The 70,880-nt window shown below is 43.0% G+C and overlaps 2 protein-coding genes and 5 long non-coding RNA genes across 36 annotated transcripts in view; 3 read left to right on the top strand and 4 right to left on the bottom strand.

The window, feature by feature from the left end:
* The first annotated feature begins 10,812 nt into the window (after positions 1-10,812).
* LOC146656661 (fatty acid synthase-like) lies at positions 10,813-12,188 on the top strand. Its single transcript, XM_085424442.1, has 4 exons — positions 10,813-10,931; positions 11,062-11,160; positions 11,601-11,852; positions 11,980-12,188. Exons 1-4 carry the CDS (start codon positions 10,842-10,844, stop codon positions 12,115-12,117), a joined length of 579 nt encoding a protein of 192 aa, XP_085280568.1. The 5' UTR covers positions 10,813-10,841; the 3' UTR covers positions 12,118-12,188.
* A 5,985-nt stretch (positions 12,189-18,173) lies between these two features.
* Positions 18,174-32,871, top strand: LOC146656662 (uncharacterized). The gene is made up of 2 exons (XR_014913940.1): positions 18,174-19,703; positions 28,958-32,871. It is a non-coding gene; the product is annotated as an uncharacterized LOC146656662 (long non-coding RNA).
* Positions 23,936-28,492, bottom strand: LOC146656663 (uncharacterized). 3 transcript variants are annotated; one of them, XR_014913942.1, is made up of 5 exons: positions 28,282-28,492; positions 25,837-25,906; positions 25,318-25,437; positions 24,975-25,033; positions 23,936-24,795 (listed from the first exon to the last, which is right to left on the bottom strand). It is a non-coding gene; the product is annotated as an uncharacterized LOC146656663 (long non-coding RNA). The 3 variants fall into 3 exon arrangements; XR_014913943.1 differs by having other exon boundaries at positions 25,837-26,762; XR_014913941.1 differs by lacking the exon at positions 28,282-28,492 and having other exon boundaries at positions 25,837-27,517.
* On the bottom strand, positions 31,728-33,190 carry LOC146656664 (uncharacterized). Its single transcript, XR_014913939.1, has 2 exons — positions 32,305-33,190; positions 31,728-32,211 (listed from the first exon to the last, which is right to left on the bottom strand). It is a non-coding gene; the product is annotated as an uncharacterized LOC146656664 (long non-coding RNA).
* On the bottom strand, positions 33,188-47,719 carry LOC146656665 (uncharacterized). 28 transcript variants are annotated; one of them, XR_014913917.1, is made up of 11 exons: positions 45,752-47,184; positions 41,583-45,665; positions 40,171-41,497; positions 38,499-39,682; positions 37,477-38,413; positions 36,444-37,390; positions 35,418-36,358; positions 35,034-35,331; positions 34,008-34,541; positions 33,329-33,479; positions 33,188-33,243 (listed from the first exon to the last, which is right to left on the bottom strand). It is a non-coding gene; the product is annotated as an uncharacterized LOC146656665 (long non-coding RNA). The 28 variants fall into 28 exon arrangements; XR_014913915.1 differs by having other exon boundaries at positions 33,194-33,479; XR_014913928.1 differs by lacking the exons at positions 33,188-33,243; positions 33,329-33,479 and adding an exon at positions 33,486-33,643.
* LOC146656666 (uncharacterized) lies at positions 47,373-50,349 on the top strand. Its single transcript, XR_014913938.1, has 2 exons — positions 47,373-48,084; positions 48,167-50,349. It is a non-coding gene; the product is annotated as an uncharacterized LOC146656666 (long non-coding RNA).
* Positions 50,350-65,256: 14,907 nt separating this feature from the next.
* LOC146656667 (glutathione hydrolase 5 proenzyme-like) overlaps positions 65,257-70,880 on the bottom strand; it is a 15,903-nt gene continuing 10,279 nt past the window's right edge. Inside the window, exons 8-12 of the mRNA XM_085424445.1 lie at positions 70,720-70,880; positions 70,462-70,553; positions 67,185-67,291; positions 66,905-67,015; positions 65,257-66,818 (exon numbers count right to left, since the gene is read on the bottom strand). The exon at positions 70,720-70,880 is cut by the window's right edge and continues 15 nt beyond it. Of these exons, the coding sequence (XP_085280571.1) occupies positions 66,681-66,818; positions 66,905-67,015; positions 67,185-67,291; positions 70,462-70,553; positions 70,720-70,880 (609 nt within the window). The 3' untranslated portion in view covers positions 65,257-66,680. The remainder of the gene's footprint in view (positions 66,819-66,904; positions 67,016-67,184; positions 67,292-70,461; positions 70,554-70,719) is intronic.

Below are 70,880 nucleotides of genomic sequence, written 5' to 3' on the forward strand. Positions count from 1 at the left end.
GCTCGATATAACGCAATGTCAGCGCATTTTTCTGCACAAGATAAGTAAATATAGTATTTTCCCCGAGCGCAGAGCTGCTGGAGCTTGTTTCCTTACAGAGCACTTTATACGCGAGCCAGCTTTATCAGCGGCTGATGTCCAATCACCAGCACACAGCTTTCAAACCTCAGCTGAGTTTTAGCTCTCAGTGGTTAAACGCTGGACTTCATTCACTCAGGTTCTGTCTGTCGGGTCACGTTTACTTCGCTGTTTTATTTACAACTGAGCAAATCGGTTTGGCTGAGGTTAAAGTTACGTTTCATAACTGCATAGTTTCACAGACGTTTAATGGTTCACTGGCACATGTGTTAGACTGAACTATCATCTAAATATCATCTGTTTTTTAATAGTTATTCAGCTGTATTCTAAGCACCAGCTGTCTGTTAGAATGTGATTTTTTTTCTCTCTCTCTGTTGGCAGAGGTATAAAAATGCGCAGGAAAATCTGACGTGCATGGCAAACTTCACCGACGATATTTAGGGAGGAATAAACACACATCAAACATAAATGAACCATTTGCCTGTCTCCATAATTGAGAGCATTTTCTCTTCTTATGTCAACACTCTCTCTCTCTCTCTCTCTCTCTCTCTCTCTTTTTTTTTTTTTTTTTTTTTTTTTGCTTTTTCGGTCATGTTATGTTTACCTGTCAAAGGCTTGTTACAAACTATGAAACACATTGTGCAGACTTCTGGATGTTAGAAGAAAACGAATACTGCTCATGAATGAGACTAAAGGCAGGAAGGTGTCCTTTAAAACTAAACATGTTAATAGGACCTCCCTGTTTATATCATAGTTTATGATATAGCACGTGTATTTCAGTAATAGCCTGCTGAGGCCACTATACGTGCTGGCCTCATATCAAATGTGAAGGCAGACTGAGTCTATGTTTGACGTTTTTTATATCTAATCTTCCTTTTCAAACATTTAAACAGCAGCGAGTCTGCAGCTGAGGGAATACAAATTCAAATTGTCGGAACAGGTTTGCTCGTTTCTTGGATTCATTTGGTGATTTATTAAATGTATAACTGTTATTCTAATCTGCTGCTGAGTCTCTTACACTTTTCTTTATGCTGTATATTTTCACGTCTCTGGAATAGTTGGCAGTTAGATAGTCAGCTGGGAAACTTTGTGTTAACTCATGGAGCTGAGGATATCGTGGATATGCTGACCTCGCTGCGTGGTGTACAGAGCGAGGTCAGCATGATTAATATTCACAATAAAAATATTAGCCGAACATCATGAAGTCTGTATGTGTTTCATAGTGTCGAACAACCTTTGTACAGTTAAAGCCAGCAGTTACTACATGACGGAAACACCAACGTTATCTCTTTTATGCGTTTATACACAGGTCACGCTGATTACTGAACAAAAACCCAAAGATCAGATGTTAAACAGATTTATTTGCTCTCTCTCCTCCTTAAACATGTTTTTAATGTTAGTTATAATTCAGAATTGGCGACTGAAACACGTAGGACACATAAGAACATCAGGAAATAAAACACCGATAAATATAACCTCAGTAAAAGAAGTCAGCGGGGGTTACTACAGCTGTGTACCGGGGCCTGCGCTTTGTCGGTGGGATTGCTTGCGAGGCGAGCGGGTCTATCCCACGCTTTGCCGTGAGACTGGGACGACATCTCCGAAATCATCGAAACACTTTTGCAAAGAGGCTGTATCTTGACAAACCGACCAGACACATGAAGATTAAACCACTACATTCTCGGCTAAAAAAATATTAAAACGGTATTTGGTAACACACAAACAGGGTTTTTCAAAGCTCAGTTCTGTTAGCTTCCACATGCCGGTTGTTGTGTGCTAGAAACAATGGCCACCAGGCCAAAGCAATGGTTTTGACTCGATCAGCGTTAACCCCGCCCCCTGAGTTTGATGGGTGAGGCTGACAGATAAAATTATTTCATGATGAGAGCCAGGCGCCAGGACTGCCAAAATGAAATAAATAAATATATCATTAAATAATTAATTAAATGTTTCAATAATTAATTAAATGTGTCAATAATTAATTAAAATGTGAAATACATAAATAATTAATTAAATATGTCAATAATTAATTAATTAAATGTGTCAATAATTAATTAAAACGTGAAATACATAAATAATTAATTAAATGTGTCAATAATTAATTAATTAAATGTGTCAATAATTAATTAAAACGTGAAATACATAAATAATTAATTAAATGTGTCAATAATTAATTAATTACATATATCATAACTATTTATTTAATTAATTAATTCCAATTTTAATTAATTATTGACACATTTAATTAATTATTTAATGGTGTATTTAATTAATTCATTATGGCAGTCCTGGCGTTCCATAGGCGCCTGGCTCTCATCATGAAATAATTTTATCTGTCAGCCTCACCCATCAAACTCAGGGGGCGGGGTTAACGCTGATCGAGTCAAAACCATTGCTTTGGCCTGGTGGCCATTGTTTCTAGCACACAACCGGCATGTGGAAGCTAACAGAACTGAGCTTTGAAAAACCCTGTTTGTGTGTTACCAAATACCGTTTTAATATTTTTTTTAGCCGAGAATGTAGTGGTTTAATCTTCATGTGTCTGGTCGGTTTGTCAAGATACAGCCTCTTTGCAAAAGTGCTTCGATGATGTTGGAGATGTCTGCCCAGTCTCACGGCAAAGCGTGGGATAGACCCGCTCGCCTCGCAAGCAATCCCACCGACAAAGCGCAGGCCCCGGTACACAGCTGTAGTAACCCCCGCTGACTTCTTTTACTGAGGTTATATTTATCGGTGGTTTTTTTCCTGATGTTCTTATGTGTCCTACGTGTTTCAGTCGCCAATTCTGAATTATAACTAACATTAAAAACATGTTTAAGGAGGAGAGAGAGCAAATAAATCTGTTTAACATCTGATCTTTGGGTTTTTGTTCCGTAATCAGTGTGACCTGCGTATAAACGCATAAAAGAGATAACGTTGGTGTTTCCGTCATGTAGTAACTGCTGCCTTTAACTGTACAAAGGTTGTTCGACACTATGAAACACATACAGACTTCATGATGTTCGGCTAATATTTTTATTGTGAATATTAATCATGAGGGTAAACGGCCCTGTACACCACGCAGCGAGGTCAGCATATCCACGATATCCTCAGCTCCATGAGTTAACACAGAGTTTCCCAGCTGACTATCTAACTGCCAACTATTCCAAAGACGTGAAAATATACAGCATAAAGAAAAGTGTAAGAGACTCAGCAGCAGATTAGAATAACAGTTATACATTTAATAAATCACCAAATGAATCCAAGAAACGAGCAAACCTGTTCCGACAATTTGAGTTTGTATTCCCTCAGCTGCAGACTCGCTGCTGTTTAAATGTTTGAAAAGGAAGATTAGATATAAACAAACCTCAAAGATAGACTCAGTCTGCTTTCACATTTGATATGAGGCCAGCACGTATAGTGGCTGTGTCCTGTTTTAAGATCATACATGTAAAATTGTCGTCTGACCTCCGTCGATCCAGCCGCTCAGAGTCCGTGGTTACCATGGTTACTGCATAAGCAGCTATAATGTTAACAGCTGGCACTGAGGAAACCTACCGGCAGCATGGGTGTTTATGTTTTTCATTGCAAAAGAACCGTCTGAATGGTTAACTGAAGTTAACTTGGATAAATTATAGTTAAGGAGTATCACAGATAACCCCTATGTGAGCTGTGTGACTGGTCACCACTACACTGAAATCAGCAGGCTATTACTGAAATACACGTGCTATATCATAAACTATGATATAAACAGGGAGGTCCTATTGACATGTTTAGTTTTAAAGGACACCTTCCTGCCTTTAGTCTCATTCATGAGCAGTATTAGTTTTCTTCTAACATCCAGAAGTCTGCACGATGTGTTTCATAGTTTGTAACAAGCCTTTGACAGGTAAACATAACATGACCGAAAAAGCAAAAAAAAAAAAAAAAGAGAGAGAGAGTGTTGACATAAGAAGAGAAAATGCTCTCAATTATGGAGACAGACAAATGGTTCATTTATGTTTGATGTGTGTTTATTCCTCCCTAAATATCGTCGGTGAAGTTTGCCATGCACGTCAGATTTTCCTGCGCATTTTTATACCTCTGCCAACAGAGAGAGAGAAAAAAAATCACATTCTAACAGACAGCTGGTGCTTAGAATACAGCTGAATAACTATTAAAAAACAGATGATATTTAGATGATAGTTCAGTCTAACACATGTGCCAGTGAACCATTAAACGTCTGTGAAACTATGCAGTTATGAAACGTAACTTTAACCTCAGCCAAACCGATTTGCTCAGTTGTAAATAAAACAGCGAAGTAAACGTGACCCGACAGACAGAACCTGAGTGAATGAAGTCCAGCGTTTAACCACTGAGAGCTAAAACTCAGCTGAGGTTTGAAAGCTGTGTGCCGGTGATTGGACATCAGCCGCTGATGAAGCTGTTCGCCTATAAAGTGCTCTGTAAGGAAACGAGCTCCAGCAGCTCTGCGCTCGGGGAAAACACTATATTTACTTATCTTGTGCAGAAAAATGCGCTGACATTGCTTTATATCGAGCACCGGCTGCCCAGTTAAACTGTGACTATCACCAGGTAACGTAGGCGTGTTTCTTGAATTAGCAGCAGGTGTTAAACAGCTGACAGATGAGGAGGAGGATGCATGCAGGTAAACTGAGGGTCTGCTGAGCTGATCGCTGGTTTCGTGAGAAAAATGTCAGCTCGTTCTTTATGTTACAGAAGCACAGAGACACAAGACCAGGCGGAAAGAGACGATCGTTCGGTGAAAATGAGAATCTGCGAATGCAACATGTGGAACACGGAGAGTGGAATATGTAAACAAACCGGTTAACGTAACCCCCTGGGTGCACTCTGCATGCTAACTGTTAGCAGAGCTAGTGAAATCTCTGAAAACATCTGAGCACTTTTGCAAACATGTTCTATGTTGACAACCTGACCAGACATACATCGCGACATTCGCGGCTAAAACACTGTTAAAAGTGTAGCTGGTGACAGAAAAACGGGGCATTTTAAAACTACACCACCACCATTGCTGCTTGTGATTTGATCTGCATTCTGGGATAACTGGCTGCCCCAAGTCTACACAAGCAATCGATTTTCTAGGATCGACCTGTTTTGACTTACTTTGCACGGCAACCAATCAAATGTTAGAGAAGCTGCATGGGCAGCGTTAACCCCGCCCCCTGAGTTTGATGGGTGAGGCTGACAGATAAAATTATTTCATGATGAGAGCCAGGCGCCAGGACTGCCAAAATGAAATAAATAAATATATCATTAAATAATTAATTAAATGTGTCAATAATTAATTAAAATGTGAAATACATAAATAATTAATTAAATGTGTCAATAATTAATTAATTAAATGTGTCAATAATTAATTAAAATGTGAAATACATAAATAATTAATTAAATGTGTCAATAATTAATTAATTACATGTGTCATAACTATTTATTTAATTAATTAATTCCAATTTTAATTAATTATTGACACATTTAATTAATTATTTAATGGTGTATTTAATTATTTCATTATGGCAGTCCTGGCGTTCCATATTTATACACAATGCATAAATGTGCTTGGTTAAGAGTTGATGTTCCAGTCTAGAAGGTTTTAAGCTTCACTGGTGAGAGTGTCCAGATGATACATGTTGAGGGGAGATGAGAACATAGCAGGTTAATTGCATGCATGCTTACAATACACATAGTCAGGTTTGAGTGAAGGCCTAAGCGTCTTCTACTCCAGTCTGAGACTGGCTGCTAAAGTACTTTACTTAGTGATTAATGACGAGGGTCCAATTATTAGCTCTCAGAAATGCTAAGACCTGAAGTTATTACCTTAAAAGGCAAGTAATGAAGAAAGGAGAAGTTATATGTCAGTTTATAGTTATTAAAAGTATATGTGATGTACCCTTGTTTGCACGAATTGAACTTTTGTCCATCTGTCACCCTGTATTTTTGAACTGTATTGACGTAGGTGTGATATGTTATCCTATAAAACCAGAACCCAGTGTATTTTTGTCAGAGCAACCCATTCTGTATGCTGACGGCTGGTTGTTCTCCTGTGATAATAAAACTCATCGTTTGATTGCACTTTTCCGGAGCCTCCGTTGTTTTTTGTCTGGTCTGAAGTTGATCGATTTCGCAACAGTATGCACAAATATGACCCAAGATGGGACTCGCCAACCTGGATTGACTCAATAGGAGTTCCCAGGGGAGTTCCAGATGAGTATAAGTTAGTTAATCAGATAGCGGCCGGCTTTGAAAGTGTGTTTCTATGGATAACTCCGAATAAAAATGTCGATCGCATTAACTATGTCCATTATAATGTGTTGAGACTCTCTAATCTCACTAGGGACACGGTAGAAGGCCTTGCGGAACAATTAGGCCCGACGTCGTTAATGGGAATCCAGAATCGAATGGCCCTGGACATGTTGTTGGCTGAGAAAGGTGGTGTCTGTGCCATGTTTGGGGACATGTGTTGCACGTTCATACCCAACAATACTGCACCAGACGGTACGGTTACTAGGGCGCTTGAGAGTCTGAAAATGTTATCTAAAACCATGCATGAGCAATCAGGTGTGAACACTGGACCGGGAGACTGGTTCACGTCTGTCTTTGGGCAATGGAAGAGTGTTGTTATGTCTGCCATGTTTTCTTTTGTTGTTTTTCTTGTCATATTGATGATTGGATGTTGTCTCATCCCTCTGGTCCGGCGGCTTTTAGTAAAGATGCTGGAGAGAGCCCTGAGCTCAGGCTCAGCAGGTTCAGCTGCGCCGGAGTCCATGATGCCTTTGAGGGAGATTGTAGGCTGGACGGAGGAGTGAGACAAATCCTGGTGTAAGTTGGGCTCGCAAGCGAGCCCAAGAGGAGGAGTTGTCAAGAAAAACATGTAATTTCACTGCCATTATTTCATTATTATTTCATTAGTCTGCATCACTTAGTATCAGTTGATCATCACCATTATCATGTATCATTTATCATTTAGTAAATCTGCTTAATCTTGTATTCCAGAGCACGCAGAATAAGACACATTCCTCTGTAATATTCTATTATGCAAAAACCACCAGCATCTCTGTGGCTCCAGGCGGCCCAAAGTAAAGTCAGATGAGGACAGCGACCTTTTGTTGGCCTGGACAGACAATCTCACAAACTGCACACTCGGACACACAATTGTTTAGACCAGATGTTTTCCCTCATCCATATCTGGGAACATAAAGCCTGAGAAAGTGTTAGGTTTCTGAGAAGCTGAGTTCTAGGAAATGTTCTGACGTCATATTAGGCTATAAAGCTTTCTGTAACGAGCAGAGAAGATTGAAGACCGGCTTCCCACACTGTATAACTGTGTGTGTTTAATAAATCACTTTTTGGACACTTCTGGGGACTCTGTCTGTGCTTATTTTTCCTTCCAAATAAAAAGAACCTTTACAAAAGAACTGTGCATTTCGTGTTGTTAAGACTGTTTCATCTGGGACCATTTTGCAATCTAACGCAAGCTTAATTAAGGATTCTGTTTGTTTTATTCCTTCTAAGCCCAAATGAATTTCTTGTGAATCTGTCTACTGTGAGCCTGGTGATTTTGTTACTGATGCCTGACTGCCAACTGTATAAAACAAAAAACTACACACAATATTTGAAGCACATAGCGCACAGTCGTAAATTCACCCTAATTTTGGTATGATCTGAGCTCAGGCACTGGGTGACTGAGCATAGCACTTACGCATGTGAGCGAGGGGGGAGAAACTGCTGCAGGAGAAGCGTAGACAGGCAGACAGAGGAGAGCTTAAGTTTGACCAGGTACCAAAGCAAATCATTCATACTGTACAAATAATGTAAATATGACGGTGTATCACAAAAGATTGATATCAAACTGATCACTTGACCCATATTACGTTACTTGCTCTTGGAGTGAATCAACAAATGGGGAAATGAAAATCCGAACAACAACAATGATGTTTTTTTAGAGAGTCTTAGCTTACATGTGTGTTTATTTCATATTTTCAGTTGTTTCCCTCCACGGCTAAACAAAGCACTGTAATCGGTTTCAGTTATGTACTGATGAACACAACAATTGACATAAGTGGCTTCTTTCAAAGAAAAAACTCAGGTAGATTTTATTTTATATATTATGCTTTGTATGTTGTTCAGTATATTTCTATGCAAAACAAGAGGAATTTCAATACACAGCAGTATATTCACAGCTGAAACCAGATATTTACATACACTTTAGGGAAAAAACATAAAAACATTTTTTTTTTCTGTTAAACATCAATTTAGAGTGAACTTGCAACTAGAAGATCACTGGCTGCTCTCTGCCCAGCATGGAGGTCACTGCAAACTCTCGGTACCTCAGCAGAGCTGGCAATATCATCAAGGACTACTCTCACCCCAGCAACCAACTGTTTGAACTATTACCGTCAGGCCGACGGTACAGGTCACATAAAACCAGGACAAACAGATTCAGGGATAGCTTCTTTCCCAGAGCTATCACCGTAGTAAATAAGAACAAAAACAATTGAACCTATTCCATACCGTCACTGTCATTATATTATGCTGCTATTCATACTGTCATTATATTAATGCTGCTATCCTGTATATATTGTACAAACTATTGTTTGAGTACTTACGATTGTTTTTTTGTACTTTTTATATTTTACATTTATATTTATTATTGAAACTTGCACCAAGGGAGTGGCACTCCAATTTCGTTGTACTCTGTACAATGACAATAAAGGCTATTCTAACTTGTTTTGTTTTAGATAAATAAATATTGAAATATCTTTTGAATTAGTTAAATGTCAGAATATAGAGAGAGAGAGAGCTGTCTATTATTTATCACTTTCATCAAATTTAGGAGTACATATACACTAAGTTTATTGTTAATTAAGAAGAAAACTGCAGATGATTGCATTCTGATCTTAAGCAGCCTCTGATAGGTTAGTAGAGTCGGATTTTTTAGTAGAGTCCTCTGTCCTCTGCTGGATGTGTTGGAGAACACTTTCAGCCCTCTGAGGACTGCATACCACTGCCTGAGCCAAGCCAATGTGCCACTAAGCTCCAGCCAGTGTCCACACTGCCAGAGGTCTCCACACATGCTGGTTCGGTGTCTGTCTCCGCTGAAGGGTCAGAGGAACCCGTTTGAGCTGTCTGTCTCGGCTGGAGGGCCCAAGGGGCCCATTCAGCCACCTGTCTATGCTGAAGGGTCAGAGACCTGTTCGGCCTCCTGTCTCCTTTATAGTCGAAAAAGATGTGCTCCTGGTGCACTGGCCATTGCTGCTACTCAAATCGAGCGTGGACCTGGACCTCCAGCAGGCCCCGGGGACCTACGTCACACCTTGCTCTTGTCTCCCTTACAGCTGAAAAAGGTCCATGCTTGTGCCCTGGCCCTTCTGAAATTCCCTCTCCATTTAGCCGAGGCAGTGAGTCGGCCTCCTGTCTCCCTTACGGTCGAAAAAGATGTGCTCCTGGGCGCACTGGCCCTGCTGCTACTCACATCGGGCATGGCCCTTGCCCTCCAGCAGGCCCCGGGGACCCACATCCTCCCCTGCTCTACTCCCCCACTAGCTTCTTCTCTTGCAGTTACCCTCCACCACATATCCAGCACATATCCAGCTAACCCTAACCCACTACAATTCGTCCTGATTGTAGCACAAGTGGAACCAATAAGCAGGATTCATTGGCAAGCAGACAACCAGTTCCAACTACTGGGAAGAACCAGTGCGATGCATTTTGTGGTACGCGTCGTGGTAGCTCCTGCTAGGATTTAGGACAGACCTGAGGCTGATGAGAAGGATCTGGGTGTTGCAGGGCCGTCCTGGCTGACACGGCGCTGCGTGAAGCTCTGGGATGCTGCCTCTGGACTGGCACACTGGGGTGGTGGTTCCCCTGTTTAAAGACCTAGACCTGAGCGTGTGCTCCAACTGTCACACTCCTCAGCCTCCTCTATGCCAGGGTGTGTCTGTCAGTCAGGCCTCTGATTCAGGAGGAAGCAGTTTGTGTCCTGGTCATGATCACTGGAGCAGCTTGTTATCCTCTCGACTGCAGGGTCTGTGGGAGTTTGCACAACCAGTCTACATGTGGTTTGTGAGGCTTCTACTTTTGTAGGATCTTCATCTTACAGTACAAAGAGCCTTTGCTGCAGCTGTTGTTGTGTTTTGGCGCCTCATGGATAACTTTTCATGTCATTTGAGTTTCAGGCTTGTTGGTGTTGCTGAGCTGTGTGCATCGTCTGCGTGGGTGTCAGCATAATGGGGCTCATATTAAAATGACTTTACAGTCACAGAGAAAAACTTTAAAACACAAAATCAACACTTTGAACCATCGTGGAAACTACGTGTCCTTACTTGTCATCAAATGATGAGTGTGCGTCCTCACCAGGTGTCACAATCATGTGTATCAAAACGTGTGTAACTGTTAAACAGCAAAATGTGTTAAAGCTGAAAGTCTGACTGTTCAAAGGTGAAACTACAAACACTTGTACATATACAGCTCCCTCCATAATGGCCTGAGGAAAACCAAAGACCTGATGTGATTTCATGTTTTCTTTGTTTCACAGTTTAAAAGTTTGTGGTTCTGTTCTCAGACCTTTGTCACTCACATGTTGTGCATCAGCTGTTTATGTCACTGTGCAGCCAAACTAACTCCCCTCATGTGTTTCCTTTGCAGCTGCTCCTCTGGATAGCATTGAGTCCCTGGCTGCCTACTACGTGAGCTGCGTCAGGCAGGTGCAGCCGGACGGCCCGTACAGAGTCGCTGGATATTCTTCTGGTGCCTGTGTAGCATTTGAAATGTGCTCTCAGCTGCAGACCCAGAATCAGCCTGTGGAGTTCCTGTTTCTCTTTGATGGCTCACATTCATATGTGGCAGCGTACACACAGGTCAGAGAAACACTCGCGCATCTTTATTTCATGTATATGCTGTATAGCGTGTGTGATGTTGGTTTTGAAGGATGAGCTCTGGTCACATGATCTGCATGTGAACAGGTTTAACTGTGTTTTTGATTTGCAGAGCTACAGAGCCAAGCTAACACCCGGCAACGAGTCTGAGGCTGAGACTGAAGCCTTGTGTGCCTTCATCCAGCAGTTCACTGGCATTGAATACAACAAGGTATACTGTCTCTGACCCACAGGTTCACACACAAGTATTCCTTTATGTGGCATCAGCGTTAAAGGCCACACAACCTGAGCTTTTGCCTCACGGCGCCTGTAAGGTAAAGATGGTGACTGTAACACAGTCTGGAGCTGCTGTTCCAGCACAGTCTGTGTGTGGTGCAGGTTTGACTCAACAATGATGTGATGTTTGGAGCTGTTATGGAGACTAAAGTAAAACATGCGGTTAAATCAAACCTTCGTACAGTTTCTCACTGAAAGCTGACATTTGTAACTCCTGAATATCAAAACATCTTCATTTTGCATTTTCATATACATAAGATCTGTGATGTTCATTAATTATGTGTCACTTACTTTTCTGAAAACAACAATATCTCCGCGAGCACGCGGTAACGTTTGCTATGAACTTACAGTCGTCTCCATGGTTACATCCTACAGCTTTTGGAGACTCTGCTCCCGCTGTCAGACCTGAATGCACGCGTCAGTGTGGCCGTGGACCTAATCACCTCCGCTCACAAGGACATCGACCGAGACTCACTGCACTTTGCAGCCTCCGCCTTCTACTACAAGCTAAAGGCTGCTGATGCATATGTACCTACTGCAAAATACCACGGCAGCGTGAAGCTGCTGCGCGCCGAAACCAGCAGCGAATATGAGCAAAACCTGGGAGCTGACTATAAGCTCAGCGAGGTACCGATGCACATTTACATCAGTCTGTAGTACTTATCTTCACTGTGCGTGTGTGCGCTTGTGTGTGTTTCTATAAACTCTGTCTGAGCCTTCCAATGTTCAAACTGTGTACTGCGTCTTTCTTCAGGTCTGTGATGGCGAGGTGTCGGTCCACGTCATCAAGGGAGATCACCACACTTTCCTAGAAGGCGCGGGGGCGGAGTCTATCAAGAACATCATTCATAACTCGCTGGCTGAGCGAGCTGTCAAACCAAGGGAGGGTTAAACATCCACCGTCTCTTCACCCTAATTCCTCAGCTTTCCCCAAACTAGACTGTAAATGTGTCGTTATAGGAAGTGTTTGCACTGCTTATGTTTACACGCTACTGTTATCCTAATATCCCAAATGTTAATGGTTAGTGAACCAGTCGACATCCCATCATCTCACAGCTCCATCGATTCCAACTGCAAGTTTTGTTTTTTGTTGCCATATGTTGTTGTTTGCAGAAGTTCATCCCACAACAAAATAACGTGGTTAAAAAATTAATGTAACAAAGTAACAAACACTGACACATTGATTGAATCCTGAATTACATAACATCACTCAAATTGGTGTTTCTGCTCATGCAGACATCAGTAGACAGGCAAACGCGCTGCGACCAGCCTGATGAGCGACTGTGGAGGGAGGGCTGACCCTGCAGCCGTGTTTCTGCACACTAACTACTCGTAACACAAGTTGGAGGCATTTCTTTATTTTGTGATATTTGTTTACTTTTCAGTCATGTGACCACACAGTCATCAGTTACAGTGGCAACCAGCAAATGTTTACGTTGTCAATAAGTTCACAACAAATTAAGTGTTTCATAAACTGTGTTTTAACAATGACACTCGTGTTACTGTAATTTACAGACCAGTTATTTCACTAATTCAGAAGAAAAACTGCTTCTCTTCATGATGGACTGTGTCAAACACACGCTGTTGTTCTGACAACGCCTGTGACAGAGGCGTCGCTAAGGACCAAATGTGTCTCTTCAGAGGTTAATCAGAGATGTGAATGATCACTGTAACAGTGAGATCATATTTACTGATGTAACCTCTGAGAAACTGTTTCCTTTTAAAGGCTTTGGTCCAGAGATCTAAAACCTCAGCAAATAATCCAAACCTGAGTACAACAGCTGGCCTGAGACCTGTGATTGGGTCAGTGAAGGAAGCTGCTGATTGGAGATGAATGTGCTGAGGAGTCACAGTACGATGGACGTGACAATAAAGGCCTCTGTGTTTTATTGTAACATTTCTGTTATGTTTTGTAGGACTAATAAGGGCCTCAACAGTCGCTCAGTGTTTTCCTTCATTGTAACGAGCCTGTCCCGTTGGATCTATGATTCCTGTGCTTTTGTTGTCGTTACTATTTCTGATCATTTATCTTGTAAATATAGTTTTTGGGTTTTGTTTTTTAGAGGATGGGTCAGTTTATCAGGGACTGAAACACAAATCCTGTTGGCCCAGAAAATTCTTAGTCGCTGTTGGCGCCACCCGACCGTTTAGTTCAGACCATTAAAGTAACGACTGGTTCTATATGACACTTTTCTACATGCAACAAAGGTGGTGATGGAAGGAGGAGAACAAACTTTTTTGTCTGTATTTAATAGCACAATGAAGACCAGACAGCAAAGCAGGGAGGGAGAAATAAAGGGCCTCAGGTCAGAGTTGAACCCGGCCGCAGCATTTACCCCATGACCAGGTGACGTGGTCACCCGCCCGACCCTTACGCACAGCAGTATTTCACTTCAGCTACCAGGAGTATGTGGGTCGAGCATGCAGACTGAACTTTAGCTGCATGTTAGAAAGCCGAGTTTATGAATGAAGGCTAGAACAAATGTCCCGGCTGAAGGAGGAGGGGCTGCAGAGGTGTATAAACACAGGTGGGCGGGGCAGGGCTAGTGTGCAGGATGACTCAGTGACCTACACTGACCCGTGTTGGTGAACATTTTGTTAAAGTTAAATGTTTTCAAGCTGACAAGTAAATTATCCAGCGAGCTAAGTTGAGCTGACCGACGTGCAGTAAGGTTTTCATGCTCTTCACTAACAGCTGATCGCTGAGAATATATCAACAGTAATAATGTCCTGTAATTCCCACGGCTCTGTATGTCACACCTGCGTATGCTTCCCCATCACATTCATCACCTGTTCCTCTGGTGTCTCTGATTGGAGCACGCAGGTGTGTGGAGCAGAGTGAAATCACACACCTAATGCTGTTTTATTCAACCTGGATCTTGGAAGTTTTGATTAACATCAGTGTCAAACATGAACTAACTCTTTGTCCCCTTCAACATTACATGTTGTTTTTTGAAGTAACAGGTTCAGTGATCTTAAAAGGCTGCGGTAACGTGTCGCTGATAAAACACTGAGTCATTTTCAAATTATTCACTTTAGTTCAATTCAGCTTTATTGTTTTATGTGAAAGTCTCCATCCTGTGTCCTTCACTTATCTTTATCCCAGGTGTGAATTGTTCACAGGACTTAAAAGAAGGACGTGTCTGTGGAAAAGGCTCCGGCCAACCTAAACTCCTCCCTCATCAGGACACAGAAGAGCCGCTGAGGCAGCGCCTTGGAGTACGCTGCTGGTCGCGGCACACAGGTGCGCAACAAGATCTCCCGGCCTGCTGGAGGAGGGAAGTCTGGTACTCTGCTGCTTCCCCCAGTTTGCTTCTTGTCAGATCCCAAGTCCTCATCGACGGGCGCCAGAAGGGCAGCCTAAAAGGGCAAAGGTCAAATGTTAGCAAACAGCAACCGATTCTGAAGAAATGTGCTGTGTGATATTCAGAAGTACTGTAACCCGAGTCTCCCACAGAGACCTGATCCAGACTACAGCTCACAAACACAGCTCCTCTACTAACACCTCACTGCAGCTGCACGCTGCTGATCCTGTCTGTGATTAGAAATGATTTCAATAAAGTAAAACAGAGGCTCGTTTTCTATGAGCGCAAACAGGGATCTCTTTTTCAGTCTCAGTGTAACAAACGTGTTTACTGAATAAGTCTTTCAGTAAAAATGTTTTTGTTAATTCAGTAAAATCTGCAAAGATGACTTGTACTGTTGGCAGCAACAAACAGAGACAACAGAGTGTGGGACAGACAGGAAGTCAGGACACGTCTATGTGCTTCACAGTGGGACTAGAACATGAACATTTCTACACACACCACAGGCAGCAACTGTGCAAACCTCCCCGTCACCAAAAACACCCTGCAGGTCCCATCAGAGCAACGGCAGAGAAAACAGATGAAAGGTCTGTTAGAGAGAAAAACGCTTCGCTGCTTTCTTACCTGTATGACACCAAAAGGGTTTTGTTTTTTTAATAATAAAGGCTTCATGTTTTACAGTTAAAGGTAAAGCTCATGCAAACATGCAGGCTTATTTGTCTGATCAATGCAAAAGTTCAAACATGTCTCTTTCAAGCCTCATTATCAGCTGAGATCATAGTAAAGACACAGACAGGATCCTGATCCATCTGTTCTTTATATAATTACTGTTTTTACTGTAATGTAGAATATCATGGACATAATACACAGACTGCAGCCTAAATACTGCTAAAAACAGCTCTTTTTATTTTTAAGGTTTCACGTATTAACCTTTTATTATAAAAGTCACCTGATCCTTAGCAGGTGTGTATACAGAAATACACCAGGTCATTATTTAAGCAAAGCGAAGCCAAACTGCTCCTGTGTGACAGATGAAGTCCACCTTTAAACAGCATTTAGATGCTGCTAATGAAACTCGATTAGTGGCAGCACTGGTCTGTGGGCTGGGGACACTGGTGCCACCAGTACAGCGCGCACTTTTCACAGCGCCACCATGTGGACCAAACTGTATTCTGGGTCAAACCTGATGTTTTATCATTTACACTGAACAAAAATATAAACGCAACACTTTTGCTTTTGCTCCTGTTTTCCATGAGCTGAACTCAGAGATATGAAACATTTTCTACAAACACAAAAGACCCGACACTCGCAAGCAATGTTCCCTCTAAGCTGCGCGCGTACACAATTGCGCACTGCTGGCACGGTCTCTGCACAAAAAATCTGCGTTGCGCGCACAAAAAAAAAAAAAAAAAAAAAAAATTCACCTGAATTGAAATTAAAATGAAAACTTTAACAATCCTGTTTTGCAGTGTTAGTCAGTGACTGGCTGCTCCCGTATAGGATTAGAACGAGGCCACCTTATCCCGTAGTCCAGCCAATCACGCGATTCACATTCGTATATACGCAGCTAATCAACGTCGCTGTCAGGCTCTGACGCGTCCTTATGCGCCGACACCGGTGTTTTAGCAAAGCGGCTGATGTGGAGTGAAGCCACGTTAATGACAACGTGTACAACCATTGGAGATGTGAGCAGGACCGACGGAACAACTGACGGGAAAAGTGTGGACTTTATACCAGTTTTTAAATTGTGTTGATCGGCCGCGTACAACCAGAGTTATGATAAAAATATCTGCAATGTTTGGTGTTCTTCCTGAATACTGTCGTTGTTTATATTTACTGCGGGAAGAAACGGTGAAAACGCCGTTTTATAAGGAAAACGCTCGAAAGCCTGTGAGCAAAAACAACACCCCACCACCCTTTCCTATTGGTGGAAAAATGTACCATGTGGACCAATCAAAAATTATATGGCAAGGGTTAGAAACGGGAGGAAGTTTTAGGAGTGACGGCGGTGCTTGGAGATGTGAGAGATTTGCGACGTTTAGCGCAAATCTTATGTAGTGAGTGTGTAGTGTAGTCAGCAGTTTTGTTGTGTGTGTCAGAACAATGAGGCGACTGCTGAATGTTACAGGTGTTACAGCAGTGATACATCTGCTGTTGTCCTGCAGGTATCAGGCTGTTGTTCTCCTTCATCTCATAGTGGACACAAATTATTTTTTGGAGTGGCACAAATAATTTGTGTGGCATCAGATTTGATGCAGAACAGCTGATTGTTCTGTAAATAGTTTGAACTGTTTAATTAAAAAACGCCTTGGCTACATTTTTAGGTAAACAGCTGCAAAAAACTTTGTTTGCATAACTCGGTTACTTTTTTGAAGAAGTAACTATATAATTAATTGCCCAACATTGGTCATTATATCCTGTATTTTGCAGACAGAGTTACAGACTCTCTCCCAGACCACAGACTCATAATACAAGTCAGAGCTTTATTAAAAAAAAAAAGAAAGAAAGAAAGTTGTGTTTTCAAAATTAGAGTTATTTTTTACTTCCAATAGTGTTAACATACTGCACAGGTCAGGAACAAGATTTTTTGTTACATTTTCATTGTAAGTGGGCTGAAGCAGTTAATTAAAAGTAGTCTAACATGCCACACCTGTGAGGTGTGGCATGTCAAGGTGCTGATTAGACAGCATGAATATTGCACAGGTGTGTCTGAGACTGCCCACAATAAAAGGCCACTCTGAAATATGCCGTACATGTGTAGCACAATGACACACATGTCGCAAAACCAGTCAGGATCCGGTTCAGCTCATGGAAACAAAAGTGTTGTGTTTATATTTGTGTTCAGTGTAACAAATACTGAGACGTCTAATAATGTTGTGTGTTGTTCATCTGAGGACGCTGCAGAGAACCAGATTATTTTTATTATCCTGTTTGTCTGTTATGTGAACCTTTAGAGGATGTACCTTATAAAGACTGAGTGTGTTTATCGCACTATGTTAAATGTAACTGTGAGCGACACAAGGCTTACTGCTCATGGTTACCTCATCAGTGGTGAAGTCAGCCAGCTTGATGCAAGAAAGAGGAAGAACAAAAGGATGAAAGAGCAACACACAGATGAAAAACAAAAACAGACTTTCTAACCGACAGAGCTGAAATCTGAACATGTCACCAGCTGCAGGAGGCAACGCTCTGAACCACGTCGTTCCTCCTCCAGATGGAGCTTTTACTGCCTATAGTCTCTTGACATACAATGGTTGGATTGTCCTATGATACTGTATCAGCTGAGCCTCAAATTCTTATGATCTCGAGCTTCTTCAGTCTCAGTGAATCCTTAGTTGGCTCAGATGCATCATCTGGTGTTTGAGTGTAACAAGGTGGTTGTAACACAAAAGGTGTGTATGTGTTTGTGTAAACAGGTGAGTGTGGTTTGTAGTGTCCAACTAAAGCAGCGTGTCTAACCAACCACATCTCCAGGGCTGAATCAGGTGACCACGAGCCATCGCTCCACAGCTGCTGAGGGAGCTACAACCCTCATTCAGCCTTTCACAGACATACGGCAATGAACTGTATGAACAATAAACTTTATTCATACACACAAATCCCTTTAGGGTTGTGTCAGCGAGGGCAAACGTGCCACATCAAATACATGGAGCTACAAGCTGTGGTGACCCACTGTCAGTAAGGGAGCTTTATTACACACACACAGCATCAAATCATAACAACAGTTACCTCAAGCTACTTCTATGTTATAAGGCAAAGACCCTGCAGTTACACAGGGAAACATTAGGTGACCGTCTGTGAGCGACAGTGGGAACCAAAGCCTCTAACAAACATCCATCGATAGATGAGGGGCAGACGGGCTGAATGCAGAGAGGTCTACTAACACATGTTGAGTGAAGAAGAAACACCCAGTGCATTATGGGGAACTTAGACCTATAACTTAGACCTGTGTGCGCCTTAGCATATGCTACTTCCGGCGCATAGCGCTTAGTTTCCGGTGTGATATTCGCTCCTTGTTCACGGTCGGGTTTTTCAACCAAATGGACGAATCAAGTGGCAATTTACATTTTTCGAGATGTCGAATGTATCTGTAGATGATGTTGATCGACTTGTCGATATTTCCCCCCCGCGCCTCAGAGCAAACGAGAGAAAGGATTCAGATTTTATACTTCTCAGTATCTGTAAACAGCGCTCCCTCGTTTATCGCGGGAGTTACGTTCTAAAAATAACCTGCGATTGGTGAAATCTGAAGTAGCCAACTTTATTTTTCACAGTTATTATCAATGTTTTAAGGCTGTAAAACCCGTCACTACACACTTTATACACTCAGACCGACATGAACATTTTCACACGTTTCTCTCCTGTTTAAGCTCTCAAAGCTCAAACCTTCGTAGACAAATAAGTCCAGTATTACAGAAACCAAAGATCAAACCGTGTTTTCAGGTCCAGCACATGAGAACAGAGCAGCTGAGAGATAATTCAACATCAATGAATCATTAATGAATCAATGAATCAGCGATTCTGTACTGCACAGGAGAGACGGCACGGAGGAGATCAACAATAGTCTGAAGCCAATCAGGACGCAGAACACAAAGCGCTGTGCGCAAAAAAAAAAAAAGCATGCAAACTTGCACAAAAAAAATGTGCGAAACAGCGAGGCCGCGTTATAGCGACAGACCAGACCAGCTGCACAACACAGACACTTCAAACCTGAGGACAAATCTAAGAGAACAGAAAAAGGAAAGGAAACTTAGCTTAGAACCATGCAGCGCTACAGGAGACGGCAGCACTGCAGAGGTGAGGACCGGCACCTGTTTGAAAGAGACAAATGCACACAAACACACACAACAACGAACGAGAAACAAACACAGAGAGAGGAAAAAGTGGTTATACAGAACTTGAGGACATTACCTACATGTAAATATCTAAATAATTATAAATTTGTTGTGTTTTCTTTAACAATGTCAGAAGGAGAGAGGCACTGAGGCACCGTCTTCCGCCCCCCGATGCTCCTGCTGCGCCTCCTCCTTCTGACAGGAACTGCCTACAGAACAAGCATGAATGATGCCTGAGTGGACACACGCAACTCACAAGTTCCTGGCTCTGTCAGCTCCTCTGCAGAGGGTTTCCCTAAGAAGGTGGACCTAGCAGGGTCACCGGGGGACGGGGAGCTGTGCCTCACGGCCCTCACTTCGTCGGAGAAACCCTCATGCAGAGTTCAGAAACTTGTGTGTTGAGTATGTCGCTGTGAGCCTCCACCATTTAACTAGTGGGTGCAGCCTGAACTGTCTAGAGACAGACCAGACCAGCTGCACAACACAGACACTTCAAACCTGAGGACAAATCTAAGAGAACAGAAAAAGGAAAGGAAACTTAGCTTAGAACCATGCAGCGCTACAGGAGACGGCAGCACTGCAGAGGTGAGGACCGGCACCTGTTTGAAAGAGACAAATACACACAAAATAAGTGTTTGTTGTAGAATGTGCAGCATGAAAGTAGCATGCATGTTTTGCATAGAACTGTTTTATGCATCTGCATTTCACAAAGAATGACAAATTGGTATACGGGACAACAAATAAAATCTAATGTATAGAAAAAAGATAATAGGATATGCCCATGACAATAAGAATGATAAAGGACTTCACAAAGTCAATTTATTGCTAAAGTGTGATCTTAGAAAATTGCTATTGTGCACCACACTAAACAGAACAAATTCTGTCAAAACTTACTTTTGCAAGATCCCACAAATGTTTTGCAAGATCTTGAGAGTTTTTTTCTTTGCATTTATCATGCTTCCATCAATACCTGTAAAGCTGTACAGAGTACTGCAGCTGGTTGTTAATGAATGCAACAAAGACCACCAGATCAAAGTACACCTAGCCACGAGTGTTTCCCCTGCCACTGAGCACTATCTTCATCTCGCAAAATACATGTTCAAATTTTTTTTCTTCAATGTGCCTTGCGAGGCTCCATAACATACCTATCAATCTGTGAGCATTTCTCAGAGGCTGCAGCAACTGCAGCTTTTGAGGAAGTTGCAACAGCACATTTGTGAATTCTCACGCGTAGCCCTACAGGAACACCCACAGTTACAAATACCATAGCGACCAACATCAGTGCTACTACTGCCCACAGTTCATGTAAAGGAAACATAACGGTGTCATACAATAAACTACAGAATCAGCATTGTTGTCTGTGAAGGTTCTCAGTCATTCAGGTCATCGTAGTCAAAGGAGCTTGTAAAGAAAAGCGTCTGGACTTCTTTAAGTTGCTTGAAGACGTTTCACCTCTCATCCGAGAAGCTTCTTCACTTCATCAGCATTGTTGCACAACCGTGTATTCAATCTTGTTACCCTTCTTTAAAGTCCACTACCTGTGCTGCAAGTGAAGTTGATGCATTAACACATTGAAAGTTGTGGCACTTCTCATTATTTGACGTGCACAGCTGCTCTGTGTGAGGGTCAAACATTTGTTTATTCAACACCTGTGAAGGTATCAGAAAAAATGCATAGATAGCAAGAGAAGCAAATTAAAGCACTGCACGTGCTTTACGTGCTATGACATGCTGCACGTCATAAAACCCAGTTTCTTGATTAACATTTTTAAGAGTTAAGTTGTAATACTTTTGTGCATTATTAAAACAAATCCTAAAATTCTGTATCACTGTGCTGTTACGAGAAGGTAGCTTGAATGTAGGTATCTGGCCCTGTGTAAATCTTGAGCATGAGTGATGTTGTGGGACAGTGCACCAACTACACAGGTACAACAGCCGGAGAACCAAGAACCAGGAACAGCTACTTGGTGATCCCGACACAGACTCCAGCTTTCCATATCTGCATCTGCAATGAATATTAATAGAGATAAAATACAATCTTTTATCCTGTCTTCCTTCTCTCAGCCCAACCGGTCGCAGCAGATGGCCCCGCCCCTCCCTGAGCCTGGTTCTGTCAGAGGTTTCTTCCTGTTAAAAGGGAGTTTTTCCTTCCCACTGTCGCCAAAGTGCTTGCTCATAGGGGGTCATATGATTGTTGGGGTTTTCTCTATATCTATGAAGCACCTTGAGGCGACTTTTGTTGTGATTTGGCGCTATATAAATAAAATTGAATTGAATACAATTTGCGCTCTCAGAGTGCTTCTTGTTTGTTTTTGTTGTAATCTGACTGTGGATTTTGATGTTTTTAAAAGCATAATACAGCAAAAAAACAAACAAACAAACAAACAAAACCCAGAAGGCCTTTTAAATTTCTTTAAATATTGTTCTGCTTTAGTCAAATCAAAAGATTGTATATTATTAACTTGAAATTGAATTGTGATTTTAATTTTAGGAATAGAATTTTAAGAATATTAGTTTTTACTGTCTCCAAATGGACAGGTAAAAAGCAGCTTTGAATTGACAGACCTCAAATAATAATATATTTCTTGGATTCGAGGGGGCACCCAAACTCCACCTACACTACTGTGCTAGACAGCAATATCACAGAACAGTGAACTCTTGGCACACACAAAAAATCCCCAGTGTAATCAATCCTCCACAGCAATGAAACACTGGATTATTGGGTACAGACACTCTCTTGTAGCCAAAAGGTCAGAGGGTTAGTCCTTTCCAAAGCTATCAAAACATCATTTAGCAGGGCAGCAGCAAACAGTGTCTGAAAAGTGACTTTTCATAACCACTGTCATACTTATTAGATATTAAATTTACAATTGTTTTCTTCTCTGTATTGTTATCCATTCAGAACCAATACAATTATCCTGATAGATGCAGAAGGGAATGTGATCTTCACAGAGCGCACCATGCTTGACTGTGACACAACCAAATGGAGCACCAGTTCTTTCCAGTTCAAACTGCAGGAGTGAAGACACAATGGAGGAAACCTACTCTGTGCCTTTCTGCATCATCTCTCCTTCCGTTACCTTTTCCTCACCATCTCCTTCAGCTGAGCCTCATGTGACCGCAAAGACTCATCAGCACTTTTTTTATTCAGCTAGTCACTAGCTGCCTCGTTAACATCAGTTTCATATATTTCTTACTTTTGATTTAATTTAAAGATGTATGCTAATTTTTAAAAAAAAGCAAAGATGCCAAAGGACATTTAGAGTTTTGTAGAGGAAAATATTTTACCTACATGTCATGAACCTTCTCAAAAATTATAGCTTGAATGTAATTTGGTGAATATAAGATTGGTGTGATGCCATTTTCTGTCATGAACGCTAGACATTGTGGCCCTTTCACACACATGGCAAAAGACAGGAGATGATCTGTGTTAGGCACATTACATGCAGTACGTTATGACTGGTTCTGACATTAGTGGTTTTAAATACAGCTTGTCTGGGTGAAGTGTAGAAAAGCTCGTCTGCGGTGCATGAATACATGCTTTTTGGTGTCCGATGTAACCTTCCATCCATGATTTACATTTTATGCTCTATTTTCAGGCTGCAGGCTAAATTGGCATCCTATGACAAGTCCTAGGGTCACATATATTTTTCTAGAAGATTTAAGTTCACACGAGTCATCACCAGGATTACTGGCTACTTTGTAAGTTTCTGATTACCCTTTCATTGGTGTTTAGGTAATTTTGCGTCACAGCATCAAATGTTTCAATGCACTGTTAAATGCACTGGATCTTGAAAAAACAGCCTGAAAATAAATAACAGTTTATCCAAACACCTCTCTTTTTGATTGTTGCATTATGATTACGGATACAAAATAACTGTCAGGAGCCATGTGCTCACACACATATCAGTATAGGCCTAGGAAGCTGGCTCCGCTGCTTCCTGTATGACTCTAGGATTTACCCACATGCAGGTGACGTATGAGTAATGTATTTATTAATGTGAAGAAAGCTTTTTGTAACCAGATTGAACCCATGGTTAATTTGACTTCTGTTCCCTAAAAAAAAAAAGAGTTCAAACTTGATATGATTTGTGAGTAATATGTACATATGTATTTTGATCTTTTGTTAGTTTTTTCCATTTAAAATCTCCCTATGGTCATTTAACCAGTATCCCTGGTTTGCAGTGTTATGCCATTGTATGTACTTTAGCTGACCTGCAACTGTTTTCAAACAGTGACCCCTCCTGCCTGTGTGGAATATTGCACCCTTCAGGATGTACCTGAACATTTGGTGTATTTAAAGATTACCTTCTTATTTTTTTAACCAGCAGAATGGGCACTGGTATCTTCACATCAATGTTTTAAAGCAATACAGCATCTAAAGAGGTGTAGAGGAGTATAAATCTAGACAAGTACAAATAGAATACCAGTGGCACAGCATTAAAAAATAATGCAGTTTTTATTTTTATCTGATTAATTTCAGCTGTGAAACAAATTTGTGGTTGTATTACCATCACTCCATGTTTATAGGCTGTATGTAAACATCTTTATAGTTTTCTTCATATACTGTGTGCTGTAAGCATCCACCAGTCCCAGAATTAGCACTCTCTGCTAAAGGCAGCAAGAGTCCACTCGACAAAACCAAAGCATGTTTTGTAAGATTTTGCATCACTGATTAAATATATCTGAATTTATTGATTCATGCAGGAGGTGTGTAGCACATGCTCACTTTAATGTTATGTTATAATTTGGTTGCTCTTCCCATTTTTAAAAACATTATCCTTTTTTAATGCTTGTCGGCTACCCCTTGTAGTCAAAGTGTGCATAAAGGGATTTCACGCAATATCAGGAGTTTCAAAAATGTGAACCATCCCACTGGATGGCTTCACATTATGTGAAAATGGGGGAGGGGGGATTCCAGTTATTCAATGGGACGTCGTTTGTAAACTGAATGATGCTGGAATTAGTAGCAACATTTTTCCACATTTAGCTCAAAGCCTTATTAAAAACATGTTTTTTCAAGTCATTTTTCACAATATTCAAATTTCCAAAGAGGAATTGGAAAATGTTCTTTCCCTGAAAATGTCTTTTACTGAAGCTGCATCTATCCTCTCCATCTCAAGGCCTACTCTGTAAGACTATTATAACAAGTAAGTTATACAGTCGCTTACATTTAATGCTTCATTGAGCTGTATGTTTAAGTGTAGAAGAAAACCAAAGATCAAAGACGACACAGTTCAGTGCCAGTTAGCAAAGATGATGCATTTTGTCCTTTGGATGTATCATATTGCTGGTCTCTGTCAGCCTCTGTGGACCTTCACCACCATCTGCACCACGCACGAGGGCTTGAGCCCATATTCAGATAGAGATGCAGAGTCGTTCACCAATAGCTTCCCAGTGACAGTCAGCCGGACTTCAGCCATAAGATATCCTACACACACAACAGAGGACAGAGATGAACCTCACAAAATATTTAAACATGTCAAAAACTATTATGTCAGGTTCCCTGAACACCACTGAAGATGCACACATTTTAAACACACTCCTGTGTCCAAAACTCCTTAGCAGTGACAACAAAGTTAATATTTCAAAATCATCCTCAGTGCACACCTTTTCCCCCACTGTGGTCAAGATGCTCTTAGCTGTTTGGTTCCTCCTGCTCAGGATTTCTTCAAAGGAAAAAAGGAAACAAAAAGCAGTTTTAAAAGTTTTTTGTTGGTGGTGTTTTTGACTTTCAAGCTCAATCAAAGCAGAAAAAGACTTCAAAACAAATTCAATTGAATGGATGGGTATAATCTTCCATTGAAAGCCAGCAAGAAATAACAGTTTTTTAGAGAGTTTTGGTCATCATACACATAACAGCAATCACTGCGTTTGCAATATAATCTGTGACTATTATGAAAGTAACATACATAACTTGAAAAGCTAAAATCAATCATAACATTAAGCTCACCTTGTTTTTGTGGAGAAGGTGATCAGGCTTTTTCTTCACGTCCTGAGACCAGGTGCACTGGATCATCACCAGCTTGTATCGTCATCCTTTTTCACTCAGTGAAGTCTTTCTCTTTGTTCCCTTTGCAACAGAAAACTACCGTGTGATCACAGGTGAAGTTAGGGATATTTTTCCTGTGCAGTTTTTATAGTGCTTCATTTGGTGAAGCTGTTGATCCACTTTGATCTCAAAGGATCTCGACGGTGGAAAAAAGTAATATTTCTCCTTACCATTAGGCTAAATATAGATATAACAATTTATAATATGTCAGCAGCATCCCCATAAGGGAGGTCTCCCTGTAGTGTCCCGAATGCAGATCCATTGTGATAAGAGAGAATGGATCAGATTTGAATGTCCTCTGTAAAGTGTGCACAGCAGTAAATGGACAGCCGTTTGAATTCTGCTTGCAGTGTTTGAGGGAATGGGAGAGTCCACGGCCTTGGAAAGACTGCTGTGAAAATCACTAAAAACACTACAAACCTGCCCAGATAACCTTTGGTTCATTGGAGGAAGTCCACGGATGTCCTTCTATCCGTCCCTGTCTCACCTCCTGGTTGAGTACAGCAAGTGGAATTGTAAATTTGTTGTTTGTCCTCGATGTAAGGTAAAGTTATGTTTTCTATGCCTGAAGAGCTATACTAAATGTATTTTTTTAAAGCGACTTCTGTGTACCATGCTCCAGCGGTGTAGCTGTATGGCAGAAGAAATAATGACAGAGACACAAAGCTTCCAAGTTTTACTTTTGATGTGGGAGTGCCTTATTTGTAATAATGTACCATGCTGTGTTTTTTAATTCCCTTTTTATAATTCTCTATCTCTCTAATTCTCTCCAAATCAAATATAATTAGTGTTGGGTTCTATTGATGAGAAATTTGCTACTAAATGTGATCTTTACAGCTGCATTATGTCTGAATCATAATGATAATAAACCTGAAAAATGTAATTCATTCATAAATGTGAAATATAGTTAATCATACATTATGTTATTACTCATTCCTTAAGATTTAGTTATTTTATGTTGACCTGTCATTGTCTGCTGCTTCTTTAGCATTAGCTTGATGGCATTAATCACTTGTGCTATTCAGGCATTTTTTCCGTGTTTTTTTTTGTTAGCTTTATGATGACTGCTATTTTTTCTTCTAAATTGTTTAAGGAAATCAATGTCTATTTTATTAAAACCTTGTTATGCTTAATAAACAGTTAGGGTGTAAAGCATGCATGTTACAAGCACGTAGATGCTTTTATTTACAGTTTGTCGTTGGTTTCTTCTGCTTGTGCAGTTTTCCAGCCACCTTCTTCCCGTGCAGCACACAGTCCCAACATGATCAGATGATGCAGAACAGCCGTGTGGGTCAGCATCCCCTGACACCACACCCTGAACCCACCAGCCAAAGCCCTCCCTGCAGCTGAGCCACAAACCACATATTATCTCATTTAGAAAAATGTTTTGAGTAACTGACAAAACACGTAGTTAAGATTAATTTTTAGGGGTTTTGTTGGTTTTATAAACAGTTTAGTTTGAAACACACTGAATAATTCATTAACTACATTTTAAAAATCTGAAAAGCACTGTGGCGGGGCAGGGCCGTGCAGAGAGGTTTAAAGGGACGGGTGCTCAAAGTTAAAAAGGGGCACATTGAACCAGGTTGAATAACAACAACACACATTCATCAAGAATCTAATATGGGAAGAGAAGGGCTGTGTTGATCTGAGACTGTAGACATTAAAAAGTCCATAGGAGAGATGGTAGCTGATTAAACAAGTGTCATGAGATAATAACAAAATGCAAAGATTGGTGACAGCGCTTGGAACCATAAGGCAACAAAAAACTGTGAGAAATAAATTAGGCTCTGCCTGTGAATCACTCTTTGCTTCTCTTCTTCCTTCCATCCCATCATTTCATATATCACTCTCCACTTGCTATGTGAGAACAAGGCACAACTTGTCTGTGAAGGTTCTCAGTCATCCCGGTCATCGTAGTCTTTGCAAGCTCCTTTGAAGGCACAACTTGCTATTGCAATAAACTATAATCTAATTATCCACACCTAACAACTCTTGCACTTAATCTATAATAAAATGATGACAGAAAAATGTTATAGCACTGCCTTTAGTAGCCTCACACAGCTCCTGCTGTTTCCTCCTCATGTCCTTACCAGGCATGTCTGGACAATGTTATATCATGAGTAATATTTAAAAAAAAAATCCATCTAAATAAAACACACACATGCACGCACACACAGTGACATTTTAGACCTTCTTCAGAATACTGTATATACTATGGGCATCACGGTGCTGATCCATAATCCTTACATTATTATTTATTACTAGAGCTACAATAATAAAGCAATGAGGAGGGGGAAGTAATAAATATGAAATAATGTATTTATGATGATTCCATTTGTTTCACTATCCACTCTGTGCAGGGGCAAAGCTTATTACATTTTTAAACTGTAGAGATACAATAATTTTACTGCTGTAAAATCCAACTTTTGTCTTATTTAAAATATAAATCTAATATAATCTGCTTCTTAATGTATGTTCTTTAAAATACAGCGTGTGTTTTTAATATATTATAATTATAATAATTATTATGTGGACATGCATATTAGATCGTTTTTTAGTGAAATATAATCCCTCCAGAAAGGCAGGAAAAGCCCGGAAACTTACTTTAAAACGAAATATGTTCCCTAAAACGGTGACAGAGCTACAGATCCATGACAGCCTTACACAGGTAGCCAGCAGCTGTGACCAGCACTGCTTGTGCAGTTAATAAAAGGACAGGTAATGTTTGTCGCGCTGTTGCACACACAGCACGCTCGTTTGTTTCAGTTCGTCAGTTGCCACAAGACAACTTACCAACGTGTACGTAATAAGCTAATACTCCTGGGTGCTATACACTACAGTGCACGCTGTGCACCTACTTACTGGGTTTGTCGCATCAGTCTGTGTCTCTGAGTTAACTTGTGTTTCTCCTACAGCTCCGGACCGCAACAAATGCGCGTGCTCTTTGTGAGCTCGTTCCCGGCTCGTAACCAGCGCGTTCTGCCGTCAAGGGCGATCATTGGTTAAATGTGATCATGTGACTGATGCAAGCCAGATCCTTTTATTTAGCAAAACTGTGATTAATAGTTAAATATTATTGTTGATGGGCACAGACAAGACTCCGCACGCACACACACACACATAAAAAAATAAATAAATTTTTTTTAAAAAGTTGCCTCAACAAAAGGGCACTTTGGGCACCCATCAGGAAAGGGGCGGGTGCTCAAGCCCCTCTAGCCCCCCCTCTGCACGTGCCTGTGGCGGGGTGTGGTTTGTGGCTGAGCAGCATCAGGGGAGGGGTGGAGCAGTGGGTGTGTGTGTGTGTGTGTGTGTCCATCCATCCCTAGGTGAAGCTGCACCCGATGAAGGAGAGGAAGAGCGCAAATAAGTGGGGCTAAAAACCACAGCACTTCTCAACGGTTTTTCAGATAGAATCAGATAGAAGCGCATTCTCCTTTATAAATATGTGTATCCCTTCGTTACCATGGGAACGAAGATAAAGGAAGTTGTAGAGTCAATGCGGACTTTGTGGACATTTGAAAAGGTCAGGAGTTAAGAGTGGGACACTTGGGGTTTTTTCTTCTTTTTTTCTTTTTGCCACAAGACCGGAAAAACGGCATGTGTCCCTAAGTTGCGGCTTCGGTACGTTGGGATCTACCTATCCGAAGAGGAAGACGCATAAAGGGAGTGACTTTTTTTTTTTTAATTGGCAGATAATTTCAAATGCAGCGTTTCTATCAGCTCAACAAATGTCAGCACACACAAACTGTGTGTAGTGTGTAGCACAGTGCGTTGGTAGCCAAATCGCCGGCTGCGGTGTTTGACACGAAGAAACAAGAAATCAAGCTGAGACAAGAAGAAGGTTTAGAAAGACAAGACAGGAGAGGAAGAAGAGACGTTACATTTAAAGGTAAGGACTCCTCATTTAAAGATCACGTGTAAGTCCTCGTGTTTTTAAATCACATACTGGGTCTGTACAGGTAACATTATGTTTTTTACATAGTGTGAAACGTGCTACAAATCAAACTTAGGTAGACTGTGTTACTTAAAGGCTGCAGGAAAATACTCGGTTGTGTTTAAAAAGGTTAGTTTGCTGTACTGTGATGGATTTAAAGCAAATAAGGATCCTAACTGCAAAAGAAAATAATTTTCAAAAAGGTTGAAATATCTAAAGCAATGGCAGATTTAAAAAAAAACACACACACAATAAAAACAACAGACTGCAGGGAGGTTCTGTTCTGTGATGTCACAATCAAGCTGGTCTGAATAGAGATACAGTCCCGATCAAAAGTTTAAGACCTCTTGAAAAATTGCAACAAAAAAATAAAAAAGTCATATTTTGCATGGTTGGATCTTAACAAGGTTCCAAGTAGAGCTTCAACATGCAACAAGCAGAAATTGGACAAAAGCATTTTTTGAGCATCCAATTTATTGAAAACAAACAGAAAAATAAACAGAAATCAAAGTTCCAAACATGAACTCAGTAATGAATAGCTTCACAGCTATTGCTGATCACTTCAAAAAATTTGTTGCGGCTCTGTTATAGCATCACACAAACATCTCACATAAGCTCTATCTCTACAGTTTTATGTCGCACTCATAGCACACTATGCCCACATTTGTGGAGAGCAACCTTTGCATCATTTGTGTTAATGGGAAACAGTAAGGCATTTTGTACCAGGAGCTCGTTTTGCTTGTCGACCCCTAACAGTCAGCAGATAACATGTTAATCAGGTTATGTTATGACAATCCCTGCAGCACATCCATTTAAATGTCTTGGAGACGTGAGCGGGGGGGCCAACTTCACTCACTCTTCAAATCCAACAAAAGTGGTATCAAACGTTTGTGCTGCGTTTGTGCTGCAAAAATTTTCGTTTGTGCTGCTATCATTTTAAAGATATTAATAAAAATTTCTAGAGGTCATCAGAGGTCAACCAGCCCCCTCATATTAATGGAATCAAACAAAATTGGTGTCAATCAGTTGTGCTATGTTTGTGCTGGTTTGTGCTGCTAAAGTTGTCGTTTGTGCTGCTTCTGTTTTCAAAGACATTAATGAAAATGTAAAGGTCAAATGTACTGTTTATAAGATTGGGGAAAACTGCAGTCAGCTGAGACTGAAGAAGTCACTTGGATGAGTGACGAAACGTTTCTCCCACTGAAAGTGTCCGGATGAACAGAATCAACCTTTTGGAATTTACTTACCCGGATGATTAAGCACGCATCAAGACGTTGTTTTATTAATATTTTTAAAATGATAGCGGCACAAACAACAATTTTAGGAGCACAAACCAGCACAAACATAGCACAACTGATTGACACCAATTTTGTTTGATTCCATTAATATGAGGGGGCTGGTTGACCTCTGATGACCTCTAGAAATTTTTATTAATATCTTTAAAATGATAGCAGCACAAACGAAAATTTTTGCAGCACAAACGTAGCACAAACGTTTGATACCACTTTTGTTGCATTTGAAGAAGGTGGGGGGGCCAACTTCACTCACATTTTGGAGACCGTTGATCAAACGTAAATATGTCCAGTCACTTTTGATTCAACCTGCTTAGCTTGATCTCACATTTGCCGTTTCCTCTATCTCTATCCCCTGTGTGTGTCTGTTTGTGTGCTTGTGTGTTTGTGAGTGTGTGTGTGTGCGTGCGATGATCTCACATTTGTCATTTCTTCTTTCTCTCTCCCCTTGTCTTGTGTGTGTGAGTGAGAGAGAGATTATCATCTAACATTTGCCATTTCCTCTAGCTCTTTCCCCTGTGTGTGGGTGCATGTGTAAAGGTAAGAAGCTTAGTAATGAAGTAAATGAATTCATTGACGGGTGAACAAACAAGGGCAACACGGTGGCACAGTGGTTAATATAGTTGCCCGCACAGCAAGAAGGTCCTGAGTTCAACTCCACTATCAGGCTGAGGTCTTTCTGTATGGACTTCTCATGTTCTCAAAGTGTTTGTGGGGGTTCACTCCACGTGCTCCGGACTCTTTCCAAAATCCTAGTTTGTGGAGAAACTCTGAAATGCTCTTAAGTGTCTAGGGTTGTCTGTATCTGTGTTAGCCCTGTAACAGACTGGTGACCTGTCGAGGGTGTACCCTGCTTCTCGCCCTAAGATAGCTGGGATAGGCTCGAGCTGCCCTGTGACACTGGAAAAGAAACACAGCAGAGAATGGATGGGTGGCTGATCAAACGTAAACATTTCCAGTCACTTTCAGTTCAAGCTGCTTAGCATGATCTCACATTTGCCAATTTCTCTATCTCTTCCCCCTCTGTTGTGTGTGTGTGAGATATTCTCACTTTTGCCATTTCTTCTGTCCCTTTCAACTGGTGTGTGTGTGTGTGTGTGTGTGTGTGTGTGTGTGTGTGTGTGTGTGTGTGTGTGTGTGTGTGTGTGTGAGTGTGTGTGTGTGTCCCACATATTGCATACTCTGCTTTTGTCCTCAAATCAGGTAGGAAGTGTCTGTGTGGTTGAGCTGGTCTGGTCTGTCTAGACTTTCACTAGATAGATCAGGCTGCACCCACCTGTGAAACAGGTGGAGGGTCACCAGGACATGCAGAACTCGCTGACAGACTCCTGGCCACCTCTTGCCTCCTTAGTAGAAAGGGGCCACTCCCAGAGGCAGAGGGCTGTGAGGCACCGCCCGCCGGGCCCTCTCCTTTGGGAAAACCCTCAACACTGGGCCGAACCTTGGAGTTCTGCATGTCCATTCAGGCACACTCCATGCTTGATCTGTGGGCAATTCCTCTCAGAAGTGGAGGTCACGGTGGAGGCGTTGGAGGGCGGAAGGCGTTCCCTCAGTGGCTCTCCTCTTCTGAGATTATGTAAAAACATAAGTCAATGTAGTGTAAGAAGCTTGAAAGAAAGTAACTGAACTTTTTTAAATTTCTGGGAGACGGTTGCTCACACGCGGGCGGCACAGTGGTTAGCACCGTTACCGCACAGGAAGAAGGTCTTGAGTTCAGCTCTACCGTCGCTCTGTGTGGAGTTTGCATGTTCTTCCTGCTTTTGCGTGGGTTCTTTCCTTGTACTCCGGCTTCCTGCCACAGTCCAACGACCTGCAGTTAGTGGCAATAGGTAATCGAAGAGTGTAAATTGGCGATAGGTGCGAATGGTTTTCTGCGTCTATGTGTTAGCCCTGTAACAGACTGGTGACCTGTCGAGGGTGCACCCTGCTTCTCGCCCTAAGATAGCTGGGATAGGCTCGAGCTGCCCTGTGACACTGGAAAAGAAACACAGCAGAGAATGGATGGGTGGCTGATCAAACGTAAACATTTCCAGTCACTTTCAGTTCAAGCTGCTTAGCATGATCTCACATTTGCCAATTTCTCTATCTCTTCCCCCTCTGTTGTGTGTGTGTGAGATATTCTCACTTTTGCCATTTCTTCTGTCCCTTTCAACTGGTGTGTGTGTGTGTGTGTGTGTGTGTGTGTGTGTGTGTGTGTGTGTCCCACATATTGCATACTCTGCTTTTGTCCTCAAATCAGGTAGGAAGTGTCTGTGTGGTTGAGCTGGTCTGGTCTGTCTAGACTTTCACTAGATAGATCAGGCTGCACCCACCTGTGAAACAGGTGGAGGGTCACCAGGACATGCAGAACTCGCTGACAGACTCCTGGCCACCTCTTGCCTCCTTAGTAGAAAGGGGCCACTCCCAGAGGCAGAGGGCTGTGAGGCACCGCCCGCCGGGCCCTCTCCTTTGGGAAAACCCTCAACACTGGGCCGAACCTTGGAGTTCTGTATGTCCATTCAGGCACACTCCATGCTTGATCTGTGGGCAATTCCTCTCAGAAGTGGAGGCGTTGGAGGGCGGAAGGCGTTCCCTCAGTGGCTCTCCTCTTCTGAGATTCTGTAAAAACAAAAGTCAATGTAGTGTAAGCAGCTTGAAAGAAAGTAACTGAACTTTTTTAAATTTCTGGGAGACGGTTGCTCACACGCGGGCGGCACAGTGGTTAGCACCGTTACCACACAGGAAGAAGGTCTTGAGTTCAGCTCTACCGTCGCTCTGTGTGGAGTTTGCATGTTCTTCCTGTTTTTGCGTGGGTTCTTTCCTTGTAGTCCGGCTTCCTGCCACAGTCCAACGACCTGCAGTTAGTGGCAATAGGTAATCGAAGAGTGTAAATTGGCGATAGGTGCGAATGGTTTTCTGCTTCTATGTGTTAGCCCTGTAACAGACTGGTGACCTGTCGAGGGTGCACCCTGCTTCTCGCCCTAAGATAGCTGGGATAGGCTCGAGCTGCCCTGTGACACTGGAAAAGAAACACAGCAGAGAATGGATGGGTGGCTGATCAAACGTAAACATTTCCAGTCACTTTCAGTTCAAGCTGCTTAGCATGATCTCACATTTGCCAATTTCTCTATCTCTTCCCCCTCTGTTGTGTGTGTGTGAGATATTCTCACTTTTGCCATTTCTTCTGTCCCTTTCAACTGATCTGTGTGTGTGTGTGTGTGTGTGTGTGTGTGTGTGTGTGTGTGTGTGTGTGTGTGTGTGTGTGTGTGTGTCCCACATATTGCATACTCTGCTTTTGTCCTCAAATCAGGTAGGAAGTGTCTGTGTGGTTGAGCTGGTCTGGTCTGTCTAGACTTTCACTAGATAGATCAGGCTGCACCTACCTGTGAAACAGGTGGAGGGTCACCAGGACATGCAGAACTCGCTGACAGACTCCTGGCCACCTCTTGCCTCCTTAGTAGAAAGGGGCCACTCCCAGAGGCAGAGGGCTGTGAGGCACCGCCCGCCGGGCCCTCTCCTTTGGGAAAACCCTCAACACTGGGCCGAACCTTGGAGTTCTGCATGTCCATTCAGGCACACTCCATGCTTGATCTGTGGGCAATTCCTCTCAGAAGTGGAGGTCACGGTGGAGGCGTTGGAGGGCGGAAGGCGTTCCCTCAGTGGCTCTCCTCTTCTGAGATTCTGTAAAAACAAAAGTCAATGTAGTGTAAGCAGCTTGAAAGAAAGTAACTGAACTTTTTTAAATTTCTGGGAGACGGTTGCTCACACGCGGGCGGCACAGTGGTTAGCACCGTTACCACACAGGAAGAAGGTCTTGAGTTCAGCTCTACCGTCGCTCTGTGTGGAGTTTGCATGTTCTTCCTGTTTTTGCGTGGGTTCTTTCCTTGTAGTCCGGCTTCCTGCCACAGTCCAACGACCTGCAGTTAGTGGCAATAGGTAATCGAAGAGTGTAAATTGGCGATAGGTGCGAATGGTTTTCTGCTTCTATGTGTTAGCCCTGTAACAGACTGGTGACCTGTCGAGGGTGCACCCTGCTTCTCGCCCTAAGATAGCTGGGATAGGCTCGAGCTGCCCTGTGACACTGGAAAAGAAACACAGCAGAGAATGGATGGGTGGCTGATCAAACGTAAACATTTCCAGTCACTTTCAGTTCAAGCTGCTTAGCATGATCTCACATTTGCCAATTTCTCTATCTCTTCCCCCTCTGTTGTGTGTGTGTGAGATATTCTCACTTTTGCCATTTCTTCTGTCCCTTTCAACTGATCTGTGTGTGAGTGTGTGTGTGTGTGTGTGTGTGTCCCACATATTGCATACTCTGCTTTTGTCCTCAAATCAGGTAGGAAGTGTCTGTGTGGTTGAGCTGGTCTGGTCTGTCTAGACTTTCACTAGATAGATCAGGCTGCACCCACCTGTGAAACAGGTGGAGGGTCACCAGGACATGCAGAACTTGCTGACAGACTCCTGGCCACCTCTTGCCTCCTTAGTAGAAAGGGGCCACTCCCAGAGGCAGAGGGCTGTGAGGCACCGCCCGCCGGGCCCTCTCCTTTGGGAAAACCCTCAACACTGGGCCGAACCTTGGAGTTCTGTATGTCCATTCAGGCACACTCCATGCTTGATCTGTGGGCAATTCCTCTCAGAAGTGGAGGTCACGGTGGAGGCGTTGGAGGGCGGAAGGCGTTCCCTCAGTGGCTCTCCTCTTCTGAGATTCTGTAAAAACATAAGTCAATGTAGTGTAAGAAGCTTGAAATGAAAGTAACTGAACTTTTTTAAATTTCTGGGAGACGGTTGCTCACACGCGGGCGGCACAGTGGTTAGCACCGTTACCGCACAGGAAGAAGGTCTTGAGTTCAGCTCTACCGTCGCTCTGTGTGGAGTTTGCATGTTCTTCCTGCTTTTGCGTGGGTTCTTTCCTTGTACTCCGGCTTCCTGCCACAGTCCAACGACCTGCAGTTAGTGGCAATAGGTAATCGAAGAGTGTAAATTGGCGATAGGTGCGAATGGTTTTCTGCGTCTATGTGTTAGCCCTGTAACAGACTGGTGACCTGTCGAGGGTGCACCCTGCTTCTCGCCCTAAGATAGCTGGGATAGGCTCGAGCTGCCCTGTGACACTGGAAAAGAAACACAGCAGAGAATGGATGGGTGGCTGATCAAACGTAAACATTTCCAGTCACTTTCAGTTCAAGCTGCTTAGCATGATCTCACATTTGCCAATTTCTCTATCTCTTCCCCCTCTGTTGTGTGTGTGTGAGATATTCTCACTTTTGCCATTTCTTCTGTCCCTTTCAACTGATCTGTGTGTGTGTGTGTGTGTGTGTGTGTGTGTGTCCCACATATTGCATACTCTGCTTTTGTCCTCAAATCAGGTAGGAAGTGTCTGTGTGGTTGAGCTGGTCTGGTCTGTCTAGACTTTCACTAGATAGATCAGGCTGCACCTACCTGTGAAACAGGTGGAGGGTCACCAGGACATGCAGAACTCGCTGACAGACTCCTGGCCACCTCTTGCCTCCTTAGTAGAAAGGGGCCACTCCCAGAGGCAGAGGGCTGTGAGGCACCGCCCGCCGGGCCCTCTCCTTTGGGAAAACCCTCAACACTGGGCCGAACCTTGGAGTTCTGTATGTCCATTCAGGCACACTCCATGCTTGATCTGTGGGCAATTCCTCTCAGAAGTGGAGGTCACGGTGGAGGCGTTGGAGGGCGGAAGGCGTTCCCTCAGTGGCTCTCCTCTTCTGAGATTCTGTAAAAACAAAAGTCAATGTAGTGTAAGAAGCTTGAAAGAAAGTAACTGAACTTTTTTAAATTTCTGGGAGACGGTTGCTCACACGCGGGCGGCACAGTGGTTAGCACCGTTACCACACAGGAAGAAGGTCTTGAGTTCAGCTCTACCGTCGCTCTGTGTGGAGTTTGCATGTTCTTCCTGTTTTTGCGTGGGTTCTTTCCTTGTAGTCCGGCTTCCTGCCACAGTCCAACGACCTGCAGTTAGTGGCAATAGGTAATCGAAGAGTGTAAATTGGCGATAGGTGCGAATGGTTTTCTGCGTCTATGTGTTAGCCCTGTAACAGACTGGTGACCTGTCGAGGGTGCACCCTGCTTCTCGCCCTAAGATAGCTGGGATAGGCTCGAGCTGCCCTGTGACACTGGAAAAGAAACACAGCAGAGAATGGATGGGTGGCTGATCAAACGTAAACATTTCCAGTCACTTTCAGTTCAAGCTGCTTAGCATGATCTCACATTTGCCAATTTCTCTATCTCTTCCCCCTCTGTTGTGTGTGTGTGAGATATTCTCACTTTTGCCATTTCTTCTGTCCCTTTCAACTGATCTGTGTGTGAGTGTGTGTGTGTGTGTGTGTGTGTGTGTGTCCCACATATTGCATACTCTGCTTTTGTCCTCAAATCAGGTAGGAAGTGTCTGTGTGGTTGAGCTGGTCTGGTCTGTCTAGACTTTCACTAGATAGATCAGGCTGCACCCACCTGTGAAACAGGTGGAGGGTCACCAGGACATGCAGAACTTGCTGACAGACTCCTGGCCACCTCTTGCCTCCTTAGTAGAAAGGGGCCACTCCCAGAGGCAGAGGGCTGTGAGGCACCGCCCGCCGGGCCCTCTCCTTTGGGAAAACCCTCAACACTGGGCCGAACCTTGGAGTTCTGTATGTCCATTCAGGCACACTCCATGCTTGATCTGTGGGCAATTCCTCTCAGAAGTGGAGGTCATGGTGGAGGCGTTGGAGGGCGGAAGGCGTTCCCTCAGTGGCTCTCCTCTTCTGAGATTCTGTAAAAACATAAGTCAATGTAGTGTAAGAAGCTTGAAATGAAAGTAACTGAACTTTTTTAAATTTCTGGGAGACGGTTGCTCACACGCGGGCGGCACAGTGGTTAGCACCGTTACCGCACAGGAAGAAGGTCTTGAGTTCAGCTCTACCGTCGCTCTGTGTGGAGTTTGCATGTTCTTCCTGTGTTTGCGTGGGTTCTTTCCTTGTAGTCCGGCTTCCTGCCACAGTCCAACGACCTGCAGTTAGTGGCAATAGGTAATCGAAGAGTGTAAATTGGCGATAGGTGCGAATGGTTTTCTGCGTCTATGTGTTAGCCCTGTAACAGACTGGTGACCTGTCGAGGGTGCACCCTGCTTCTCGCCCTAAGATAGCTGGGATAGGCTCGAGCTGCCCTGTGACACTGGAAAAGAAACACAGCAGAGAATGGATGGGTGGCTGATCAAACGTAAACATTTCCAGTCACTTTCAGTTCAAGCTGCTTAGCATGATCTCACATTTGCCAATTTCTCTATCTCTTCCCCCTCTGTTGTGTGTGTGTGAGATATTCTCACTTTTGCCATTTCTTCTGTCCCTTTCAACTGATCTGTGTGTGTGTGTGTGTGTGTGTGTGTGTCCCACATATTGCATACTCTGCTTTTGTCCTCAAATCAGGTAGGAAGTGTCTGTGTGGTTGAGCTGGTCTGGTCTGTCTAGACTTTCACTAGATAGATCAGGCTGCACCTACCTGTGAAACAGGTGGAGGGTCACCAGGACATGCAGAACTCGCTGACAGACTCCTGGCCACCTCTTGCCTCCTTAGTAGAAAGGGGCCACTCCCAGAGGCAGAGGGCTGTGAGGCACCGCCCGCCGGGCCCTCTCCTTTGGGAAAACCCTCAACACTGGGCCGAACCTTGGAGTTCTGTATGTCCATTCAGGCACACTCCATGCTTGATCTGTGGGCAATTCCTCTCAGAAGTGGAGGTCATGGTGGAGGCGTTGGAGGGCGGAAGGCGTTCCCTCAGTGGCTCTCCTCTTCTGAGATTCTGTAAAAACAAAAGTCAATGTAGTGTAAGCAGCTTGAAAGAAAGTAACTGAACTTTTTTAAATTTCTGGGAGACGGTTGCTCACACGCGGGCGGCACAGTGGTTAGCACCGTTACCACACAGGAAGAAGGTCTTGAGTTCAGCTCTACCGTCGCTCTGTGTGGAGTTTGCATGTTCTTCCTGTTTTTGCGTGGGTTCTTTCCTTGTAGTCCGGCTTCCTGCCACAGTCCAACGACCTGCAGTTAGTGGCAATAGGTAATCGAAGAGTGTAAATTGGCGATAGGTGCGAATGGTTTTCTGCGTCTATGTGTTAGCCCTGTAACAGACTGGTGACCTGTCGAGGGTGCACCCTGCTTCTCGCCCTAAGATAGCTGGGATAGGCTCGAGCTGCCCTGTGACACTGGAAAAGAAACACAGCAGAGAATGGATGGGTGGCTGATCAAACGTAAACATTTCCAGTCACTTTCAGTTCAAGCTGCTTAGCATGATCTCACATTTGCCAATTTCTCTATCTCTTCCCCCTCTGTTGTGTGTGTGTGTGAGATATTCTCACTTTTGCCATTTCTTCTGTCCCTTTCAACTGATCTGTGTGTGAGTGTGTGTGTGTGTGTGTGTGTGTGTGTCCCACATATTGCATACTCTGCTTTTGTCCTCAAATCAGGTAGGAAGTGTCTGTGTGGTTGAGCTGGTCTGGTCTGTCTAGACTTTCACTAGATAGATCAGGCTGCACCCACCTGTGAAACAGGTGGAGGGTCACCAGGACATGCAGAACTTGCTGACAGACTCCTGGCCACCTCTTGCCTCCTTAGTAGAAAGGGGCCACTCCCAGAGGCAGAGGGCTGTGAGGCACCGCCCGCCGGGCCCTCTCCTTTGGGAAAACCCTCAACACTGGGCCGAACCTTGGAGTTCTGTATGTCCATTCAGGCACACTCCATGCTTGATCTGTGGGCAATTCCTCTCAGAAGTGGACGTCACGGTGGAGGCGTTGGAGGGCGGAAGGCGTTCCCTCAGTGGCTCTCCTCTTCTGAGATTCTGTAAAAACATAAGTCAATGTAGTGTAAGCAGCTTGAAATGAAAGTAACTGAACTTTTTTAAATTTCTGGGAGACGGTTGCTCACACGCGGGCGGCACAGTGGTTAGCACCGTTACCGCACAGGAAGAAGGTCTTGAGTTCAGCTCTACCGTCGCTCTGTGTGGAGTTTGCATGTTCTTCCTGCTTTTGCGTGGGTTCTTTCCTTGTACTCCGGCTTCCTGCCACAGTCCAACGACCTGCAGTTAGTGGCAATAGGTAATCGAAGAGTGTAAATTGGCGATAGGTGCGAATGGTTTTCTGCATCTATGTGTTAGCCCTGTAACAGACTGGTGACCTGTCGAGGGTGCACCCTGCTTCTCGCCCTAAGATAGCTGGGATAGGCTCGAGCTGCCCTGTGACACTGGAAAAGAAACACAGCAGAGAATGGATGGGTGGCTGATCAAACGTAAACATTTCCAGTCACTTTCAGTTCAAGCTGCTTAGCATGATCTCACATTTGCCAATTTCTCTATCTCTTCCCCCTCTGTTGTGTGTGTGTGAGATATTCTCACTTTTGCCATTTCTTCTGTCCCTTTCAACTGATCTGTGTGTGTGTGTGTGTGTGTGTGTTTGTCCCACATATTGCATACTCTGCTTTTGTCCTCAAATCATGTAGGAAGTGTCTGTGTGGTTGAGCTGGTCTGGTCTGTCTAGACTTTCACTAGATAGATCAGGCTGCACCCACCTGTGAAACAGGTGGAGGGTCACCAGGACATGCAGAACTCGCTGACAGACTCCTGGCCACCTCTTGCCTCCTTAGTAGAAAGGGGCCACTCCCAGAGGCAGAGGGCTGTGAGGCACCGCCCGCCGGGCCCTCTCCTTTGGGAAAACCCTCAACACTGGGCCGAACCTTGGAGTTCTGCATGTCCATTCAGGCACACTCCATGCTTGATCTGTGGGCAATTCCTCTCAGAAGTGGAGGTCACGGTGGAGGCGTTGGAGGGCGGAAGGCGTTCCCTCAGTGGCTCTCCTCTTCTGAGATTATGTAAAAACATAAGTCAATGTAGTGTAAGAAGCTTGAAATGAAAGTAACTGAACTTTTTTAAATTTCTGGGAGACGGTTGCTCACACGCGGGCGGCACAGTGGTTAGCACCGTTACCGCACAGGAAGAAGGTCTTGAGTTCAGCTCTACCGTCGCTCTGTGTGGAGTTTGCATGTTCTTCCTGTTTTTGCGTGGGTTCTTTCCTTGTACTCCGGCTTCCTGCCACAGTCCAACGACCTGCAGTTAGTGGCAATAGGTAATCGAAGAGTGTAAATTGGCGATAGGTGCGAATGGTTTTCTGCGTCTATGTGTTAGCCCTGTAACAGACTGGTGACCTGTCGAGGGTGCACCCTGCTTCTCGCCCTAAGATAGCTGGGATAGGCTCGAGCTGCCCTGTGACACTGGAAAAGAAACACAGCAGAGAATGGATGGGTGGCTGATCAAACGTAAACATTTCCAGTCACTTTCAGTTCAAGCTGCTTAGCATGATCTCACATTTGCCAATTTCTCTATCTCTTCCCCCTCTGTTGTGTGTGTGTGAGATATTCTCACTTTTGCCATTTCTTCTGTCCCTTTCAACTGATCTGTGTGTGTGTGTGTGTGTGTGTGTGTGTGTGTGTCCCACATATTGCATACTCTGCTTTTGTCCTCAAATCAGGTAGGAAGTGTCTGTGTGGTTGAGCTGGTCTGGTCTGTCTAGACTTTCACTAGATAGATCAGGCTGCACCTACCTGTGAAACAGGTGGAGGGTCACCAGGACATGCAGAACTCGCTGACAGACTCCTGGCCACCTCTTGCCTCCTTAGTAGAAAGGGGCCACTCCCAGAGGCAGAGGGCTGTGAGGCACCGCCCGCCGGGCCCTCTCCTTTGGGAAAACCCTCAACACTGGGCCGAACCTTGGAGTTCTGTATGTCCATTCAGGCACACTCCATGCTTGATCTGTGGGCAATTCCTCTCAGAAGTGGAGGTCATGGTGGAGGCGTTGGAGGGCGGAAGGCGTTCCCTCAGTGGCTCTCCTCTTCTGAGATTCTGTAAAAACAAAAGTCAATGTAGTGTAAGCAGCTTGAAAGAAAGTAACTGAACTTTTTTAAATTTCTGGGAGACGGTTGCTCACACGCGGGCGGCACAGTGGTTAGCACCGTTACCACACAGGAAGAAGGTCTTGAGTTCAGCTCTACCGTCGCTCTGTGTGGAGTTTGCATGTTCTTCCTGTTTTTGCGTGGGTTCTTTCCTTGTACTCCGGCTTCCTGCCACAGTCCAACGACCTGCAGTTAGTGGCAATAGGTAATCGAAGAGTGTAAATTGGCGATAGGTGCGAATGGTTTTCTGCGTCTATGTGTTAGCCCTGTAACAGACTGGTGACCTGTCGAGGGTGCACCCTGCTTCTCGCCCTAAGATAGCTGGGATAGGCTCGAGCTGCCCTGTGACACTGGAAAAGAAACACAGCAGAGAATGGATGGGTGGCTGATCAAACGTAAACATTTCCAGTCACTTTCAGTTCAAGCTGCTTAGCATGATCTCACATTTGCCAATTTCTCTATCTCTTCCCCCTCTGTTGTGTGTGTGTGAGATATTCTCACTTTTGCCATTTCTTCTGTCCCTTTCAACTGATCTGTGTGTGTGTGTGTGTGTGTGTGTGTGTGTGTGTGTGTGTGTGTGTGTGTGTGTGTGTGTTTGTCCCACATATTGCATACTCTGCTTTTGTCCTCAAATCATGTAGGAAGTGTCTGTGTGGTTGAGCTGGTCTGGTCTGTCTAGACTTTCACTAGATAGATCAGGCTGCACCCACCTGTGAAACAGGTGGAGGGTCACCAGGACATGCAGAACTCGCTGACAGACTCCTGGCCACCTCTTGCCTCCTTAGTAGAAAGGGGCCACTCCCAGAGGCAGAGGGCTGTGAGGCACCGCCCGCCGGGCCCTCTCCTTTGGGAAAACCCTCAACACTGGGCCGAACCTTGGAGTTCTGCATGTCCATTCAGGCACACTCCATGCTTGATCTGTGGGCAATTCCTCTCAGAAGTGGACGTCACGGTGGAGGCGTTGGAGGGCGGAAGGCGTTCCCTCAGTGGCTCTCCTCTTCTGAGATTATGTAAAAACATAAGTCAATGTAGTGTAAGAAGCTTGAAATGAAAGTAACTGAACTTTTTTAAATTTCTGGGAGACGGTTGCTCACACGCGGGCGGCACAGTGGTTAGCACCGTTACCCCACAGGAAGAAGGTCTTGAGTTCAGCTCTACCGTCGCTCTGTGTGGAGTTTGCATGTTCTTCCTGTTTTTGCGTGGGTTCTTTCCTTGTACTCCGGCTTCCTGCCACAGTCCAACGACCTGCAGTTAGTGGCAATAGGTAATCGAAGAGTGTAAATTGGCGATAGGTGCGAATGGTTTTCTGCGTCTATGTGTTAGCCCTGTAACAGACTGGTGACCTGTCGAGGGTGCACCCTGCTTCTCGCCCTAAGATAGCTGGGATAGGCTCGAGCTGCCCTGTGACACTGGAAAAGAAACACAGCAGAGAATGGATGGGTGGCTGATCAAACGTAAACATTTCCAGTCACTTTCAGTTCAAGCTGCTTAGCATGATCTCACATTTGCCAATTTCTCTCTCTTCCCCCTCTGTTGTGTGTGTGTGAGATATTCTCACTTTTGCCATTTCTTCTGTCCCTTTCAACTGATCTGTGTGTGTGTGTGTGTGTGTGTGTCCCACATATTGCATACTCTGCTTTTGTCCTCAAATCAGGTAGGAAGTGTCTGTGTGGTTGAGCTGGTCTGGTCTGTCTAGACTTTCACTAGATAGATCAGGCTGCACCCACCTGTGAAACAGGTGGAGGGTCACCAGGACATGCAGAACTCGCTGACAGACTCCTGGCCACCTCTTGCCTCCTTAGTAGAAAGGGGCCACTCCCAGAGGCAGAGGGCTGTGAGGCACCGCCCGCCGGGCCCTCTCCTTTGGGAAAACCCTCAACACTGGGCCGAACCTTGGAGTTCTGTATGTCCATTCAGGCACACTCCATGCTTGATCTGTGGGCAATTCCTCTCAGAAGTGGAGGTCACGGTGGAGGCGTTGGAGGGCGGAAGGCGTTCCCTCAGTGGCTCTCCTCTTCTGAGATTCTGTAAAAACATAAGTCAATGTAGTGTAAGAAGCTTGAAATGAAAGTAACTGAACTTTTTTAAATTTCTGGGAGACGGTTGCTCACACGCGGGCGGCACAGTGGTTAGCACCGTTACCGCACAGGAAGAAGGTCTTGAGTTCAGCTCTACCGTCGCTCTGTGTGGAGTTTGCATGTTCTTCCTGTTTTTGCGTGGGTTCTTTCCTTGTAGTCCGGCTTCCTGCCACAGTCCAACGACCTGCAGTTAGTGGCAATAGGTAATCGAAGAGTGTAAATTGGCGATAGGTGCGAATGGTTTTCTGCGTCTATGTGTTAGCCCTGTAACAGACTGGTGACCTGTCGAGGGTGCACCCTGCTTCTCGCCCTAAGATAGCTGGGATAGGCTCGAGCTGCCCTGTGACACTGGAAAAGAAACACAGCAGAGAATGGATGGGTGGCTGATCAAACGTAAACATTTCCAGTCACTTTCAGTTCAAGCTGCTTAGCATGATCTCACATTTGCCAATTTCTCTATCTCTTCCCCCTCTGTTGTGTGTGTGTGAGATATTCTCACTTTTGCCATTTCTTCTGTCCCTTTCAACTGATCTGTGTGTGTGTGTGTGTGTGTGTGTGTGTGTGTGTGTGTGTGTGTGTGTGTCCCACATATTGCATACTCTGCTTTTGTCCTCAAATCAGGTAGGAAGTGTCTGTGTGGTTGAGCTGGTCTGGTCTGTCTAGACTTTCACTAGATAGATCAGGCTGCACCTACCTGTGAAACAGGTGGAGGGTCACCAGGACATGCAGAACTCGCTGACAGACTCCTGGCCACCTCTTGCCTCCTTAGTAGAAAGGGGCCACTCCCAGAGGCAGAGGGCTGTGAGGCACCGCCCGCCGGGCCCTCTCCTTTGGGAAAACCCTCAACACTGGGCCGAACCTTGGAGTTCTGTATGTCCATTCAGGCACACTCCATGCTTGATCTGTGGGCAATTCCTCTCAGAAGTGGAGGTCACGGTGGAGGCGTTGGAGGGCGGAAGGCGTTCCCTCAGTGGCTCTCCTCTTCTGAGATTCTGTAAAAACAAAAGTCAATGTAGTGTAAGCAGCTTGAAAGAAAGTAACTGAACTTTTTTAAATTTCTGGGAGACGGTTGCTCACACGCGGGCGGCACAGTGGTTAGCACCGTTACCCCACAGGAAGAAGGTCTTGAGTTCAGCTCTACCGTCGCTCTGTGTGGAGTTTGCATGTTCTTCCTGTTTTTGCGTGGGTTCTTTCCTTGTACTCCGGCTTCCTGCCACAGTCCAACGACCTGCAGTTAGTGGCAATAGGTAATCGAAGAGTGTAAATTGGCGATAGGTGCGAATGGTTTTCTGCGTCTATGTGTTAGCCCTGTAACAGACTGGTGACCTGTCGAGGGTGCACCCTGCTTCTTGCCCTAAGATAGCTGGGATAGGCTCGAGCTGCCCTGTGACACTGGAAAAGAAACACAGCAGAGAATGGATGGGTGGCTGATCAAACGTAAACATTTCCAGTCACTTTCAGTTCAAGCTGCTTAGCATGATCTCACATTTGCCAATTTCTCTATCTCTTCCCCCTCTGTTGTGTGTGTGTGAGATATTCTCACTTTTGCCATTTCTTCTGTCCCTTTCAACTGATCTGTGTGTGTGTGTGTGTGTGTGTGTGTGTGTGTGTGTGTGTGTGTGTGTGTTTGTCCCACATATTGCATACTCTGCTTTTGTCCTCAAATCAGGTAGGAAGTGTCTGTGTGGTTGAGCTGGTCTGGTCTGTCTAGACTTTCACTAGATAGATCAGGCTGCACCCACCTGTGAAACAGGTGGAGGGTCACCAGGACATGCAGAACTTGCTGACAGACTCCTGGCCACCTCTTGCCTCCTTAGTAGAAAGGGGCCACTCCCAGAGGCAGAGGGCTGTGAGGCACCGCCCGCCGGGCCCTCTCCTTTGGGAAAACCCTCAACACTGGGCCGAACCTTGGAGTTCTGTATGTCCATTCAGGCACACTCCATGCTTGATCTGTGGGCAATTCCTCTCAGAAGTGGAGGTCACGGTGGAGGCGTTGGAGGGCGGAAGGCGTTCCCTCAGTGGCTCTCCTCTTCTGAGATTCTGTAAAAACATAAGTCAATGTAGTGTAAGAAGCTTGAAATGAAAGTAACTGAACTTTTTTAAATTTCTGGGAGACGGTTGCTCACACGCGGGCGGCACAGTGGTTAGCACCGTTACCGCACAGGAAGAAGGTCTTGAGTTCAGCTCTACCGTCGCTCTGTGTGGAGTTTGCATGTTCTTCCTGCTTTTGCGTGGGTTCTTTCCTTGTACTCCGGCTTCCTGCCACAGTCCAACGACCTGCAGTTAGTGGCAATAGGTAATCGAAGAGTGTAAATTGGCGATAGGTGCGAATGGTTTTCTGCGTCTATGTGTTAGCCCTGTAACAGACTGGTGACCTGTCGAGGGTGCACCCTGCTTCTCGCCCTAAGATAGCTGGGATAGGCTCGAGCTGCCCTGTGACACTGGAAAAGAAACACAGCAGAGAATGGATGGGTGGCTGATCAAACGTAAACATTTCCAGTCACTTTCAGTTCAAGCTGCTTAGCATGATCTCACATTTGCCAATTTCTCTATCTCTTCCCCCTCTGTTGTGTGTGTGTGAGATATTCTCACTTTTGCCATTTCTTCTGTCCCTTTCAACTGATCTGTGTGTGTGTGTGTGTGTGTGTGTGTGTGTGTGTGTGTGTGTGTGTGTGTGTGTGTGTGTGTGTGTGTGTCCCACATATTGCATACTCTGCTTTTGTCCTCAAATCAGGTAGGAAGTGTCTGTGTGGTTGAGCTGGTCTGGTCTGTCTAGACTTTCACTAGATAGATCAGGCTGCACCTACCTGTGAAACAGGTGGAGGGTCACCAGGACATGCAGAACTTGCTGACAGACTCCTGGCCACCTCTTGCCTCCTTAGTAGAAAGGGGCCACTCCCAGAGGCAGAGGGCTGTGAGGCACCGCCCGCCGGGCCCTCTCCTTTGGGAAAACCCTCAACACTGGGCCGAACCTTGGAGTTCTGTATGTCCATTCAGGCACACTCCATGCTTGATCTGTGGGCAATTCCTCTCAGAAGTGGAGGTCATGGTGGAGGCGTTGGAGGGCGGAAGGCGTTCCCTCAGTGGCTCTCCTCTTCTGAGATTCTGTAAAAACAAAAGTCAATGTAGTGTAAGCAGCTTGAAAGAAAGTAACTGAACTTTTTTAAATTTCTGGGAGACGGTTGCTCACACGCGGGCGGCACAGTGGTTAGCACCGTTACCCCACAGGAAGAAGGTCTTGAGTTCAGCTCTACCGTCGCTCTGTGTGGAGTTTGCATGTTCTTCCTGTTTTTGCGTGGGTTCTTTCCTTGTAGTCCGGCTTCCTGCCACAGTCCAACGACCTGCAGTTAGTGGCAATAGGTAATCGAAGAGTGTAAATTGGCGATAGGTGCGAATGGTTTTCTGCGTCTATGTGTTAGCCCTGTAACAGACTGGTGACCTGTCGAGGGTGCACCCTGCTTCTCGCCCTAAGATAGCTGGGATAGGCTCGAGCTGCCCTGTGACACTGGAAAAGAAACACAGCAGAGAATGGATGGGTGGCTGATCAAACGTAAACATTTCCAGTCACTTTCAGTTCAAGCTGCTTAGCATGATCTCACATTTGCCAATTTCTCTATCTCTTCCCCCTCTGTTGTGTGTGTGTGAGATATTCTCACTTTTGCCATTTCTTCTGTCCCTTTCAACTGATCTGTGTGTGTGTGTGTGTGTTTGTGTGTGTGTGTGTGTGTGTGTCCCACATATTGCATACTCTGCTTTTGTCCTCAAATCAGGTAGGAAGTGTCTGTGTGGTTGAGCTGGTCTGGTCTGTCTAGACTTTCACTAGATAGATCAGGCTGCACCCACCTGTGAAACAGGTGGAGGGTCACCAGGACATGCAGAACTCGCTGACAGACTCCTGGCCACCTCTTGCCTCCTTAGTAGAAAGGGGCCACTCCCAGAGGCGGAGGGCTGTGAGGCACCGCCCGCCAGGCCCTCTCCTTTGGGAAAACCCTCAACACTGGGCCGAACCTTGGAGTTCTGATGTCCATTCAGGCACACTCCATGCTTGATCTGTAGGCAATTCCTCTCAGAAGTGGAGGTCACGGTGGAGGCGTTGGAGGGCGGAAGGCGTTCCCTCAGTGGCTCTCCTCTTCTGAGATTGTGTAAAAACATAAGTCAATGTAGTGTAAGCAGCTTGAAAAGAAAGTAATTGAACTTGTTGAGATGGTTGATCAAACTGAAATATTACTGTCATGGTCCAGTTACGCTACATGTATATGTATTTGTTTTTGTTTCTCTCACTTTCTTTCTTGCTTCCCTGCTCACAACGCGATGCCTGGGCGGACCTAATCATGGGCTCCCGGTTGCTGTCCTCACACCTGCAAGCAATTTCTCACCTGAGGTTCATCATCCTGTTTACCAGCCACTTCTGAAGGCAGTTGCTTGGAGCCCTTTGTCGCTGGACTACTGTGTAACATTCGTTAGTGCAATTCTAGCTTTGGAAATATTTTGATTTCTCTTTGTGCTTTTCTTGGCATTTAACATTTTGTCCTTGTATATAGATTTTCCGTGCCCCGCCTTGAGACCCTGTTCGTGAGTGTGGCAGTTGCAGTGAGCCTGTGGAGCCCCCCACCCTCCATGGACCTCTGGATTCGCTGGACCCCTTCTCCCCACTTGTATATAGTGCACTCTGTGTCATGTAAATAAAAAAAATGTTTATTGTGATTCGTAGTCTGCGCTTGAGTCCTGCTCAGCCTTGACAATTTTTAGTCACTTTCGGTTCAAGCTGCTTAGATTCCCATGATCTCACATTTGCCATTTGTGTGTGTGTGTGTGTTTGTTTGTCCCACATATTGCATACTCTGCTTTTGTCCTCAAATCGGGTAGGAAGTGTCTGTGTGGTTGAGCTGGTCTGGTCTGTCTAGACTTTCACTAGATAGATCAGGCTGCACCCACCTGTGAAACAGGTGGAGGGTCACCAGGACATGCAGAACTCTTGCCTCCTTAGTAGAAAGGGCCACTGCCAGAGGCGGAGGGCAGTGAGGCATCCAACCCCCATCTCATCAATAGGGGGGTATGATCTGAAATAACAATAGATTGATAATTGCAAGTTTCAATAAGTGGAAGAGGACATTTATCAGTGACAAATGAATTTATCCAATAGAACATTTTGTGGACAGGAATATAGTCGGAGCATGTCCTGGATGAGTATCCTTATTAGAGCTTCTTTCTAGGTTAGAGAGCACACAGCTTGTACCTCCGGCTAAAATGAGATTGTGTGTTGTCATATCCAGAATTCACGAGAATTAATAGACAATTAAGGTTTCATCATCCCATTTGGGGGCGTAAATGTTGGCTTAAATCAGTTCATAAAGTTGTCCATAAAGTCCATAATGTTGGCCAACCACAGTAATACGGACCCATAATAAGGACCCATAGGATCAGATAAAATGGTTGATACAGGAAATGGGACGTTTTTACCCATAAGGATGGCCACCCCTCTGTCTTAGAGTTAAAGTTGGAATGGACTATTTGGCCAACCCAACCAGTCTTCAATCTATATCGGTCTGCTATACAAAGGTGAGTCCCCTGTGGAAAAGACATAGCAGATTTTTTCAGTTGTGTAAGCACCTTTTTGTGCTTAACAGGGTGATTCATAGACTTAATGATCCAACTTACAAAGTTGGCTGCATAACCCGTAAGCTTCGCCTGTATATTGACAGCAGCCATAGAGTTATCTAATCAAAGAGCAACAGTATGAACGTGTGTGTGTGTGATAGCCACTAACGTCTAATCACACTTATGTGAATTAACTTATATTTCAGCTATTTTACTTTAAATGTAAGTGATATTTTCTTTTGAAAATCCTCTAAATTAACTAGTTTTAACTATAGACCTGGTAACTAGTCTGGGATATTTGTAGCTGATGCTCCATTTTTGTACCAGTAGGTGGCAGTGTGAGACCATGGTTTGGCCTGTTGTTAGTAGTCAGAAGCATGCTCAGCACTGTTTTCTCATAATGTTACATGTACTCCCTGCCTTATCATTTCTTTCCTGCTTGCAGGCTAGTATTGTACCAGAAATAGAAAATAAAAGCAGTCACACCCGATATATTGCATAGATTAGTTATTAAGGTCAGAAACTGAAAGCACAGAAACATTGTTTAGTCTAGTAAATTCAACGTTCTGTAATGTTACTGATCGGCTCCACCTTTATAGTGTGTTGTTTTAGTTGTTTGTTTTCTGCCATAAAGTATTTACTTAAATTCAGTGCACATATCAAGATGGTAGTGATTACACCATTCTTTCGGAATCTTTCGAAATTCATGGATTATCTTTTTAGCATTCATTTTGAAGCGAGTTTCATAAGAAAATCGGCTTTGTCTATGACAGTGGAATATGTTCATTCTCTTTGTCTATCTGATAACGGAACACGTATTGAGAATATGTGAAATCCTATCTCGCTCTTGACGGAAGCAGTTGCATCTTTTCCCTCTCCCTTCCCTTATCTTTCCTGCTTGGCTTCTCATGTCCTTGTGTATTCTCGTGTAACTTTCTAACCCTCAGAGAGTCTCTCAGTCTTGTTCTCTAAGACCTAAAGAATTATGAATTTGATCAACTGGTCCCTTAACGAAATTGACACCCTATTTTTGATGAGAAGCCTGGGCTCGGGAGAGCCTGATTGTCCTGCAGAGCCCCTTGCTGCCGGATACTTGATGGTCGGTTGCGTCGTGTGTCTGGCGACACTCTCAATAGAGGACGTTGAACGAGATCTACCCATTTGGAACCATGATAACAGAGTTCTGGCTGATCGGAGCTGGCTTGAACCTGGCTTATCGAAAACAAAGAAAGCGGTCCCACAAGGCTGGCCGACGTGATTGACGATGGGCAATCTCTGAGTACTCACACTGCGTTTATTGAACGCAATATGGATAAGATCTTAGAGAAGCTCACGGCTCTGCAATGGGAAATTGACAGATCAAGTGACCAGTGATGGACATTAGACCAACTGTGAAATTGCATGCAGTTGTTCACATTAACCCAAACAATCATCTCCTTCACTCATTTGGCTCCTGAACAAGAAATTCTCTCTGATCGTATCCTTCAAGGACACCTGCGTCGGATCAGGACTGTTGACTTTGCTTAACCAGGTAAAAGGACACTCTCTCTCAAGTTGAACAGGACACACACACGTACACTGACGCAGATGTACACTCTCCCCCCTCCAAACGCCTCCAATGGTTGCACCCACCCGATGCAGACGGCGATTGACCGGGCCAGCGTGGAATCATGCTGCTGTCTACACTGGCAACCTCTCACCCCATTTACCCATCCCTGTTGCTTGTCATGTGTTTTCATGGTGTTACAGTGTGAAGATTCATGTGCTTTTTGTGCTGAGGAATTTTTGTTTTCTGTTCTCATACTGATCCCCTACCAGGAGCTCAGTCTGAGTAGAGTTCTCTTTTTTCCTCCTCCACTCCCCTATTGTGTTGTACATTTCACTGTTTTTCTGTAAGCTCCCTGTTCTGACCTGTCTCCCCAATGTGATGTTTGTGTAATGTATGTATGGTCAGAAGGGGTCCAATTTTGCTGCAGGCAACGGCAAGTGACAAATAAAGCTTCATCATCATCATCATAATGTGAGCTATTTTTGGAAAAAGTAAATACACAGTTGTACTACTATAAAGTAACAAAAGACTGCATGAGCTTGAATTGGAATAAATAATGGAGCAACGACTAGCCACGTCTCCCTGGCTAGTAATTTCTTTCCTGGTTGCAGGAAAGTAATTTTGGAGTAATTTTTGACCAGGATATGTCCTTCAATGCACATATTAAACAAATATGTAGGACTGCTTTCTTCCATTTGTGCAATATCTCTGAAATGAGGAATATCCTGTCTCAACGTGACGCTAAAAACCTAGTTGTAACACATGATACTTTACCACTACAGAACGTAGAGGAAGTTAGGATCTTGGGTTTATGTTCTCTAGAAATCGACTAAGGAGCACGTGACACACAGCTAAAAGAACAGTTAACATTTATTTAAACAAAACCATAAATAGTCATTCAACAATTCACAATGAGAAAATTCCAATAGTCCATGTTTGTCAGCCTGTGTACTAAGTTCAGAGTTCTTTTCAGTCTTTTCTGTTCAGGTGTGTGAAGTGTGTGTGGATAGTGTTAATGTTAGTAGTACTACCCAGGCAGTGTATTGTTTTGAGATCTCATAAGCTTATCTGTCAGGAAGTAACGCGTCTGTCACTTCTAAGTAGGCTGCAAACCTTCCTCCATCGCAGCTGGGATCCTGAATCCTGGCTCGCTGCAGGTGAATTTACTGGTCTCACTCGCACAATTTCACACTCCAACAAAAAGACCAACCTGCACAGGGCAGTGAACACATTTTGCATTAATATTATAAAACAACTTAATCAACACTAGTGACCATACACCTCTCATTTTCGTAAATGACAACTTAATGCAATCGATAATAACAGAATTAAAGAACCTTAAAACGGTTTCCATAGGCACTTATCACACAAAATTAACTCACATCTCCTCTTTTGTGAACAGCAGTAACAATAATCCAGCGCTTACTGAATTGTGAGAATGCACGAGAGAAGTACAAAACGTGGTCGCAGTACTATTTATTCAAAGACTGGTCATATTTATTTCACTTCAGTTCATTTTTATTTCAAACATGTACATTCACCATCATTACATAATATCATTCAATTCTTTTGTTTGAAAAGGAGTAGGCAGAAGTATACACTTATTTGCCCCTACCCCCTCAAATTTTACATCTCATTCATTTAATTTTCTTTTATTCTTAAATTAAACAAACAAACAAATGAAACAACAGCAAAACAAACAAAAAAATGACAATATCATTTCTTTCATATAAATAAAGACAGAATATGTAAATTAGATTCACAAATAATGAAACAAACAAACCAAAACATCACTTCAATTACGGTCCTGGGTTTACCCCGTTTTCTTCATTCTTATATTTGTTTAAGATTTGTTTTTTATATTTTATTTTAAACTGGTTTATGTTAGGGGTGGGTGAGATAAACGATATAATTTTGGCCAACGATAGAGATTTTGACTATATCACTCTATCGCGATGGCGCATGTTGATGATGTCATCAAACTGCGCCTGTTTTGGTTGAAAGCATCGCAGCGGCTACAACCATTATCATCTGCAAATTATGCTGGGCGACAGTCATAGCAAAGAGATGAAGCACTTTTGAAATATGGGGAAAGCCAAAAACTGCGCTTCCTCCACTTCCGTAACATTGATTCATTAATGTTGAATTCTCTCGCAGCTGTTCTATTCTCATGTTGTTGCAGTATATTAATAACTAACCTCGTATTGTGGATGAATAATCTTAGTTGTTCTCCTGACTGAAGTTTGGCCCGTGTATAGCATCCTGCTATGCGATTGCATTTGTCCCTGACCACCAGAATCCCTCACGTTAAGTTTTAATGAGTGATAAAAAAAAGTTGGCGTTCATCCTTCATCCTTCACTGTGCTAATGTTATGCTTAAATAGCTGTGTCGCTAGCAATCACGTAGCACAACATTATATACCAGGTAGTCCAACTTCAGTAACCCTACAAACGCCACTGCTGTTTAGTTTCCTGTTTTCATTTATGTTGGAAGTGGTAGCAGAGCTGTACGTTTGAATTAGTTTCAAAAATCTCTCAGTCAGAACATGGTATGTCATGTTTAGGTGTAAACTAGCGAGCTAACTTCCTGTTAACTTCTAACTCCGTTAAATGTAATAACTTCTGTTTTCATGGACGCATGGATGTTAAACTTAATTGTTACACCTGATAAAGCAGCAACGCTGATAATTTTATTAAAGATGAAAGAATTTAGACCGTTTTTAACTCTCAGTGTTCGTTTGACTTTGGGACCTGAAGCAGACGGAGTTTTGGACCCAGATTACTCCGCGAGGCTCCTCACTACGGCAGCTGTAATGCTCTGACAATCCATCAAGCAGTGCGGCTTAACAAAGTTGTACTAAAACATTTTTTAACAGATTTCTGCACGCCAAAATCGGTTCGAGGTCCGTAAGCACAACCAGAATTCATACATAAGGCACACTCTCGATTTTTGAGAAAATTAAAGGATTTTAAGTGCCTTATAGTGCGGAAAATACGTTATACAGAAGAAAAGAATATATCGCGATATATATCGTTACTGCACATGCTTCAAATTATATCGCGATATGAATTTTAGGCCATATCGCCCAGCCCTAGTTTATGTTGTTACTTTCTTTTATTTGTTCTGTTCTGACTGTTCCGTAATTTAACTCCCGCTATTGAGATAGACATACTTTGTCGTTCTAGGACTTTGTATTTTTAAATTCCATTTTCCTCTTAAGTTATACCCCCCTTCTCTTTCTATAAACAATTTACAGATGTCTTTTGGAAGCATTTTATTTCTTGCTTTATATATTATTTGCGTTGTTTCAAACTTCACCAAGTCTTGGAATTTCATGCATTTTGATAAAGAGTGCATTTGTATGTTCCCTGTACCCTGCATTATTTATTATTCTAATGGCCCTTTTCTGCATTATAGTTATTGTTTGTGTATTACTTCTGCATGTGTTTCCCCAGACCTCTACACAATAGCTCATATATGGTAGTAGTGAAGCACAGTATAATATGTGAAGTGCTTTCTGATCCAAGATTTGCTTTGTTTTCCCCAGAACGGCAATGCCTCCTTTCCAATTTCCCCCTAACAATGATGGTGGTCAATGATCACACCAAGAAATTTTATTTCATTTACTCTTTCTAAATATACATTGTCAACACATATTTCTACTTCGATATTTTTCTTATGGTTTCCAAATAACATAAATTTGCTTTTATCTAGATTTAATGATAATTTATTTATATCAAACCACTTCTTTAATATCTTTAATCCCTGTGTGATCACCTCCAAAACCTGTGGCAATTCCACACCTGAACAAAATATATTTGTGTCATCTGCAAATATTACAAACTTTAGAATCTTCGATACTTGGCAAATATAATTTTTATACATAATAAACCTTCTGCCCCCCAGGCAGGAGGCTCAGGAGCATTAAATGCAAAACCACCAGACAGAGAAACAGCTTCATTCCAGAAACTGTGAGACTTCTCAGTCAATAATGGACAAGAACTGTTATTGTAGCACCTAATCACTACTGACATCGTCACTTTATCAATGCTAGACATCATGCCATTTGCTGCTAAAGTATTTATACCTACATTTCTATATCTATACTCCATACTGGTACTCAGGTTGTTGCACTCTATTTATTTTATTTGTATTATTTTAATACTTGCATTTATAATACTCAGGTTGCTGCACTTAATTTATTTGAAATACTTATTACTTGTTATTCTGTTTTCTTTTTATTCTGTTTCTTCGTTATTCTGTTTCTTTCGCTCCGGGACCACGTGCACGTAATTTTCGTTACACCTCATGTAAACATGTGATGCGAATGACAATAAAGAATCCATGAATTCTTTTGGACCTAATACTGATCTTTGAGGTATGTCACAAGCAACATCCATCAATTTAGATTCCTACTCATTTATTTGTACATATTGTTGCATATTCACTACATAGCTTTTTATCACTCCAAAACCACTCCCCTAAACCCATACTTTCCATTTTTTTTATTAGAATTTCATGACTGACAGTATCGAATAGGGCTGCCACAAACGTTTATTTTGATAGTCGACTAGTCACCGATTATTTTTGCGATTAGTCCACTAATCAGATCATGCAACACAGAGCTTACTGCACCAGCATGCATCTGCTCTAATATAACTATCATTAGCTTACAGCTTTAAGTGTATGTGCTAACTAAAAAATAAAGACAAGATGATAGTTTATTAAATTTTAATTAAATTTGCAGATTGTTTCGGTGAAGTTTAATAAACTCAGCCGTCTGCTCCTTGCTATCTAAAATATAACAGGGCACCGGAGTAAATTCTCAAGCATCTCACACTTCTGATGATCAGCTGTCTGCTTGACGTTTATTCAGCTGTGTAAAAACTATAACTTTAATCTCAGCCAAACCAATTTACTCAGGAACAAATAAAATACTGAAAAAAGCCAAACAATAACATTTTTAAGTTATCTAAGTGACTTGGATATCATGTTTAACCTGAGTAGCGAAAGACGGCGGTGGGTTTGAAAATGGTTTGCCAGGAGTCTGGTGTTCTCACCGGCTCTAGCGAGCCTTGAACCCCGGCTAGCTATCGAGCTAGTGGGTAACAGACGTCTCCGAAAATGTCGGGGCGCTTTTGAAAATATGTGGTGTCTTGATAAACTGAGCACATATTTGAAGTTTACACAGCTACATTCTCTCCTGAAATATGTTAAACATTTATTTTGTGACCCAGAAAGAATAATAAGAGTAATATTAAAACTAACTAGCTGCTGCCATTTTTGGAATCTTCTGTTTCAGTCCGTTATTACACTCTTAAATCCTACTACTTATTCCTGTGTCTTTTGGGATCTTACAAAGCTTCAAACGACGCGTCGACTATTAAATTAGTCTTCGACGATTTTGATAGTCGATGTAATCGTGACTAGTCGACTAATCGTGGCAGCCCTGGTATTGAACAGTTTTTTTAATTTAAAAAAACTCCAAGTGTGTACTTCTTATTATGTAGGCAATTCACATTTGTCCACAAAACTGTCAAATCTTTTTATAAATTTTTATAAACTTTTTATAAATAGTCACTGGTCTATAATTTGCAAAGTGATGCTTTTTACCTGTTTTGTAAATTGGAATAACTTGAACAACTTTCATTTTTTCAGGAAAAAAACCTTTTTGAAAAGACAAGTTGAAAACGTATTTTAACGGTTTTCCAATACCATAAATAATCAGCAACTCTCTTACTGTTACAACATCAATGTCATTCCAATCTGTACTGGTTTTGTTCTTAAGTCCTCTAACGATGTCATATATTTCATTCTCTTCCACTGCTCTTAGAAACACTGAGCTTCTATTCCTTTCAATATTTTCACCAGTGTTCCTTTCTATTCCATCGGCCTTTATTTCCTCTGCCAGTTTTGGCCCCATATTTACGAAGAATTCATTAAAACCATTTGCTTTCTCTTTCATTTTGTTAATGCTTTTTGTCCCTTCTATAAAGTACCCAGGGTAATCATTGTTCCTTGATTCATTTTTGATTGTACTGTTTATGACATTCCATATACCTTTTGTGTTTTCTTTATTGTGTTCTAACCTTTTAATAAAATATTATATATATATATAAGATATAGGGTGTTCTTTTTTTCCTGGCATTTTGCAGTCCTTTAGTCATCCATGGTCTTCCTGCATAGTTGTGTTTCCTGTTGATTTCAATCACCTGGCAGTTTTTACCAAGTAATGTGTTACTAATGTGTGTTTAATGTGTTCTTAAAAATGCTTCATAAGGTTTATTAACTTCTTCGTGTTCATAAACATGAACATGAAGAAGTTTCTTGCTTTAAAAGTTAATTTTTAAGACAGTTAAATGTCTTCTCTGTTCGAATTCTTTTGTAAATAATCTTGTGTTCATTTCTGTTAATTTTATAATGGCAATTATAAGATGCAAAGACTGGTAAATGGTCACTTATATCATTGATTATCATTGATTGATTATCATCTCCTTACAGGAAATAAAACTTACTTCCTAGCTTTCAGAAAAAAACATCTCCGATTGGCTTAGAGTATCAAAGATAATACAGCACTTAAAAAACACATAGAATTTACACTACACTTAACTAACGATTAGCTTGCTATGCTAACGTAGTGAGTCAACTCACCGGAAATGAACAGGGATCATAAAAGAGGTACATCGGCATCAACCAAAAATGTCCGCACTTCCCAACAAGCGGAAGAGTAAAATCCATTTTTTTTTTTTACAAGAAATAGGGAAAAATTCCTGGTGAGTTGCTCCGACCAGCATTTGTAGCCTTAACGTTGTTCTCCTTCGCGATAACGATTCAAGTTCACAAGCACTACACAATCTCAGAGTGCCACCTACTGACATTCTTTGGGAACTGCAGTTAATTTCATGATGCAATTTTAGGTGGGTTACATAGTTCATGCATTTATTACTTCTAGGCTGGACGACTGTAATTCATTATTATCAGGATGTCCTAAAACTCCCTGACAAGCCTTCAGTTAATCCAAAATGCTGCAGCAAGAGTACTGGCAGGGACTAGAAAGAGAGAGCAAATTTCTCCGATATTGGCTTCCCTCCATTGACTCCCTGTTAAATCCAGAATTGAATTCAAAATCCTGCTTTTTGCATACAAGGTCTTAAATAATAAGGCCCCATCTTATCTTAATGACCTTATAGTACCGAATCACCCCATTAGAACACTTCCCTCTCGCATTGCAAGCTTACTTTTTGTTCCTAGAGTATTTAAAAGTAGAATGGGAGGGAGAGTTCTTCAGTTTTCAGGCCCCTCTTCCATGGAACCAGCTTCCAGTTTGGATTTGGGAGACAGACACTATCTCTATTTTAAGATTAGTCTTAAAACTTTCCTTTCTGAAGCATATAGTTAGAGCTGGATCAGGTGACCCTGAATCCTCCCTTAGTTATGCTGCAATAGGTGTAGGCTGCTAAGGGATTCCCATGATGCACTGAGTGTTTCTTCTTCAGATTCACATGGACCAAATTCAAATTCAAATTCAAATTTTTATTTGTCACGTACACAGTCATACACAGTACGATATGTAGTGAAATGCTTTGACAACTGCTCGTGACCTAAAGAAAACAAAAAAGGAAAAGGCTATGAATAAGATAGGAAATAAATATGAAAAATTAAAAAGGGTAAATTTAACTAGGAAGGAATAAAATATAAATTAAGGTTAAAAATGAAATAACTGTACAACACAAATTAGAATGAAGGGTAAATTTAACTGGGAGAATAAGATAAAATATATAAATTAAATTGAAAATAAAATAACTGTACAACAAAATACACAATATAGAACTATATAAGAATGTATGAACAAAATACACAAGAAGTATAAATAAATATATACACAATAACAGCAGCAGTGATTTAAGTGATGAAGTGAAAACAATGTCCAGAATGTCCAGTGTGTGTGTAAGAACTATATGTGTGGGTCAGTACTGTGTGGTGGTGTGATTGAGAGACCGTATCGCCTGCGGGAAGAAGCTCCTCCTCAGTCTCTCTGTGTTGGTCTTCAGGGAGCGGAATCGCTTTCCTGACCTCAACAGAGAGAACAGTCCGTTGTTGGGATGGCTGAGGTCCTTCACGATCTTGCTGGCCTTGGTCCAGCACCGCCTGCTGTAGATTGAGTGCAGGTCAGGGAGCTTGGAGCGGATGGTGCGCTCAGCTGACCGCACAACCCTCTGTAGAGCTCGTCTGTCCTGCATGGTGCTGTTCCCGAACCAGGTTAAGATGTTTCCCGTCAGGATGCTCTCTATGGTGCACGAGTAAAAGTTCCTGAGCACCTTGGAGGGCAGTTGGAAGTCTCTCAAGCGTCTGAGGTGGTAGAGACGCTGACGGGCCTTTTTCACCACGGTGTTGATGTGACAGGACCATGACAGGTCCTGCGTGATGTGAACTCCGAGGTATTTGAAGCTGTCCACTCTCTCCACTGGGCACTCGTTGATGACGGGGGTCTGGTAGTTCCTCTCCTGCTTAGTGCTGAAGTCCACTATCAGCTCCTTTGTCTTACTGACGTTTAGAAGGAGGTTGTTCCTCTGGCACCAGTTCTCCAGATTCCTAATCTCCTTCAGGTAGGCCGTCTCGTTGTTATCAGAGATCAGGCCCACCACGACGGTGTCGTCAGCAAACTTGATGATGGTGGTGGAGCTGGTAGTGGCCACGCAGTCATATGTGTACAGAGAGTACAGCAGGGGGCTCAGAACACACCCCTGGGGGGCTCCAGTGCTGAGAGTGGTGGAGGCTGAGACATGTCCGCCCATCCTTACTGCCTGTGGTCTGCCAGTTAGGAAGTTGGAGATCCACTGACACATAGATGAGCTGAGTCCCAGATGCTCCAGCTTGGTGGTGAGTGTGGAGGGAATTATGGTGTTAAATGCAGAGCTGTAGTCTATGAAGAGCATTTTAACATAATTCCCCCTTCTAATGTCCAAGTGAGTGAGTGATGTGTGGAGGAGATGAGAGATGGCATCGTCTGTGGAACGATTTGGACGGTAAGCGAACTGTAGTGGGTCCAGTGTGTCTGGTAGTGAAGAAATGATGAAGTCTCTGACCAGGCGTTCAAAACACTTCATCACTACTGAGGTGAGGGCTACAGGGCGATAGTCACCAGATTGGACACCAGGGATCAGACATCAGTTATAACAGCATCTGTCACCAGATTGAAGAGGGTCTCAAAGAACAGTTTAATGATGCCGAAATTGTGATGTCTGTCATGATATAAAACCTGGTAATTTCAAAGACGTGCTAATGAACAATGATGAAATGACTGTAGAGGACAGTAGAAAGTAGAGCTCAAAGTGTCATGGTCTGGAGTCTGGTGACTCCATGTTCATGTTTTGTGTTTATTAATATTTAGAGTTTTCAGGTTTGTTGTTGTTTTTTCCAGTGTTTAGGTGTTCTCTGTGCTTCCTTTGTGTTTCTTGTGTTCATCTCATTTTACTTTGACCGTCCCGTGTCTCATGTCAGCGTGTCTAGTTTTGTTTTCCCTTGAATGTTATGTCTTATTACTCCCAGCGGTGCTCCTAGCCCTGGGTTTCTCTCTATCAGTGTCGCGTCGTCCCCTCACCACTCCTATGTGTATGCGTTTTTCCTTCCGAGTTCCCTAGCTCTGTTAGCATTTAGTTTCGAGTTTTGGTTTGTTTTTTGCAAGTGTTTTTTCATGGTGTTTTGCAAGTGCAATAAAGCAGCCTCCTTTGGTTAACACTTTGAGTTCGAGTCCTGCATTTGGGTCTACATCCTGCCTGCCACACAGCCGTATCATGACAGAACAATGTGACCAAACAATGGACCCAAAAGTGGCTGGATCATCCTGAGGAGAAGTATTGCTTGGTTTCCGGTCTCCCCTGGCTACTGAGTTCCCTTCATCCGCTTATACAGGATTTTCTCCTTAACACTTTGCATCTTCACTCACCAACTGCAACCAATCACCTGCCACCTCCGCCGGAGGATTTGCTGCCTGGCCTGCCGGAGGACTTGCTGCATGAACTGCTGGACGTAATGTTACCATTAGCAACTTTGACATAGAGGCATGTGGCTCAAGTCACTTCCATTAATATTTATGTGGCGGGGTGTGGTCAGTGGTGCAGCTGCGGCAAGGTGGACACACCTGAGTAGCATCAGTGATCATCTGTATTAAAAGGCTGTATTGGGTCTTGAGTGTTGTTGTTAGTAGTGTGTATGTTCGGCTGCAAGCTGAAAGGCTGCAGCCGTGTCTCTAAAAACACCAGCCACCAGCCAGGTGATAGTACCTGATACCTGGTACTTTTTTAGTACCTACTCCGTCAGGGTTCCAAGAGATTTGAGGTGATGCCCAACAGTGTGAGCATTCATCCATCCACCTATCATCCAGTAGAGTTAGAAGTCTCGCCTGTATGGGCAGTTAGCTGCCAGTGTCCATCCCAATTATCAGACTCAAGCACCCACCAACCATCTGGGACCAGCACCATTCTTTAGCAGCACAAAAACCCATCATAACATCATTCCAGTATTTTTTTTTAAAATTTATTTATTTGATTAGCATTCAAATCTCTCAATGAATACAGAATAAAGATCTACCACAAAGTAAGAATGCACGAGATGAGGCTAATCAAAAAGGTACTGGCTGAAGCACATGCTTATTATGCCAAGCCTTTTAACAAAAGATCATTTAGCATGCAGCTCATGTAGATAGAGCTCGAAGCAAAAGAGTAAAACAAAACAAACAAACAAAAGAACAAAACAAAACAAGTATAAACCTCATTCCTCCCTTGCATACCAGCCATCATACATAACTGCACAAAAGAGAATGTAAAACTCCTTCTATTCCAGCCCCACCAGTTAAACTCACAGAAAGATTGCAAGTGTCATGGATGCACCAGATATCCGTCGTGGGGATGTGGGGACTTTTGAGAATTTTGTGCTGCAGATTTGTGCTCTTGTTGGTATGCTGAAGACCCTTGGTCTGGATGGTTAAGTGAAACTGATTTGCGGTTCTCACATGTCATGACTCCTTCGTAAGGTGCCAGCTGAAATGAGGTTTGAGTTTTGGAGACACATGTGACTGGTTGAAGCTGAAAACATGGAAACATTTAGATACTTGGTAAGTTTATAGCAAAAGGACAGAGAGAGGACCATCCAGAAATCAGCACCTGAAAGAGTCAAAGCCAGTAACACGCACAGCCACTATACTCCATGGCACAGAGAATCTGCTGGCAAAGCAGTCTATTGAGCTACTGAACTGCAAATCGTCTGCTCAGAGCAAGAAAGGCCCACTGAAAGCCTACTGTCCATACTGCAATACAGAGGACTAACATTCAAATCCTTTGATAAGGTTCAAATCATAGACTGGGTTAAGACAAACCAACATTGCTGGTGATGTGAAAGATCACATCTAGCAGTACAGTGCAACCTGAAGAAAGTGTGCACCATACATCAAGTCAAACATCTCGGGATCCTACATGAGGTCAACATCAAGAGTGTGAAGGAAGGTACTTTCCTGGTGAGCTCTGCCACCGAAGTCCTCCAACTAGACAAACCTTCAGACCTCTCCTGTGTTCTGCTTAAAGTGATCAAAGTCCTACTGAAACATGGAGACATGACACTGGACACTTATGCTGTCTTGCATGATGGCTCTGACTGCACCATGCTACTTTCATCTTCAGCTTAGCAGCTAGGATTAACAGGCACTCCTGAGGACCTTTCCATGAGAACTAGCAAATATTTCATGCCTTCACTACTTAGCGTTTTGATTTAGCTCAACATTCATATCCAGCTACTTTCCTCAAGCAATCTACAGACTTCTCGAGTATTTACGCCTACAAACCTTCAGCCAAGTTTCGCAGCTGCACCTTATAAACCCTGCAGAACCTGTGCACTTTGAATCACTAGGGGGGACAGCTGCAAGGGTTGGACACTGCAAGACACAGCAAAGACTCTTGAGTCACAGCTAGAGCTGCAACTGTGCCTCCTGCAGCCCCCTATCTGTTGAGCTTCAGAGGCGTGTTGAAAAACAGTGGCAAGTTGACATTCTACCATAAAAAAGTGAAAAGGAGGTAACAATGTCCAAGGAGGATCAGAAAGCCCTTTAGATACTGTACCGGTATGCCAAACCCTTGTTGAGGAGAAAGGATATGCCATTTTTCCAAGCAACCCAAGAGGCAATATTGCCAAACTATAAGAGTATAGAGAAACATCTAAGCAATGGGTGCTGCAAACAATGCAGAAATTGAAAAACTGGTAAGCTGTGGTGTTGTAGCCAAACTGCAACCGGATGTTACCTCCCAAGAGCAAAGAGAGATGGTAAATACTTCATCACATGGTCCAGCGCAATGGCAAAAATAGAATGGTCTTGAACTGCTCCTTTCATTACAAGGAACTTAATTTGAACAAGACTCTATTGCCTGTCTTGAGTCCTTCCCCGGTTGGAGTGCGCTTCAAGGAGCACAGCATCAGTGATGTAGGGGCATGTTTCACCAGGTGTGCCTACTCTCCAAAGACAAACAATTCTTGAGGTTTCTTTGGTGCATAAACAGAGATGAGCCCCCATCCATACATGGATAGCAGGTCCTTCCATTTGGGAGTACCTGTAGACCATGTTGTGCATCTTTTGCTTTTCAACCTGCTATCAACATGTCGTCCTACACAGCAAACCCACAGAGGATGTAAGGTTTTTAATCCATCAGACAGTGATTCTATGTAGACAATTATCTGAAAAACTGTTTCATCAGTTAAAACTGGGGTGAAGCGCACCAAAGCGTTTGATTTAGTTGTGATCATGTGACCTGTGTGTTTTGAACGGCATTCTTTTCTATAAGCTTCTGCAGCTTCATAAAGTTTCCGACTTGTGATTTCCATAAGGGAAATTTGGATGCAATCCAACAATAAAAACAAGGCAGACATTAAAAACTGAAGAAAAGAATTTATTGTACACAAAGCTGACAGTTTCAAAACAAAACATATCCAGTTTAAGTCCAGGTTATCTATTCCTATCAGTAAAACACATAAAACAACTAAAAAGTTCAAGGTCAAATTTATTTATATAGCACATTTCCATTGATTACTGTGGATATATTTCATGGAGCCTCTCGACAATGGTGAAGCCCAAACTTAAGAAGAACGACGTGAGCGATGTAGGCCTCGAAGCCTCTTCAGACTCTGGTCTGGTGCGCCCCCCCGCCTGCACTGGAAAAGGATGAATGCAAGCCGTCGAATAAAGCGCTACTAACCGCTATAACTAGCTTACGTTCAGAGATAAATTCCATCAAGTCTGAATTGTGCGCTACACGGGACACTCGCAGATTAGAGATTTCTACCACCATAAGAGGCGAGATATCATCCTTGAACCAGAGCATCCAGGCCTCAATTTCGGACATAAAAAGCGATGTGGCCAGGCATGATAACACTTTAACTGAACTGCAGGCCTGTGCCTCAAACCACTCTGACACCATTGGCACTCTCGAGGCCACTGTGGAGCGTTTGTCTACAGAGTTAAAGAAGTTAGATGAGAAATGTGAAGATCTTGAGGCACGCTCCAGGAGGAATAATGTAAGAATCGTGGGAATACCAGAGGGCACAGAGGGAGTTTGTTTCGCAACTTTTGGCAGAGGCGCTATCTCTCGAGGAGAAGCTACTTATCGATCGAGCACATAGAGTGAATCGCCAACGTCCCAAACAAAGTGATCCTCCTCGGCCCATCATCTTGAGATTGCTCTACTACAGGGGTTGGCAACCCTGGGCACACGTGCCACAGCTGGCACGCGAAGGGTTAAATAATGGCACGACCATAGCTGGACTGGCCAGCGGGCATTTATTTGCCCGGTGGGCCGATTTGATATTTAATTTTTATGGGCCGATGATTTTTTTTTTTTTTTTTTGTAACGGTATAAACAATGAAAGGTGGTGGATTGGCCAGATGCTGGTCGATGTGTAAAAATAACTCAGGATATACAGGAGGAGGAGAGACCCAAGGCGGTGAACTGAACTTCAGGTAAGAAGTTATGAACTGCAGTCTATCTGGGTCAGATATAATCCAAGTTTAGATGTTGTTTATTTTCGTTGTGCTGACTTTTTACAGTCAGTTACAATCAGTAGCGGTTTTAGATAAGGAGCGACACGGGCAGTTGCCCGGGGCGGCATCGTGGTGGGGGGCGGCATCACGGGCATCGGCAAAAAAAAATAAAAATTCTCGTACTCATGCTGCCCCGACGTCAGCCAGCGCATATTGGGAATGGTACAGGCACCGATCGGTTTTCTATCGCCCATTTGCTGGGAGTAAGGGCGCCCTTCGTTTGCGAGGTGCGCCTGCTGCTTGCGGCGCAGAGAGGAGAGGGCGGGGCGGCGGGGGATTTTCTGACCGGCTGGAGCAGCATCTAATAACCATCTCGCAAAGTAAAACAAAATAAAAACAAACCAACAAACACAAACACACCAGACATCATGATACAGATTTATAATTTGCGCCTGCTCGCTGCTGAAGTCAAAGTAAACTTTATTGTCATCTCCGCTACATACAGTCCAGTATATAGAGAGACGAGACGACAAGGCTCCAGTTACAGCAGTGCAAGTAAACAAACAATATATATAAGAAGAGTAAGAAAACAAATGTACACTTTAGGACCAGGGGTAAAGGGATCAATAACAGTTTAAAATTTATAGTTTGATGATTTAAAGTCTCACACACAAGCCGTCGAAAGGGGAGGGGGGCCGGCTGCTTCCAAATAGAGCACATTTCATTTATAATGTTGTAAATCCAAGCCCATTATGTATTCATGATTTGAATCCTGGGTTGTGTGAAATCTCAGAAATGCACCCTAGACAAAGTGAATCTGTGAACTAAGGTGTAGGTGTGTTAGATCATGTTGTGGTGATCCTTGGGTTGGGGGAAGGGTGTTCATATTGGAGTGCAAAATTAAAACCAATGGAAGATGGACAAGAAAAGTTCAAAGCCATCAGGTCCTCAGTTTAGAAAAAAGAGAAAAGAAGAGGAGGAGAAACGAGCAAAAGATGCAGGTAAGCAGATGTGTCATTGAATAATGGCAGGTCATCCTGAAACAATCAGAATCAGAATACTTTATTAATCATAAACAGACAGGAGCTCAGACAGATACTGAGGTAAAAAAGAAAACCTGCCTCACAAACTGCTTGTCAGATTAACTTTTACCCTGAGCACATCAGCAGAATTACCCACACTTTATAAGAGCAAAAACATAGCAGGATTAATGAAGCTCAAAATCTTAATATGAAAACTAAATATAAAAACATAATAATAAAAAACATTGGGTGGGGGCTGGGGGGTTAAACTACAAATCAATTGATAGATAACTTAGGGCTGCCCTAAAGTGTACCCTACTTTATCTCCCTTCTGGACTATCCAGTGGGCTAAAATCTACAAAGTAAACATGAATTTGATGAGACTTGAAAATATGAATTGTTTACTATAACCAAAGATTTCTGCAGTCAGTCTCAACCTGCTGGCCTGCTTTTTAGAAAGAATGCAGGTCAAAGAAACAGGCATGGGCTTCACATTTTGACCTGAAAGCTGTTTCCTTGTTTAGTCAATTCTATATGTATCAAAACCCAAAATAAACAAATATTTAGAAGGTCATATTGATTGTAAAAAAATTGAGGCGGATATCAACAGCAATCCCTACTTTTTAAAAAAATTACATTTCTAGTTTTTACAGTGCTATCTTTGCACATTTTTGCATGAAATTTGGGATTTAACTGATCTGATCGTTGCATTATGTTTTCAATATTACAAACTTTTTATACACATGAGCAAAGCATGAATGATCTATCAGTTAACAGACGAATATAGATTTACCAATGTTGTAGCTACAGCAGTGTCCATAACCTTAAGACCATGCTGTATAACTGACATCACTGACTCTTGGTCTCAGTAACCAGCAGCTTTGCCTTTTTTCCTTTCATCAGACCATGCAGAGATACAGCTACCCGCCTTTTCCACAGCGTTAACTGTGTTGTAGAATTTTGCTATTTTATGTCCCTTAGCTTCAAGACCATCAACTACATCCTGCAGGGCAAAGAGGAGAGAGACTCAGATGGAACAAGAGAAGTAGAACTTATTAATTTATCATTTAAATACATTGAATAAATTACCTTTTCAAGCTTGGGTTCAGGTTTTACTTCACTTTTAGAGTCTACAAGAACAACAGGCGTAATAATTGCCTCCTTAAGGCTCTTTCCAAACCAAAGGTGGTTCATGAGCGCCTTGGAGAGAAAAAAAAATGAGATGAGAAAGTGATGATTACAGGATAAATTAGGGTGAAGAATCTTGTTACTATGATGCAAGCTTTAACAGCAAAGACCAGCATCAGTCCACATCAATTTATTTTATTTAATATGTAACGGCACCTTTGTGTGTACCATGCATACATACCGAGGCCACAGCCGGTGGAATCGTTTCAGAACCAGACCCTCCAATCACCAGCGTCTTCGACGGAGACTTCAGCACAGATGGGGCCATATTGGAGGGAGGCCGCTCCCCTGAGAAATACAACAAAGACCTTGAATGACAAAACTAGAAAACAGAAATCAGTCTGTACACACATATCTGTGCATAAATCATTTACACAAATGTTTCATACACGAATCAGTGACTGTATTTTCATGCAGTATTTTCATACCTGAATTTTTTATACTCTACAACAGGGGTGTCAAACTCCCGGCCTCGAAGGCCAGTGTCCTGCAGGTTTTAGATAAGACTCTGGGTGAACACACCTGAATCAAATGATTAGTTCATTACCAGGCTTCTGGAGAACTCCAAGACATGTTGGCTGTATCCCAATTCAGGGTCTGCAGCCTTAAAGGCCGCATTTTAAGGCCGATTATGTTAAAGTGAATTGTTAAATGTTTGTCATTTTTATGCTTACCATTTCTACATTGTTTTAACTCTGTGATGAAAGAAATTATTTCTTCCCCCCTCCCCAGATTCTCGAGGTTCTGGGTGGGGGCTGTAGTGTTTTATCACAGGCACATCCTTGTGAAGGTCTGTTTGATGTTGGTAAACTTCCTCCCCTTTGTATGGCTTCACTTTGTTATCTAGGGTGAACCATGAATTGGGTGTGGGGGAGACTACCCTCTTTATGACCAAGGATGTTGCTCCTGCTTTTATGCTTTTATGACCCTTTTTGGTCAGCAGGAGAACACACACATACAGTGCCTTGTCTTTGTAACCAAGGGGGGTTATGAGGGGAGGTGTTTGTAAACTATTGTTTATTGTGTGAACGTTTTCAATAAAAGGCAGCGAGAGGAGGCCATCATCGGGGTCACTCGTAAGGAGATTCGAAGTGCGTTTCTGAGATACCGACGAGGCCTCCCTTGCAAGTAAATCGATTGATCGCTGTTGCCTTGTTTTTCTTTCACGGGAATAAGTCCTGGATACAGCAGGGTCTGAGTTTAGACCCAACAGATTACGTCACAGCGACGCGACGAAGGCTGTCCCAATTCAAAGGCTGCTCGAAATGCTGCCCTCAAATGCGTCCTTCATTTCCCTGAATTTTAAGGATGTGGCAGTGTAGACTTCGTGGCCCAACATATCCCATAATGCATAGCATGGCGGTGGGTGTCGATAATTTTGCCAAAAAAAAAAAAAAAAAACGGCGGATGAGGGGCGCCCGAAGAGTAAACTTTAAGTAAGTACTGAATATTATGTCACTTATTTATGTGCAAATGTTTAATAACGAAGAACATTAAACATTACTGTTGGCCACATGTCGGCAAAGTTATGTGACATTAGTGACGTTTGTGCTAACTTGGTTTTAAAGCCTTTACTTTAAAATATACGCCGTTCAATACCTGAGCTTAATCTTACAGAGAATGATCAAAGCTCATGTAGAAACAAACAAACAAATGAACAAAAAGGTTTCTCCTTCATTCCTGTCAAACAAAGCTGTATGAAACGTTTCCAGCTGTTAGTATCATGGTTGCTAGGCAACCTGGGCAGCGCGACGGAGGCTAGACCGTCCCATTTCACAAGCCTCACACTTCCGGCCTCAGCGGTCTTTGATTACGCGGCCCTTGTGGACCGTTAAGGCTGCGTACTTTAAGGCTGCAGACCCTGAATTGGGATACAGCCGCTGAGGAGGTAATTTATCTGTGTTTGATCAAGGACACATGTAAAATCTGCAGGACACTGGCCCTCAAAGCCTGGAGTTCGACACCTGTGCTCTACAAACAAGTTTAGAATTGCATCCGCCCATGCTTATCAACAAATGATGAAAGTGCACACACAACAAGTGAGTTATCGCTACTGAATCTGTATCAAACTAAAGTGAAATGTCTTTCAAAGTGCAGCTATTACTGAGACTCTGTCAGTGTGTTAGATTAATGTTTGAATGATGCTATGTCCAAACTGAATTATACAGAACCTTGAACACACTTGAATCAATATTATAGATCTATATATAGATTCATCCATCGATTATCTTCAGCTTATCCTTCTCAGGGTTGCAGGGGTGGTGGAGCCAATCCTAGCTACCATAGGGCGAGAGGCAGGGTAAACCGAGGTCAGGTCGCTAGCCGGATGCAGCGCTAACACAGAGAGACACTCGCATTCACACCTATGGGCAATTTAGATTCACCAATTAGCCTAACCCTACTAACTGCATGTCTTTGGACTGTGGGAGGATGCTGCAGTACCCAGAGAGAACTCACACAAACATGGGGAGAACATGCAAGCTCCACACAAGTGGGATCAAACTCAGGGCCTTCTTGCTATAAGGCAGGGGTGTCAAACTCAAATACACAGTGGGCCAAAATTCAAAACTGGAACAAAGTCGCGGGCTAACATTAATATTTATTGAAATATATTTATTCCTCCAGATATAAGAATGAATCTTTTCTTATGGACTCAAACACGTTTTGCTGAAAAACTGAATATGGAACAAACAAAGCTTAATACTAAACAATATATCTATTAGCTGTATAATACCAGTAGGCCAGCTCTAATAGTAATTTGGTATGGCTTTGCGGGCCAAATGTAATTAGGCTCCGGGCCAAATTTGGCCCGCGGGCCAGAGTTTGACACCTATGCTATAAGGCAACACCGTGCCAGTGTGCTGTCCTCTATATAATTTTAAATGAATATAAATATCCATATACCGTCAAATCACAATGGTACATTTATATTATAAGGTTAACCCACTTCAGTAGAGAGAAACCCCCAACAATAAGAAGAGCCCCTTATGAGCAAGTACTTGGTGACAGTGTGAAGGAAAAACTTCACACAACAACACGTTGACATGGAAACAGATTTTACTACAGCAGTAGTAAAACTGTGCCTGTTCTTGAACATTCAAACATTTTAGCAGGCTATGGTATTAAACAGAAAATGCAATTTTAGTCCAAATTCACATGATGTGTTTCAGTTTGGCAAAACATCGTGGAAATGATCAACAAGTTTAGTTTTTCCATGATCAACAAAATATGATGCGTCACAATGAATTATGAAATGCCATTTTCTCCTCTCATTTCCTCAATGGCACTATTTTGCCATTATTAGAAATTACTTAAAGAAATATGTCCTGTCAGGAAAATAATTTCAGGAAAAAAATTAAACTCTTTGTGTTATTAGTTTTGAAATAATCCACCTTCCTCGTCTGATTACTTGTATTTCATAAATAATAAATGTAAAAAGCATCCTACTGATCTCTTACCAGGAGAGACGCTATCAGCTCTACCACAGAAGTCAGACAGCTGGTTGTTGAGAATGATTCCAGTGCTTGGAGAGAGGACCCTGGAGCCGAATCTGTAAACAAAAAAACTAAATTAACTACAAAGCCAAGACACTCTTTGTAGTATAGAAATAGTCTAAAAATAAGTTCCTCCATAATCTCTTAAATCTTCAGTTTCAAGAAAGAAAAATATCTGATAGCTGGTTTCTAGCAGTGAAACAGAATGATGCAGGTACTGACTCATCGTTGATGCTGCTGGTGACAGACACAGCAGATCCATCTTCAGCCAGCACAGATACATGTGTGGTGCCGATGCTGTCCAGATACAAGTTGATGCCAGGATCACGAGTCTTGTCGCTGCTGATCAAGCTTCGTTTGCTGTCTGCAAAGCTATCCTGTGT

The sequence above is a fragment of the Rhamphochromis longiceps genome, linkage group LG12 (assembly GCF_057381845.1).
Source record: "Rhamphochromis longiceps isolate RC_006_pf linkage group LG12, R_longiceps_female_GT1.1, whole genome shotgun sequence".
NCBI classification, from domain to species: Eukaryota; Metazoa; Chordata; class Actinopteri; order Cichliformes; family Cichlidae; genus Rhamphochromis; species Rhamphochromis longiceps.

Excerpts from the sequence above, each read along its gene's own strand:
- LOC146656661 (XM_085424442.1), top strand. The coding sequence starts at position 10,842 with ATGTGCTCTCAGCTGCAGACCCAGAATCAGCCTGTGGAGTTCCTGTTT. Across the intron at positions 10,932-11,061 it reads ATGTGGCAGCGTACACACAG|AGCTACAGAGCCAAGCTAAC; the intron begins GTCAGAGAAACA and ends TTTGATTTGCAG. Across the intron at positions 11,161-11,600 it reads CTGGCATTGAATACAACAAG|CTTTTGGAGACTCTGCTCCC; the intron begins GTATACTGTCTC and ends TACATCCTACAG.